Raw genomic sequence first — 69382 nt, 5'->3', positions numbered from 1 at the left:
CAGAAAAAATAGAATTTTGGAATTAAACCCTAAAAAAAGAAGATGATGAGATTAGAGAAACCTTGAGTTTGATTTAAGGGGAGTGTGTGTGTGGAAATGGGGAGCGGTGAGGAGTGCATATATATATATACACAAATACAATCGCCATAACTCAACACTGGTGGCGGCTGAGTGGAGTTTGTCGTGACGCAAATGATTCGACCCTCCAAAAATTTCAATGTTTTTTTTTCTGTGGAAAGAGATATCTATGCAGGGGATAAATTAGGTGGAATTTTGGAGTGTATTACCTATATTTGGTTTAATGTGATCCAGGCCTAATCAAAATTTGATTACTGATTATACTCATTTCAAGAAAACAAAATTTGACATGCTTGTTTCATCTGAGTTGTTTTGATTTTAAACTAATACTACTACAGAATTAGTTATTTTTTGTCAGTTTTAAACTAGCACATTGAAAATTAATCCCTAATTTACAACTTGGATCAAAGATTGAGATTTCGGTGCAAAGCTACTTGTGAATACACATAAACACTATCTAAAAGATCATGAGACATTTCGCATTGAGATTTAAGAAGGTATTTCACATTTTTTTTTAAATCTAATTATAATCAAAAGTCAACTTACACAAATTTCCAAAAATCTTGTTTTTAGTATAACTTCATAACATTAAATATGAAGTTAAATAGGAATAAAGTCCAGAGTCTTTGTCCTAGCGGCAAAGAGCTTAGACATTATTGCATGAGGTGCCGAGTTCTCTTGACATTAGTTGTAATTTCCTCCTATCTATAGTATAGGAGTATATTTGTAATTTCAAAAAAAAGTTAAATAGGAATAAAGAGAAAGAGAAATGAATTAGTCATCACTAGCTAGAAAATACCAAATTTATGCTAATTAAATAATACTCCCTTCATTCGTTTATAGAAGTCTTATTTTACTTTCAATACTATAATAAGTTGTTTTGTCACATGATTAGTCCCTATTTATTTATAGTAAGTTTATCTCTATAATGATAGTATGAGTCACATTTTCCAATAACAATACTTGAATTATTTATTTTTGTTATTTTCTTTTACTTGTCAATTTTGCATAATACGTGTATCATCTACGGTCAACATTATTTTTCATGAACAAAAATAGTATATAAAAACGAGACTTACATTCGACTATTAACTTTTTCAATTCACAAAGTCTAAAAATTTAGTGTTGGAAAAACTAAAACTTCTATTCATAGAGGAAATATTATACGTAGTACTTAAAAATTATAATCATCAATCAAAATTATTACTACAATACAAATTTAAAAATTGTTCCACATACTGAGAAAATGAAAGGACGACATAGCTAAAAATCCAAATCCAAAGTCGAAAACACAACTGCAGAACTTAATTCAACAACAAAAAAAAAAGAAATGCAAAGATTGAGTTTTGGAAAAATAAAATAGTAGAGAGAATGAATGAATTAATTAGGGTTGAAAGTTGAGAAATGAAAGTTGAGGTTGAGGTTGTCGGTAGAATTGCCAAGTCTGAAGATCCTTCAGCTGACCTTTGAGCCTCCCCAGTTCAGCCTTGTTCTTCTCCGCCACCACTGCAGTTTAATTAATACTAGTATTAATTCAAAACTAATTAATTAAATCCAAAATTCAAACGCAAATAAATGTGAGTATGTTAATTACTTTGAGCAACGTTTGCTTCTTGGAGACGAATCTGCACAAGCCGCTCAAGGGCTTCATTTTGCTGCTGCAGCACTCTCCGATTCTCTTTCACACTCTCCACTCTTAGCCTCACCATCGTTATTGTATTCTGCAACAAAAAATAATTAGCTCTACTATTTTTATTCACGTTTCACACCATGATTTCTTTTGAAAATAAATCAGAAAAGCCCTTATTTAAATTAATAGAGAATGCAATAATCATAGGATTAATGACAATTTCTAGATTCTCAAATTTAGCTAATTAAGTAATACTAGTACTTAAAAAAATTATACTTACAACATGAAATTACTACTCTACTTTGTCGCCATTATTTCTTTTGAAATCAAAACACAAATAAAACGCAACTTATATAATGTAAATCTAACAAATCACCAAAAATCTTATTTTTATTAAATCTTCTTTCTTTATATAAGCAAACAGAAATGAATTACCTATAGAATTCAAACTATAATGGAAGACAAATTAAATGTAGATTCTCAATTTTAATTAATTAAAATATTGATATTTCTCAAAAAGATTATAATTCCAGCATGATATTACTACTCAACTTCTACGGCATGGTTCTTTTTGAAATTAAAAGACATTTAAACTAATTTATAAAACAAAGAGTAATAAAAAGGATAGATAAAAGAATTAACAATAGAATTAATCAAAGCTTCATGAGACAGGTTCCAAATTCTCAAATTTAACTAACTAAATAAAAATATATTTTTTAAAATATAGTAATTATTCACGTTTTAATCAATTGGAAAAATTAATAAAATTAATTAAATTATTAATTACCTCAAGCTCTGTGACCTTGCTTTCCATGTCATGAATCTGCTGAGCTTTCCTCACTCTGGATCTCTGCGCAGATAGCCTGTTCGATACGGTCCTAAAATATATGCAAAATAAGCATTAATATTAATATGCAAACTAATCACAACTTCATGCCACAAATTAAACAGATTTTGATTTTTTTAAAATATGTTACAAAACGCTCTAGCCAAAAATATGGTGAGCAACTATAATAATAATAATAATAAAAGTAAATATGAATATAAATACTAACAAAAGACAATGTGTACAAAGAAGCAGTAGTAATAGTATACCTTCGGAGCTTCTTGGTATCCATTTTGGGGTCGAGTTTGCGGCCGTGTTTGAGCTCGTACGCAATTGCCTTGTCAAGGTTGATAGTCGCCTTTCGGGTTTGAGTTTCTGCTGCTGGAGCCATGAAAATCGGCAACGGCAATACCACCTTCATCTTCAGATCAAACAATACATCATTATTGATTGTTTAAAAAAAAATTGAAAGAAAAAATATGTCACCTTCATCTTCATATCTTGCTCCTTCTCATTTTGTACAAACTTGTTGCTTGATTGCGGCTGCATTTGCAAATGTTATGCTGCATGCAACAAATCTATTACTATTAGACTCCTCAGTTGATGAAAAAACAAGCAATTAAACCCTAAATAATTAACAAAAACTAATGTGTATATATACATATAAGTGAGGGGAAGTGAACAAACCTTTGAAGCTAATGGTGTGAGTGGACGATACCAAGATAGTATCTGTTTATACACACACAAATATCATTGTGTGTTGTGAGAGGGGTCAAGATTCAAATATAAAGACACATGCTAATGGCATATTTGTAATTTTGTATAACTATAAATATACATATGAGGCATGAGAAGATGTCAAGAAATTGATTCAAATCCATACTTTAATGGCATGTATATTTGTATAGAATAACAAACATACCTTTAGATTTTAGAATATGGGTTTGGATTTGAGTCTCGGTCTTTCTTCAGACGAGACATTCTATATAGCTTGCTTGGCCTTCGAAAAAATAGATTATTGTCATAATATATGCCAGCGAATGTTGTTATGTTATGATAATTGAAATATGGTTACTAGTGAAGCCCAAATTAGAAAAAAAATTATTGAAATTAATATCTTTAATCGCCAGCTTGCTAATTGTTGATATAAAATGGCATTAAATGACTAAAGTCACATTTGTTATATGAGTCGGCTCCTATAAAAATAATAATCTATAATTATAATAATAATTGAAAATGAAATTATAGTACAATCAAAATTGAAAATAAGGAGAAGAAAAAGAGAAAAAGAAAAAGATCATTCAAAAGCAAACGGAAAACGAAACCAAAATGTAAAATAAATAATCATAATAAACAATTGAATATATCATTACCAATATGCTAATCTATTTCAAAATCAACATCAAAGTTGAAATGATAGTCTTAATAACGAGATAAGAACAGAAAACGGAACATTAATTTTCTTCAAACAAAATGATCGATCTCATCCAAACCTTCCTACAAAATGAAAAATATTAGTACTAACTGTACATATAATTTGACAAAATTTATTTAAGTCTCTATTATCCGTTAAATTAATAAGGAAAATAAGGCTTAACTACATGCAAGTTCTATCATGAGTACAACAAGGTTTTATTTTTTTTAAAGTAACGACTTTTAGTAATTAATCGAATAGCCACTTATTTTTATGGGTTTTTTATTCAAGTTTATAGTTAAAGTTAACTTTCATATTTAAATAAAATATGCCAATCAATATACAAATAATAAGTTCATAAATTCATCTTCATCCAATTAAATGCGTGTTTGATTTTATCAAGCTGTAGAGAGATAATATAATTTGGTATATACTTTATCACTAGTTGAAATTGGGATGACATTTATCTTGTTTGTTTTATAAAAGGTGGTAAAATATAAAAGTATAACATACCTACATACAAATCAACTATGATGAAGACTCCTGTAATACGTAATAGAGAGAATTATGTTTAATTGGAATAAATAAATATTATTTAAAATGATTAATTACCAGTAATTTGGTGCGCTGCAGAGCATATGTGAGAGTAGCTCATTAATTATACTTAATTTGCCTAAGAATAAATTTTGTGGCTTGAATTTTATACAGTATGCTAATAAATATACGTCAAAACAAAGTAGGTATAAAGTTGGAAATGGGGCTTATTATTTTTTTACAAAAGTATATCTATTTGTAAAAATTCATTTCAAAGACAAAGTAAGTTAATTAGTTGTGGAATATACAATTTGAATTTCACTTCCTCCATAAAAGAGGCAACTTGAATTCATTATAATTGGAAAAATCCTCATTTCATATTAAAAAATTCTTTAAAAATAGCTGATATAAATGATGTTTTTATTAATAACAATTGAGACTTTTGTTAGCACAAAAATGTCTTAATAATTCTAAGTGTAGTTGGTTGTTACTTGTTAGTTGTTACAAAATGTGGGGGGAAAAAATAATACCTATGATCGCTGGTTCATTCATTAGTTACCTTCTGCAATTTATCAAGATAATTCATATAGATTGTGGTGGTGTATCTATGATTATAATGTTAAGGCCCAATTGATGATTAATAATTGTAGGTAATTTTTGGTGTAACCACTATTGCTTAAATCAGATGTTATATATAGTAACTATGAGTGAGAGATATGTCTAATGAGTGAGAAATAATTAGACAATTAGGGATTGAATCTACCAAATATATATATACGGTGATGGTCATTAAAAGCAACGTCAATATCGAAAGAGCCAGCAGTATCGAGAAAATGGCACTAGTGGAAGGAATATACGATATTTTTTCACAGATTCAAAGTTGTTTTTAATCATTTAAATAAATTACATAATTAAAATCCAGGCCGTTTCATAAAATAGTTTTTCTTTCATTTTAATTCATCCCAAAAAAATAGTTTAATTCTATTTAATTTTCTAAATAAACCATTCGCTTCTGACAATATTTCAGTCATGTATTTGTTCTTTTTCTCATATACTTTAGTAATTGCATATTAAAATTCATACATTCCTACAGTTTTTTTATAAGGCAGACTGAATATATTTTTCCAAATAGTTTTAGCATTTTTGTTAAATATTAACTATTTTGGGTAATGCTGAGAAGGCCTATATATAGTTAAGGCCCAGTTGGCATATTAACATTTTTCTCGTTTTATTGTGGTCAAAATCACCATATAAAGCCAAACAACTAATTTCCATTTAATAAAATATAAATATAGTAGAGTGTCAATGATCACTACTCCTAAAACTGCAAAAGTTCGGAATTCTTTTATATTTCATGCTTTTATAATTTGGATTGTACCGGAGACTATGTTTAATTAATGTAGTGCATTTTCCTATAAAAAACAATTAAAATACAAATGTTTGGGATTTTTTGTTAAACAAAAGTATTCAAATCCAGAAGACGAGTGAGTCATTAGTTCAACAAAGCAACAAAGATTGCAGGGGAAAAAATACCACTCAAACTCAACAATATAACTTTTCTAGAAATTACTTATTTATTGAAATGATAATTAAATTTCTATATTTTATACAAAATGAACTAATGTTCTTATAGGCAAAATATCAAAACATATAAAAATACGATTCAATCATATAGATACTGGTGAGACTTGAACCAATAATTTGTTCAAGGAAAGAAGCTAGATTTTTTGTGACTTTTATCATTTGAGTTCCATTGATGTAATTATTTCAAATGTTAGGTTTAACCAAATTTTTTTATATTGTGTCAGTTGCCTACCTAATTTCTGTGGTAAATGGGTAAACCACAGTTTAAACTCGTATTTAGCATGATTTAATAAAATAAACCTTATACGCATAAGTTGTTTTGATTCATAGAAGGCTAAATTAAGTTGTATCATTATCATAATAATTGATTCTACGTCGTTTTCTCTATTCAATTGTATCCTTTCGCTAATACAGATCATAGTTCTATAAATGAGTTTTGTAACACTACATATTTATGATGGCATGAAACTTTGGTTATAAAAATCTGAAAATTTAGACCTTAAAATTATTTCCAAGAAAAAGAAGGAAAAAAACCGTATGCATTGGAATAATATATTGTTATTTTCTGTTTGTAATAAATACTCCTGCTTTAGAATAAAAATTTCACTTGGTATTGAGCAAAGAGAATATTGTGGAAATCAAATAATTTCAATAATTTGGGTGCATTGTTCCAAGTGGCGGTCGCATCGCATCATCCGACAACCAAAACTTTTATTTCTAATGGAAATGACCATTCACTCAAAGTGTGACTTAAAATGTTTGTTTCTTCTTCCAATGCAAATGTAACTTCTTATTTACATGGCGAAAATAAAGTATGGTATAAGATTCCAACTTCATAAGATGAAGGTAACAAAATTTAATGTTTTGATAGAAAGATTAAAAAATCTAGCATAAATAAAACACTCTATTTCTATTACCATGACAGTGACCCCTCTATAAAGGTTGCTCGTTCCACTTTACTGTTTGTCACATAATCGTATCATAATAAGATAGTGTTGTGTCCACCACATATTTTGAAAAGTATATTTCATGCATTAAAATGAAGAATAAATCATGATCTTAATATAGTACAAGCACGATTTAATTTATAAATATAAACATTAAATAATATAGTATTATTTTGTTATTTTGATAAATAAATAAAAATTAAATTAATTGTTTTTATAGTAATATAAGGACTTATTAATATGACAACCCTCTTTATTGTAACATCAGATCACCATTTTAGACTATTGGATCTGAAGACCGTGTGATTCTCAAGCTGCGATGTGTCAGCCCATTTTAATTAAATTTGAACATAAAAATGCTGAAGGACAAATTCGACATTTTTAGTCTATTACCATATTGCAATGTTACTTTATGAATGTGCAGTGTTATCAAATAATATTTGTAGTTTATGTAAGTACTTTATTGTACTTGTTTCTGATATAGTTTATTCAAATAATTGCAGATTTGTTCTGACAGTATTGTTGATTATAGTTTTGTGGTATGCTCTCTTCTATTGTGCGAATGTTCTCCTATATATTTATATTTTCTACTGTGTGAAGTACTCTCATTTTTTTCACTTTCTCTATCGACGACACTGTAAAATCATTGTTCACTCAATAATTCACTACTACACATCCACTTACCAATTTTTACTAAAACTTATTCATATCCATGAAGCTTAATGTTTGGTGAATAATTGAATTTTATAATGATATAATACTATAACTCATGAAATTATTTCCTTAAGAAAGGTATATTTTGGGGGCAAAGAAATTTAATTCAGATGGGCCATATAATCATCGAAAAGATTTTATTTCGGAAAAAGGCTGATCCTTTTCCAGCTCTGGCCCACATTGTGGATGCATCACATCATAATTTTAACTCAATCCAATCCACAACCACTGGCTTTTCAGTGAACCCTTATATGCTAATAATAGTATATTTTTTAAGTAAGAAAAATAATCTTATTATCTTTTTAAATTAGTTACATTTTTATTTAATTTTTTTCGCCATGTTTTTTCTTTCTTCCTCCTGTTTATTAACATTTTCTATTTTATTTCTTTACTTTACCTATTACGTACTATAAATATATATTTTTCATATAAATAAGACTATTTTTTATGAACCAATGAAATATATTTACTCAGAAAATAATTTTGGATTAGTTAATCATGTTCATTTTTCCCACATTTACTTTTCTTGTCACGTATATATGTTAAGGTGAAACCAATTAAACCATAATCTAACTTGAATATTTGTACGGCAATAATATTATTATCGATTTATAAAACTAAAGTTTTGAAGTGTTTTGTAAAAAAAAGTCCAAATTTTCAAATTAGATATTTGAACTATTTTTGTTTTTAAATTAGCGGATCAAAACTACTAACGTAATTTGATAAACCATTCAATGCACTAATTTGATAGTAGTATTAGTATATATATTAGGTGATCTAGATAATGTAAACATTATCAATTGAATGATAGTTGTAACTTGTCACAGCAATGCGTAGTTTAATATAAAATCTCTCCATTTTATGGAGTACTATTACTTTATTTATTTATTTATCCTATATAGTATTGTTAAGTTCAAAGGTGGGATCAATCTCGATGGTCCACAAACCTCTTAATAACTCTTAACTTGTTTATTACTATTACTGCATCATATGCATATCAAAATATTTTCCACACATTGAAACGTTCAAATGTATTCCAGTAGTATAACATTATAATATCTATATATTCCGCGAGAACATTATCCCTTTTAAGAAATAGATGTGGATTCACTCATAAAGTAATTGAATAAAATATTTGTATTTCCTAACATGGAAATGTTCAAAGAAAATAAAAAGAGCGAGTTTTTTTCTTTCTTTCTCATTTGTCTTTTAGTGAAATCAAGGGGAATATAAAATTAGCAATGTGCCCAGCCACTTGAATAATAATAAGAATATATGCGTTCATTATTATAATCTTAAGCATATCTATTGAATTTGATGTCATATGCTCAAAGTGTTTGACTTTGTTTCTAAATGTTGGTTGAAATGTCCAAATTACTGACTATAGAATATAATCATATCATTTGCCGGCTTCATATATCATAGGTCACTTTAGTTTATATGTAAAAATAAATAGAATATAAACCTATCACTTGCCGGCTTCGGGATCGGGTGTCCAATATCGTTAATCAGTAAAAATTAATTAGCAAAGTTTTTAAAAAATACATTGGCAATCTATATGTGCATAGTTAAAAAATGGATACAAGTATACGAACACATTATTTATTCAAAATCATCCCGATTTCTAATTTTCATGAATAATTGTTTTATTTTGCTATTTTATTGTTTTTAATGATGGGCTATCGTTCAACTTGGATACTTATTTAATGGAGGAAAGGAACATATAACGTCAATGTATGTATAGCATGTGCTTATTTCTCTACATACTAATAATCCCGTCTACACTAACTACCCTACCCGTCATCTTCTTTACCACATGAATTTTTGATTTAAATTGAATGCCATTTACTCTCACAAAACCTAAACCTATATAAATTGTGTTCCAAATTCCAATTTCACTTGACATAATTAAATACGAACATTCATTCTTGTTTTGTAAATTAATTGAAAATAAAATAAATACGAGAAAATAACGAAATAAAAAAAGGGTTTCAATCAGGTAGTGATCACACTCGTGAACTAATTCAATTCACTGCTGACATATGAATTTTTGGTTTAAGAGCATCTCCAATGGCGGACGTCCGGTCGGACATCCGGTAGGACGTCGCGACGGGCGACCGGGACGTCCGCCATTGTGGCATTTAGGTCGGATACGGACGTCCCGTGAGGACGTCGGGTGTCCTCGGACGTCCCGGCGATGGGCGGGCGGACGTCCGCCACTGTGGCAAGGGTCGGACGTCCGTAAATTAATTTTTTTTTTTTTAAAACTCTATATATACGGCTCGTTGAACTTAATTTCAACGCGGAGTGAGCCGGGGATGTTGGATTATGTAGAGGTTTAGGATGAAACGTTGCATCCCTTCATTTCACAACCGAAAATAACTGATTGTTGGCGGGGTTATAAAATTGCAATTTTGGTCCTTCAATTATCGAAAATTCCATTTCCGGATGAAGATTTCTGTACAGTTCGACCCCAGCCAGGGGCTCTGCCCCTTGGACCCCGCTCTCGGGGGCGCTGCCCCCGAACCCCCGTCTAATCATAACGAATTCAAATAAGTGTGCACTCCGCACTTCCAACTTATTTGATGTCTCGTTATAATTATATTGATCAATCAAGTTAATCCAATTACACTAAAATATCCAACAGATTATGTATTTTTCTTTTTTCGAATGACTATGTATTTTGCTTTTTTCTAACTATGTTTTTTTTATGTTTTATGAATATGTATTTTTGCCCGTATTTTGCTTTTCCGTATTCCGTGTCAAAATTATATTTCCGTTTTTACGTAATTAAATTATTGTGATTTTTTTTATTGCGAGATGTCCTAGTGGGAAGGGCGGACATAGGAGGGGATGTCCTAGTGACGTGGCAGTGGGATGGGAAGTCCTAATGACGTGGCAGGAGGTGTTTTTGGGATGTCCTAGTGGATGTCCTAGTGGGATGTCCACCCACTGGAGATGCTCTAAACAAATCTCTCTTCCTCCAATTCTGATACAGAATCTATGCCTCAGGATTTTGGTGTGATGTCTGTGTGATATTCCCATCGCCTTCTCACCCCACTTTCTCTCTCTTCGTGCACCAACTCAAATTCTACTACTCCTTTCTTTTACCACTGCTTCTGCAACTCCCAATAAATTATACTGCAAACCCCATTCTTCAAATTATTTTACACAAATAAAGAGAAGTGAAATCCCTTTCACACAAAAGGCCCAAAAAAATATTGAAAAAAGCGAAGCAAGCAAACCCCCAGTTTCGGAATTATTTTAATTTATTGGTATTTGTGTATTATTTTAATTATAGTACTATATTACTATTACGGATAAGCTCGGTGGCCGATGCCGACGCCGGTGGGTACAGCCCGCCAATGCTTGTCGAACTCGGCGGCGGCGGTGCTGGACGACGCCGTGGCGGCGGCCAGGCGCCGCAGCCACGCGCAGACGACCACGCTGCACGTGGTGTCCGCTCTACTGGCTGTGCCTGCCTCTCCTCTCCGCGATGCCTGCACACGCGCCTGGAGCAGCGCGTTCTCCCCACGGCGCCAGTTCCGCGCCCTGGAGCTCTGCGTCGGCGTCGCGCTCGATAGGGTTTCGGCGTCAAAATCGGCCGCCGCGGAGGAGCCGCCGGTTTCGAACTCTCTGATGGCGGCGATCAAGAGATCGCAGGCGAGCCAGAGGCGCCATCCGGAGACGTTCCATCTGTATCAGCAGCAGCTGAATTCGAGTTCGCCGCAGGGTACGCCGTCGATTTCCGCGGTGAAAGTTGAGCTGAAGCATTTCTTAACTTCGATTTTAGATGATCCGATCGTCAGCCGCGTCTTCGGCGATGCCGGGTTCCGGACTCAGGAGATCAAGCTGGCGGTTCTGAATCCTCTCTCTGTGTCCAGATTCGCTTTCACGGCATCACGGCCGCCGCCTCTGTATGCGTGTGGTCTGGACAATTTCGAGCTGGACAAACGCGCTCGCAGTTTCCCCTTCATCGATGCTGCTGCGGTGGAGAAACTCGATGAGAATCCGAGAAAAATTGGGGAAGTTCTGTTGAAGAAAACTAGGAGAAATCCCTTGCTCATTGGCGCGGCTGGAAATGATGCTTATAGGAACTTTGTAGATTGTTTGAAGAAGGGCGAAGCTGGAGTTTTGCCTAAAGAACTTGATGGATTGACTGTGTTTTCGATCGAACGTGAGATTTCTGAGTGCATCGGTGAGCGTTTCAGCGAAGAGATGGTAGGGTTGAAGTTCAAAGAAGTCCATGAATTAGTCGAAAATTGCCAGGGCACCGGGATTATCGCCAACTGTGGGGATTTGAAGGCATTTTTGGATGCTGAATTGGTGGAATTTGCCAGTAATGTGGTTTTGAAGCTGAAGAGGTTGTTGATCAACCGTGGTGGAAAGCTGTGGTTGATCGGCTTCTTGGCTGATGATGATGGCTACAAGAATCTGATAGAGCTGTTTCCTTGTATTGAGATGGATCTGGATTTGCATCTGCTGCCTATCACTGCTTCATCCATGGGAGTAAACCCTTTCAAGTCCAGGTCATTGCTGCACTTTTTTATCTTGGTTTGTCTCTTCTTGTTGGAGTAATTATTTTAATGTTTTAGTGATGCGTGCTTCATTTTGTTTTATTGCTATGGACAAGTTGCTGAGTAGTTTTAGTCTTTTACTAATAATTTAATTGAAAGATGGATTGGTGAGGTTTGGAACAAGGAAGTTGCTGGTTTGAACTTGGATATTGGTTTTATTTTCAGTATTCATCTTTCAGATTGTGCATTTGTTTGATGGTTTTGATTTCTGTCCCTCACTTGCAAATCACTGCAAGACGGAACTGTTGTTTCGTCGAGCATTCTGTAGGCTGGGTGCATAGAACTCAGTTGAAATCTTGAAAATGATACTATTACAATTTTAGATGGTGGGAAAAAATTGTTTATGATGATTTTAGTTTGTTGCAATCACATACTTGATGGATCTGGATACCTGCCCTAGTTATTTTGACATTTATGTTTGGATTGAGGGATTTGATCTGAAATCAATTGATTTCAGTTGCTACTTAATTCAAGTGGGTTTTGGATCATCTGAACACAGTCATGTAATGAGAGTGATGGATCTTGAATGCATCCAAACAACCAAAATGGATTAACTACATGGTTCTCAAGTACATCACTGGGAATAATCGACCTAATAAACTCACTACTCCTTAAAATGCTTAAACTTTCTTTGTCTTAATTCTTCTCAGTCCTGGAGAAAATTGAAAATTCTATACTACAAAGTTCAAAAGGCTGGTTTCCTTTATCTTATGAACATGTTCTAAGTATGTTTGACAGTTGTAACCTCATATGCCTGCAGCTTGATGAGGTCTTTTGTTCCATTTGGTGGATTCTTCTCTATGTCATCTGAGCTTAAAAGTCCATGCACAAATGTTACGAAACCCATGAAACTATGCAGCTCGTGCAATGAAAAGTATGAGAAAGAAGTTTCTGATGTCCCGAAGGGAGTTTCAACCAATTCAGTTGCTGATAAGCAATCAGTAAATTTATCTCCATGGCTGCAAATTGCTGAATGTGAAACAAGCAAGAAATCCTGCACGGAAGAGGTTTGTGACTCCTTCAAATTCAAACTTGTGTTTTGGCTTAGATTGGTACATTTCTGAATTATATTGTTTGAGTTGGTAGGAGATGTTTGGTAAACAGGTGGTCTGTCATTTCAGTGCAGGCTAATAAAGACAAAACTATATTGGATGCAAAAATATTGGCCTTGCAGAGAAAATGGAGTGGCATCTGCCAGAGGCTTCATCACTCTCAGGCATCTCAAGTGGATACAACTCTACCAAAGCCACATACTTTTATTGCAAAAACGCTGCAGCATGTACCCACACGAAAAGATGCAGTTAGTGCGGGTTCATTATCCGATGGAAACAATGTAACTAATATGAGTACTTGCATGCTGTCAGACTCTTCCAGAGTAATTGTGCAGGCTGAAGTACCAGCACAAGGTTTGGGGATGAATGATTTTCAGAAGTCATATAGCTCTCAGCAAAGGATGAGCCTGCCCATTGTTTGCACATCTTCAACCTCTGTTGTCTCTGTGGCCACAGATTTGACGCTTGGAACATTTTGGGATTCTTCTGGGGACTTCAGAAGAAATCCCAGCTTGCGAGATGATTGCAGTGGTCTTCAGAATTTTGAATCATCTAGAAGCCTTGAGAAGTCTCTGACTCAACTTTCTCAATCTTCATCTTATTCTCAACATCATGGAAAGCAGATGTATGCAAAGGACCTCGAACACCAATGGCATGTTCTGGCTGAAAAGGTTTATTGGCAGTCGGAAGCCATTCAAATTATTGGTCGAACTGTGTCACGATGCAAAAATGAAAATGCAAGATATCATTGCTCAAAGAAGAGGAATCTTTGGCTGAGCTTTGTGGGGCCTGATAAAGTTGGGAAGAGAAAAATAGCTGCATCTGTTGCCGAGATAGCATTTGGGAGAGAGGACCACTTGCTATATTTGGATCTTTCTACTCATGATACGAACACATTCAGCTACGTTGTTGATTGTTATGATTCAAAATACCTCAAAATGCAGCCTGGGAGGGAACTGATAATTGACTACCTTGCTGGAATGTTGAGCAAGCATCTGGACTCTGTTGTGCTCCTTGAAAATGTTGAAAAGGCTGATTTCTTGGTTCGATCTAGTTTATCTCAAGCCATCAAAACAGGTAGATTTCCAGATTCACGTGGCAGGACCATCTTCCTCGGTAACAACATATTTATCCTTGCCTCATCTGTCGTAATGGGAAGTAAAGATCTGCTTTTTGGCAAAGAAGCCACTGAGTTTCCAGAAGAAACAATTTTGGAGGCCAAAAATATGCAGATGCAATTTTTAGTAGAACCTGTTGGTGATATCTACAGAAGGAATAGCTCTACAGTCGTTTCACTTTTCTCAAGTGAAATAACCCCTAACCAATTATGTTCGAGTAAAAGAAAATTGATGAATGTTGGCTCAACCAAAGGTGATATATCGAAACGTGCTTGTCAACTGTCCAGATCCTTTGACTTAAACTTGCCTGTTGATTGCGGGGGAGAGGATAGTGATATTGACAAAAGTGATGATGATTACTCGGATGATTCAGAGGCGTGGTTGGGAGAGTTGCTCGAGCTTGTGGATGAGAAGGTGGTGTCTAAACCATTTGACTTCGATTCTCTCTCTCAGAAGATATTAAGGGAGATAGATGCAATGTTGAGAAAGATAGTTGGAGCCACTGTTCTTCTAGAAATTGATAGACAAGTAATGGTCCAAATACTTGCAGCTGCTTGGTTGGCAGAAAGAGAGGACGCATTGACGGATTGGATTGAGCAGGTTCTCTGTTCGGGCATAGATGAAGCCTGTAAAAGGTGCAATGTTGCTTCTGATTTTGTATTGAAATTAGTACCCTGTGACGACGTGCTTGTTGCGAAAGCACAAGCCTCTAGAGTGTGTCTTCCAGCGAAAATAAACGTTTAACCGATCTTTTTGTCAGGTATGCATCTTATTATTTCTTATAAGATGTTGTCTATATATGTCTTTGTTTAGGTCATGTAACGATATGCATTAGCTTCTGTTTTGCATATAGTAGAAGGAATAAATAGGTTTATTGCAACTTGTCTATGACTTCTTTCTGTATGAGGTATAGCCAGCGAACTATATTTTGTCTCTCTTATTTTTCTTATGATGCTTAATGTAATGATATGGAAGTTGAAGGGTTAGGCACCTCTTGCATGTGTATTTTCGGAACATAACATTTTCTTCCATGTTTCCATTGCTTTTTTTCCTTAATTCTGTTTGTATTCCTAAGTTGCAAAGAAGAATGTTAGGATAGCAGCAGTTGCAGGTTTGCATAAACACAAAACGCAAAGGAAAAAGAAAAATGCTTTTTACTATAAATTGTCAAAAAAATTCTAATCAATACCACAACTTTCATAAATACTATAACTAGCTACTTATATAAAGTGTTTTACACGATTTTCCAATTTTTTTCCCCAAATTGAAATCTCAGCTTAATGTTGATGCACTGCATTCGCATTTGTTGGTAAGAAAGAATAGGAAACGTGGGAATATAAAAAGATGCCATTCCAGATTTCTCAAAAGGTAGATGTATAAATAAAAGAGCGCAAGCAGTTTAACCTACGTACAAACAAACCATAGTCTACTGAGGGCTACCATGTCACAAAAGCTGAGTAGCAGCACCATTCCAAATTACCACAAACGCTTGAGAAAGAGATTACTGATAAAAGTGCATCTCTTTATCCCAATATATACGAAATTATGCGAGCGTACATCTCACAATCCTTTATTAATTCAATACATGAAAGTCACACAAGTTGGTTGAGTGCACTTACCATCCTCTCTGAGAACCAGAAGGGTGTCCGTTTAACCTGTCAAGCACAGCATTGAAATCGATAGCCTGGCCACTCTCTTCCAGCCTCTGAATGACACCAAGAACGTGGTCGCTTCTGTATCCCATGCTGCTCAGCTTCTCTATCAGCTCACTGTAAGGATGGCCACGCATGGGCTGAGGTGGGCCCAACATATTACTGCTAGGAACACGTGGTGGATTTTGTGGAGGGATGCTATTCTGAGGATAAACATTTTGTTGGAACTGAGGCTGTGGAGGCAGATGATGCGCCTTTCCTGATTCTCCATCGAAAACCATGTAAGTGTTTCCTGGAGGAAGTTGGGGACGAGGCCCGCCAGGCATGTAACCATCTCCTGATTGTGCTGTGTATCCAGTCTTATGTTGTTGTGTCGGGACCTGCTGTTGAATTGGCCTGGCAGGAGGAGCACCGTACCCATAAGGTAATCCATCAGAACCTGCCGAACCAGGTCGAGATGCTCCTGCAAATGATACCTGCATATGCATGCTTCCAGGAGCCATTTCAGAAGGAGATTGATTTGGCTGACCAGAAGGATAGGGAGAGTAAACCATTGGAGAGGATGCTCTAATCTGTGGTGGCATAGCTGTCTGTTGGGATTGTTGAACAGGCTGCTGCTGGGACCACTGCTGTGGATATGACTGAACCTGCGGGCTCATGTTTCCCTGAGGCTGGGACTGCTGTGGTGCCATTCTGGAGAGGTCTTGAACTTGAGATTGTGCCGGCAGGTACTGAGTTTGAGATTGTTGGGGTGGGGGTATATTGTTCATTTGTTGAGGAGGTAAGCAGTATGCCTGTACTTGCGCCATACTCTGTGGAGGCATGGATGACTGGGGTGCAATTGAAGGATGCTGAGGCTCAACTGGCCGAGCATGGTGAGAGGGCTGTGGAGCTACTTGATGAGGTAGTGCGAGTGCCAACTGCTGATCATGATAATCTGATGAGTTCTCTGCACTTTTAGGTTCAGAAGCAGGTGCAGAAGTTCTCTCCTCATTCTGTTGTTTAGTGTTAGCTGAAGTGGAATCCTTTTGTGCAAGCTGAAGTTTGGCTAACTCCTTCTGAGTATCAGCAAGTTCCTGCTTATCTCTTAAAATCTGCACAGACCTGTGCACCTGTATTCCAATTATTAGTTCAATCATTCAGAAAGGTTGGATATAAATCATAGTAAGGTAGACAGGGAGAAATCAAAGAGAAATGTTTGAACGACAACTCTTTTCCAACTTGGCAGTTTACCTAATGATGTACTTTAGACGTTTAGTTTGCAATGGTATCATCTCACTATCTCAATTTGCATAGCTTATGACTGGTAGACAAATTGCAGTTCAGTTTCAAGAAAATATTTAACAAACAGCACGTGTAGAAACAGCAGCAAACACTCTAAACAAAATATCCACCGATCGTGACAGTATATATAGCATGCCGACCATAAATATCCAAGAAAGTACATGCTTTAGACTTTAGAGTATAGACTCAAGATTTGAAATAAAGAATGCTCAGTTTCAGTTTCCATGAAAATCAAGATTTAACAGAATACTTATACATTTTCTGGAAACTCTCCAGAAATGAAAAGTAGGGGGATGTCACTAATGAACAAGAGCCCATGCCCATCTGATAGATGACATCAATTGATAAATGGTAATGGTGAATATCAAAATTAATTGCAGCACATACCTCTTGAACATGCTTCTCCAGAGATCTGAGCTTGGAATCTGCCTCTCCATGATCACGAACCCAGTCAGCGTGCATTTCTCCAATTGATTTGTCCAGATTGTAACAGTATAATTCCAACTGTGACAGCCGTGAACTAATTCCCTCAAGAAAACGCATGATATTGTCAGTGTATTTCTTCATGGTGTTACCAACAGTGGAGATTACATCATGACTAAATGATGATTCTTCAGGTGTACTATAAGTTGATGCAGGAAAAACAGCTGATCTCGCCATTCTGCTTTTGTTAAACTCCTGTTTAATCCAGAGCAGATATCAGCGATGACACTTGGTCAATCTTAATTAAAAAATAAATAAAATATCAGCAGAAACAAGCCCAGCATTTTGAACACAGTCCAAAAAAAACTAATGCTGCTGACTACAAACTCAGAACCCAGATGGAACAAGATACTAATGTGCACAGAATAGGTATTCAGCAAACCATCGACGGCTCATAACATTTAAATGCTTTTCATCTCAATCATTCATTTTTTTCCTCAACCAAATATAACCTCAGATCCCTCAGTTTACAAACCCACTCCTTAAGTTTAATCGTATTCGGGAATTCCACAAACAGTTAATCTGAACCGAAAAACACATTTAACACATAAATCACAGGCAATAAGGAACTGCAGCACGAATCAAACAGAACGTTGCATAGGCACCAGATACTTTTTTGTCACGAGTCCGAGTTAATAATTTAACAAAGAAGACATAAATCAATTCAAAACTGTAGAACCGATCAATCTCATCAACACAAAATAGTCAACACCTTCAATAAAGCAGCAAACCCTAATTCAAACGTAATAATCCAATACCGCAGCAGGCGAAAATGAAAACATAATAGAAGCTCCGAATCATCAAGAAATGATAAAATAAAACGAAATATACCTTGGAGGGATTGGGTGCAATGGAAGGATCGGTGTGGATACCATTATTTCCATCCTGATTTCCGTAATCCTCGTGAGAACATAGAATATCATCTGAGCCGAAATCGAACGATTTTGAACCCGAATTTGGGGCGCGTGCCGATGCCATTGCTACTAGGGTTTGCTGAGAGAAAATATATTGAGAGAGAGAGATGGAGATAGGAAGATAGAAAAGCAAGGTCTGTGTAAACTGTAAAGCTTGTAAAATTAATAACAAAGCTACGAGAAAAATATGGTACTCCGCCGCTCCTATTATATTGTCAAATATTTAGGCTAAAACATTTACTATAAGAATGTCTTACTTTTTAGCTATTGTAGACTCAAATTTCTTACTACTTACTTACCTAGACTTATGCATTAGAGGAAAAAATATTTACCAATTACATATACACATCATCATCTAAAACTGAGAATGTTAATGTTTGTATCTGTGTTTTAATCTAGTGGTAGTATAATGGAGTATTTGAAAATGTTTGAGGTCAGAGTTTCAGATTCAAATTTATTATGATAGAAAAAAATTTACATTTTGTTTTATACAAAGTTTATGATTTGATGTTTAATAAAAGATATAATTTTAAATGTTTTTGATAAAGTAATAATAATTACTCCTAGTTTTTAAAATTATAAGTATGGACCACTATGTAGAATCCAATATGTAATATGTCACCATCACCACCGAATGCATAGCACAAAAGGGTTAAGAAACCAAATGTAGAAATATGGAATAAGACAAAATAATAGTGTATTCAATTAAGGTTAAGAAAATCTCCAGGTACACCCAATTAATTCAAATCTACCTTAAAATTCGAAAAAACATGTTTATATTTAGGGATGAGGGTGAGCTAGTATTGTGAAATAAAATTGAACTGCCCAGCAAAGTGCAAGCCATAAGTTATAGGTATCAAATAATATTGAAATTCTCACATAATCTAAGTTATACTAGTAACAAGTAACCTGGAAAAATCATGTTGTTTCATCATGAACAACCACACGAGCCTTCAAAAACAAAATCACACACCGAATTCATATTGCAAACATCGTAACTCTATCAAATATATAATGAGTAATAGCGACCCGTTGTCGATATCTAATCGCCAAACAAAACGGTTTACAGGGCATGACCGGCTCTAGAGTGCATTAGAATCGTAATTTAGAGGAACAATATCTAAGTTGACACTTCTCATTATCCGACTCCAGCCAGCTGCCTAAGACGGGCAAGGACTATCTGATATTGTCTTGGTAGCGACCGTGCAATACAGAAATGTCCCTGAAAGTTACCTGCAAATGACAAACAAGAAACATAGAAAGAATATAAGTAATCAGTATTCATATTTAAATGTGAAATAATAGAGATCACCCAGATAAGATCTAGTGAACCTATAGATATAAATTAATTCAGCACAGTAAATAGTGTTCGATATCAATGTGTTTGTCTCAATTTTTATATCAACCACAACAGTTCCCACCAATAGCATCCAAAAAAAGTACAGACATTCCTTCACTTTGCCAAAGATCTGTTTCACGACTGGTCATTATCAAGTATCATGCATCGTATAAAATGTTGAGCTAAGAAAATGAAACTGATCCAATTATTTGAACAATGATAAATTATCACTTGTAAGTGATCAAAGGCTAGCACTTATTGCATATAAATCAACCGGTTATATACTCACATGAGATGAATAGATGAAGGTCCAGTGAAAGCTGCAACTTTTTGAGCACGATGAGACTCAGACTTATAAATCTCTTTTGTTTCCTTTTTCAATTGCCGTGCCTCGCGTCGTTCTAATTTCACAGCAGACTGCAAAATAATAGTTTTGTGTTCAAATGATGGTACATTAAGCATCAGAAATGGGAGAAGGGAGGCGTGCATGCATGGTTGGAGGACAGGGCGGAGAGGGAAAAGTCATCATGATCAATGATATGGCTAAGTATTAGTAGACTAATTAATAAAATTCCTCTATAGCTATCAGAAAATATGCAGGAGGCATGATAAACAGGGCTATTTATACCTTCCTCTCTTTCTTTTCCTCCTTCGACTCTTGTGCGCGTGGCTTCTTTTTATGTAGATCACTTTTCTTGTTATTCACATCTTTCTCGTCTTTTGTCTTCTCTTCAACTCTTTTTCTATTAGCAGGCAAAAAGTCTACGGGAAGTCTCTCTCTCCCTCTAAGTGTTATAACTTGGTTGGTGCCAGTAGCAGATCCAGACAATGCCTCAGCCATCTTCTTCTTCCTCCTCCCTTCTGGAGCTCCTATTTTAGCAGGGTGATTGTCGAGTGTTGAATAAGTAGTTACAATAGTCTCACAGTCCCAAGCTTCTGCTTCATCGCTGCTCTCTTCAACCAGCACTACTTCTTGATCATCTTGATCTTCAAACACTTCAGCATATTCTCTGCATCGGCGAATCACTTCAGCAGTTAGTTCAGGGGGCTCATCATCAAGTTCTTCATTGTTATGATGCAAGACATTTAATGGATGGCCCTCAAGAGCATTGCTCAGCTTTTCTTTAAGGGACTCTTGGCAATCTTCCTCATCCATGTACCCCATAAATTCTTCTTTGTTGTCAGAACCATATTCTTGGAGCTCAAGCTGCATTAAATAATTTCCAAGTGAGCATGTATACATATTACTAAAATACAAACAGCAGATACCTGAACAAAATAAATATAGTAAATATCAAATCATAAACTTACCATATCAAACTGCTCATCAAGTGGGCGACGAACTCTAGGCTTCTCATTATCTAAGCATGAAGAAGACCTATTCTCTGTTGAGCCAGATGCAATGGTGTCCTGAACCCCTGGATGATTAAACCTTGAGCCTGAAGCAAAACTCAACTTCTCATCAAGTTCTTCACCAATAAACGTCTCATCAACTTCTTGACCAACACTTCCTTCGAAAAGATTTGCTTTGACGACAAAATCCTCTTCCAAGTCCTCAACATCAGACCCAAAGTCCGAAGAGTTACGATCATCTAGCAATGCCGCAATCTCAGGGTCCAGCACTTTATGTAATCTCACATCAACAGTCTTTGCTGCCACACTGTAAATAGATTTCTCAACGGCATCACTCAGATTGGAAACCTCAACCCTTGAAGCATCATAGGCCTACCACATTGAAAAGTAAAGTATTAATTGCAGTACACAGAGTTACACAATAATCAATAAAAACACAAAATCATGACACTATAGTGTTATACTAACTCAATACAAGCAATAAGGTGCTAAAACTCAATAACTGATTTTACCGCATAAGAAATGTAAGACTTTACAGCATCCATGTCCAGCCCATCAATTGAAGAGATTGATATAATTCTAACTAGCATAAATATGAATTGTTACAAAATATAAAACTGAATTTCACTTTTGTAGAACTTATAGATAGATGAATCCAGTTATACCTTAACATCTTGCGGAAGCTGATGGACATCAGCCTTGGGATTATTAAAATATGTTGAACCACCGCCTGTGTTCTTTATCTCCCGCATATGGGCCAGATAATTGTACCCATCATCTGGAAACCCTAGCTCCAGAATCTCCCTTCGTATATGATCAGGCAATCCCGTAGTTTTAGATTTGTGGTCAACCACTTCTCCAGAGCCACCATATGGATCCTCATCATCATAATCATCAGGGGCATCAGCATAAATTGAGTCAGGATCAGCGGAGTCTTCCATTGTGGTAGGTATATACTCATTGTTGTCTACACGGACAAAAACACGATCACCCATTGGGTCCGATGAGTAATTCGGATCAGATGTGTCCCTGGCCATGAGCTGGAATGTGGCCGATTTTTTCTTATCAAAGAATTTCTTCTTCCCCATATTTTCAGGTATCCTTATGTACCTTGAAACTAGACAAAAAAAGAAGTTTATATACCAGAAACATAGAGCAACACATAACTATAACTTCGCATGACTAGGCCTTATCATCGTTATCATCCAGTTCTTACAAACTAAACTACTTTGCAGTTCCTATGGACTACATCCCAAATTACTATGAAATACCCCTAATCCTAATTCAAAGTCATGAATTCAAAACAAGCTTGAGCATTACATGAATCCAATTACTATGAAGTGATTCCAATTCAAGTCATAATTCACGAGCAACTTTCTCCTGATTTAATCTTTCAATTCAATTCAATGATAGAATACAAGAGGAATAAGATTAAAAAAATCCTTACCGGCAATGGGTGTGAAGCTTCAAGCTTCAAGCTTTTAAATATATCTTCAAAGGAGGGTGGATAATGATGATGGTGAGCTGAATAGGAAAAGACACAAGCAGGAAATGGATGGCGATGTAGAAGTGCAGCGGTATCGATTCAGGCGCAAACACTGGAGATTCGGAGAGGGAGAAGGAAACCGAGAGGAGTATACGTAAACGTGATGGAGACTAAGGGTGGAGATTTTTCTAGGGTTTATCTATCTTGCGTTGCTTTTCTCTATTTCTCTTCGGGCCCAACAATGTGTAGTACTAGTAGATATAGATAGAGCCCAGTTTATTTTTCTAAATTTTTCAGTTAATGATAAGATAGGAGTACTTCAAAAATATAGCAATAAATAATTAGTAATAGTACATATGACAAATATAAACTTAATTTATCCTTGCACATTAACTAAAATAAAATTCTAGCTTATTTCGTTTAAACTGATTTTCAGTGTAACATACATGCCCATAAACTCGTTTATCTGCCTATTCATATTAATCATGTTAATTTGTTGATACTAAAAGTGTTAAATAATTTTTTAAAATATAAAAAATTCAATTCGAATGGTGGTATTACTTGTTAAAATATGAATATATAATGATTTTTTTCAAAGTTACTAAATTTACAGTAGCATATTTTTGTTTTACATTAACTTAATTATTAAGTTAATACAATGCATATATATAATGTCAATGTTAAATTGCGTGACATATTTAAATAATCGTATTGACATTTTCAGTACACACTATATTTAAAATTTGATTCAAAATCCTAATTCTAGTAGTTTTTTTATTTTTTTAGATTTTAAATAAGAAATAAATTGAAATTATATGGAGTGTAATAAATTGCAGACCATTAAATCTCTAAAAAATTTATAATCTTTATATTATATTAAAGTTGATCACACTTATTATTCATAGATGAAAGGATAGCTAATTGGAATAGAACATAGGATAAAAAAACGTTCATGCTCAATAGTTTAGTTGCTGATGGCTGTGATTCTATCTTCCACAGACCACAGCATACTCATATACATGTATATATTGATTGACAAATTCTTGGAGTAAGAAAACAGTGTTATAAACCCAAAATATCAAGGGTTGACGATAACAGGAGTTTATCTGGTTTGGATTCTATCACACGTGGTTGGACCGATCACCACTTCCCCGAAACCTCAAAGCTTAAATTTCATGATTCCCACGCTAACGGAATAAACCAATGAATTTCAACAACTCAACCATTTTTCTCTGGTGAGCCATGAACGCCGCCAGAGGTCTGCTCATTTCTCTCAACTCCGCTCCCAAATCCCACCTCCCCGGGAAGCCCTCTCTCCACTCCAAGCCCCGCCCCTCGCCTTTCCCTCTACGCCCCTGCCGGAGCTCCCACTTTCGCCTAATTCACGGCGGGAGCGCCTTCATTTGGAGGGCAGGATGGGGAAGAGTGCGGGCGGATGTCAAGTCGGATACTGTGGAGTCGGCGCCGGACTCGGCTCGGCTCGACCAAGCTCTTGCCACGGATGACGGCGCCGCCGCCGACCTTCCGTGGTGGGAAGAGTTCCCGAAGCGATGGGTGATTGTGCTCCTCTGCTTCTCCGCTTTCCTGCTCTGCAATATGGATAGAGTAATTTCTTTACTCAATTTAATTGCGTGGTTGTTGTCAAGATTTCATCTTTATCATCCCAATCACTAAATAAATACAAATTCTCAATTCTTGTCATCGCATTTGGGATTCAAGGCTGTCTAGGCTACCTTTCATCTCACATGATTCTGGGAGCTTTTGTGGAGAAATGTAAGCAAATAATATAATTTATTTCAGGTAAATATGAGCATTGCGATACTTCCAATGGCATCAGAGTACAACTGGAGTCCGACAACAGTTGGTTTGATTCAGTCCTCTTTTTTCTGGGGTTACCTTCTCACTCAGGTATATAGACGATCTTTACTTGTTTTTGTGGTGAAATCATTTGTTTTCACCTGCATCATATGGTTTACTGGTATGGCATTGAGCTTGAGTTTTCAATCTGATGTCTTGATTCTTAGTTGGTCTATTATTTTCACCTGCTAAATATGCTATATATCTAAGATGCATAATCTGAGTTGGCACTTGCTTTATCCACTATATATGCAGTTGATATCTTATCAATTTTTCAATGACATGAATGTCAGATTGCAGGAGGTATATGGGCAGACACCGTTGGTGGCAAATTTGTTTTAGGATTTGGTGTAGTTTGGTGGTCAGCAGCAACAATACTCACACCTGTTGCGGTAAAACTTGGTTTGCCTTTTTTACTTGTCGTCCGTGCTTTCATGGGTATCGGAGAGGTTAGCGACATACTCCTTGACAGACAAATGCTATTCTTGATGTCAATTTTTATTTAAAAAACAATATACTAGTTATTACTATTATTATTGTCTGTGAGGTAAAGCCAGATCTCTTTCTTGCAGGGTGTTGCAATGCCTGCTATGAATACGATACTATCAAAATGGGTTCCTGTATCCGAGAGAAGTAGGTCATTAGCATTGGTTTACAGTGGGATGTATCTTGGATCTGTCACCGGTCTGGCTTTTTCACCAATGTTGATTCACAAGTTTGGCTGGCCATCCGTCTTTTATTCATTTGGTTCTCTTGGAACAATTTGGTTAGCTTTGTGGCTTAACAAGGTAAATTTTTGACTAGTATGAAACATCTCGAGACATTGGCATGTTCTAGATGAATAAAATTCTAAGACTCTTCCAGCTTTCGAATAGTTAATACTGTTATTGACAAGGCTTGCATGATGCAGGCTCACAGTTCACCAGCAGAGGATCCTCAACTGCTGCCTGCAGAAAAAAAGCTCATTGTTAGCAACTGCATATCTAAGCAACCAGCTAAATCGATACCATGGAAATTGATATTATCAAAACCACCTGTGTGGGCTCTGATAGTATCTCACTTCTGTCACAATTGGGGAACATTTATCCTTCTTACCTGGATGCCTACATATTATCACCAGGTAATGCACATTTGAGTTTTACTCAACTGCCTATGGCTGTGAGATCATGTTTTGATTCATAATGTTGAAGAAAAATTCTATGAATCATGTTTTGATTCATAATGTTGAAGAAAATTTCTATGAATCTGTCATGATCAGACAAAGGATACAGTCCTTTGTTGCTTATATTTCAATCATCTATGAACACCAATGTGTAAGTTCAGTTTATGATGCCATATTCTTTTGTAGGTGTTGAAGTTTAATCTCACCGAGTCAGGACTGTTTTCTGTCTTTCCATGGCTTACTATGGCATTTTCTGCCAATTTGGGTGGTTGGATTGCAGATACTCTAGTAAGTAGAGGTGTATCGGTAACCGTGGTTAGAAAGGTATTCCTCTTTTACTTTTGTATATAGCTAAGAATGCATGTCAAAGTAGTGAATGTTGTTGCTTACTTTTGATTTTGAGATGAATTACTGAAACTTGATAAAATAGATAGTAGTACAAGTTAAAGTCGAAGTCTAGTGAACCAAGTCAACTTTAAATAATGAATCAGATAGACTGGAACTTACTAATCAATATTATGAACATATATTATGATGTAAGTAAAATCGTGTAGCAGACACTATTTCTTTAGGAGGGGATTTTGTTGGCCTCTCTGTATAAAAACTGCCCTGATTGGAGGAAGTGCCTTACAAGCCTTTTGCTTTTGTACAGCTAAAGAAATATAGTTGCACCACTGCTATTAGTAATAAGATTTTCGCACATAAACACGCACTCATCCCAGCCTCACTGCTTTAGATATCACACTATTTCCCATGATAAAACATTTGCCCAAAATTACTCAATCAATCAGACCAAATAGTGTGATGGCGTATAATTATCTAAATTTTCACCTCTGTGAGTTCTATCTCTCCCTCCGAAACAAGAGCTATAGTATATAAGGAAAGAAGAGTACAAGTCTAAAATATGCTTAAAGAAGAGTATAATTCTATACATATGTATTACCCTTTCACCATGTTTGATACTGGAACACAAGATTTACAACGCATTTACTTGTTTTGAGTGCTTCCCAGGAAAATGTATTCTTTATGTTTATTTAGGAACGTGCAAATTGCATATGTATTAAGTCGTCAGTTATCCATCTCTGTACTTAAAAACTTTTGGCAGAAATTGTGCTGCATCTTTGGAAATAGTAGTAAATTTTATGTGCTTGAATAAATTGGCAATCGCACCACCTACATTTGATAATATCCCGACTTGAACATGAGGAAACGAGGATTTTCTTATTTCACTGTTCATATTATTCGTTGTCTTGTACAGATGATGCAGACGGTTGGATTCTTAGGCCCAGCGTTTTTCTTGACTCAGTTGAGCCATATTGATTCCCCTGCTATGGCAGTTTTGTGTATGGCTTGCAGCCAGGTATGTTTATTATACTGTTCAGAAATCATAAAAATCATGGTGTAGTTTAGTCGCCGTCCTTGCATATTTGTTGTTTAGTTTGTTTGTGATTTCCTTGAGTAATCCTTTTTGCAGGGAACTGATGCCTTTTCACAATCAGGATTATATTCGAATCATCAAGATATTGCTCCTCGATATTCAGTACGTACTTCCACCTAATCTTTCCTGTTTTTGTGACTGAAGGTATATACTGACATAATAAACTTTGATAAGTTTTAGTCAAAGGAAACATAGTTGGAGTTCTTAATATCAAGGTTAATGAGTAGTACTTTCTGAAGAAACTCGGAAGACATCCGAGCTTCATATGTTGTTTCGAGTGAAATTATACATGCTAATACGAACAGAAAACATATAGTAAGATATTGGGGATGGATGGAAGAGTGCTGTTTAACAATATCTTCTTCTTTAATAAAACCTTTACAGGGTGTATTGCTTGGTCTATCTAATACTGCTGGAGTGCTGGCTGGAGTTTTCGGAACCGCGACAACTGGTTATATCTTGCAACATGGTATGTCCTTTGAAATTACTGGTGTGATATATATATGTGGTCAAAAAAAAATTGTTGGCCTAGGCCGCAGATGATGAAACGCTACTAATTAAGCTCAGACATGATCTCATTACTGGACTATATCTTCCATGAATGTGTTAATGCAACATAAGCCAACGAAATCTTCTAACAATCGGTTCCTGAAGTGCACAGCTGCTTGCTCGTTGGTTTTTTACTACTATCGCGTTTGATGGGCTAGTTTGGTTTTTCAGGTTCGTGGGATAATGTTTTCGAAGTGTCTGTGGGGCTCTACTTAGTTGGGACCGTGGTGTGGAACCTTTTCTCGACTGGCGAGAAGATCATTGATTGAGCCTGGATCCGGACCTTGAAACATACAGGATACAGTAATAAACTTAGGAATCTAGCTAGCTCTGCTGCAAACAAAGCCCATTTATAGGCTCGTTTTTTGCTGCGAGGAGCCTTTCATGAACCGAGCAGAGCAGACTGACTCCGAGTCTGAGCCGGAAACCATGGGAAGCAAGGATTCAGCAATTGAAGGTGCCCTTGATGTATATATATGTATTATGTACACGAATTCATTGATAATATGTGATTGGAAAGGCTTCATTATTTGTGATGATAGATTAATGTTGTGCAGTCTTATATCTTTTTTTTCTGACTGCTGTAAAATTGGTATTTACCGAAATTCTTTGAAGTAGTAACTTTTTGTAAGTTGGGTTGACTTGCAGTTTTGTTTCTTTAAAAAGTAGAGTACCGAACTTAAAATTTTGTGAATATGTACACAAATTTAAACATTATTCTGAATTAAACATAATTTGAATATCAGTCAAAATTAAATTGGTTAACTGAATTGACATACACGTGCAACTCAGTGGCGGATCCGGGGGCAGGAGGGGGCGGTCGCCCCCTTCATGCGACTAATTTTCCCTTATCTCGGATGTATATTTTCCATATCCGTCCCCTCCGTTGTCTCCGACGTCGCCCCGTTGACCGAAAAAAAATAACCATTATCTCCCAAGTTCAATTGAAATAAAATTTTAAAACTCAACTCAAGCCCAATTAAAAAAGAACTAAAAGCTCAATCGTATCTACCTTTTCAATAAAATTAAACTCTAATAAATAAAAAATAATAATGAATAAACTTCAGCCATAAAGAAATCCCAAATTCCATACGCTCTGGTGGAGGGAGTGACGAGTCTGCTCCCAGCGAAGCTTTGATTTCCTCCGTGCCGTCCACCCTCCGGACTCCACAACCACAAGTCCACAACTCCACAAGTCCGCCCCTGCTGGCTGCTGCCTCTCCAATTTCCATCTCAAGAAGAAGCCCAACCATTCTCAAATTCCAGAAGCATAATTTCATAAATTTGAAGGTGTGTTGTGTTTTAAAATTCAAATTCATGTCTTTGAATTTGTAGATTTAGGCATTTAGCCATTGAGGAAAGATTAAATATTTTCCTTTTGGAATAGGAAAAAAAAGTAGCTTAGAAGATTAAAGAGGCAGCAACAACTCATAGTTGAAACTTGAAATAGGAAAAAAAATACAACAACTGCATTTGAATTTTAAAGAGATTGGAAATTTGGAATGACTGTAAAATGAGAAGTGCCGAAGTGGTTAGTGGTGTATATATAAAACATTGGGTGGGTTCCATGTGGCATGTGGTAAATGCTAATGACAAAGTGTGGTCCCATGGATAGTATAAAGTGAGTAAATGATAGTTACTTTGTTATAATATTTTATAATTATACCTTTTTTGTTTCATTAGGTATGGAGAAATATTTTGGAAAAAGACCAAGAATTTTGGATTCTTGTCCAGAACTAGAAGCACAGAATGCTGAAGAAAATTTGATGGAGAATGATATAAATGAAAGTGAAATCAAGGCAGATCCAGGTTTGCGAAAACCAATTGCAGAATATGGTGTGAATATCCGGGATCGTATTCGTAGAGAATATGTAGCAAAAGGCCCTTGTCAACCAAAGGGTAATATTTTTCAAAAAACGCGTCAAGGAAAAGATAATAGGAGTTTTAGAGATGCTTGGTACAAAGATTATGATTGGCTAGAATATAGTGAAGCGAAACATGTCGCATATTGCTTTTACTGTTTTCTTTTCAAGCGTGGTTATGTGGCACCGGGAGATGAAGCCTTCACTAGTTGTGGTTTTTCTAATTGGAAAAAAGCACTAGAAAAATTCAAGGCGCATGTTGGGGATAAAAGTAGTGCACACCACAAAGCAAGGATAGAATATGAAAATTTTGTCAATCAAAGGTAAAGTGTGACTTATGTTGTAAGTAGAGGTATGACAACAAAAAGAAAAGGAATATCGAATTCGATTGACTGCAACTGTTGATGTAGTTCGTTTTCTTTAGATTCAAGGTTTGCCTTTTAGAGGACATGACGAGTCATCTACGTCTTTGAACAAAGGTAATTTTCTTGAGTTATTAGAGTGGTATGGTTTGAGGAATGATGAAGTTGGTAAAGTGATTTTGAAAAATGCCCCTGGAAATAACCAAATGACTTCTCCATCAGTCCAAAAAGACATGGCTAATGCTTGTGCGGTGGAAACCACACTTGATATATTGGGAGAACTTGGAGACAAACACTTTTCGATCCTAGTTGATGAGTCACGTGATTGCTCAACAAAGGAGCAAATGGCAATTGTCATAAGATTTGTGAACAAGGATGGCCAGATAATTGAAATGTTTTTAGCTTTGGTTCATGTCAAAAAAACTTCATCAGTTTGTTTGAAAGAGGCAATTGACTTCGTATTTGCTAAGTTTAAGTTATCTTTGTCAAGATTGAGAGGTCAAGGATACGATGGAGCATCAAACATGCGAGGTGAATGCAATGGATTGAAAGCACTAATTTTAAAGGAAAATCCATCAACTTGGTATGTCCATTGTTTTGCCCACCAACTTCAATTGGTATGCGTGGCCGTGTGCAAGACAAATCAATATGTTTGTGATTTTTTCAGTTATCTTATCTCGATTGCCACAACATGTGGTTCTTCTTGCAAAAGGGCTGATATGATTCGACAAATTGAGCACGATAGACTAGTTGAAATGATAGAGAATGGGGAAATCGGTACTGGTAGAGGCCAAAATCAAGAAACTTCTTTGAAGAGACCAGGTGATACTCGATGGGGATCTCATTATGTCACCGTGATTCGTCTTGCAAATATGTGGCAGTCAGTAACCGAAGTACTTGAAAACGTACTTGTTGATGGAGAAGAATATGAAACAAGGGGCAAAGCTGTAGGTCTCGTACAGAAAATGGAGACTTTTGAATTTGTATTCATCCTTATGTTGATGAAACATTTGTTGGGGGTTATTCAACCATTGTCTTGTGCCTTTCAACAAAGAGATCAAGATATTTTAAATGCGATTTTCTTGATAGGGAATGTGAAAGAAAGCTTGAGATCATTTCGAGAATTTGGATGGGATACTTTCTTGCAAGAAGTGAATGATTTTTGTGGGGCAAATGACATTTCAATAACAAACATGGATGATGATGCTCCAAAGCGGATTAGTAAGAGGAATGGTTCAAACATCAAGAACTACCATCATTATCGCGTTGAAATATTTTGTCAGGTAATTTGAAATTTAATATCTTATTCATTTACTAAATTAGAATCATCTTGATATTTAATCTTTCTTGTGTGTCAATTAGGTCGTCGACTTACTTACACAAGAGATGGAAAATCGTTTCTCTGAGGCATCCACAGACTTGCTAAGTTGTATGGCATGCCTCCATCCAAAAAATGATTTCACTGCTTTTAATGTTCATAAGCTTGTTCATCTTGCTACTCTTTACCCAAAGGACTTCACATCGACTCAACATACTGAATTGTTTAAACAACTTGAAACTTTTGTTGATGTTGTGAGAAGAGATGCACGATTGAATGGTATTGAAGATTTGGCTAGCCTATCTCAGAAGATTGTTGAAACCAAGAAAGATAAAGTTTTTCCGTTGGTTTATCGTCTGATTGAGTTGGTATTGATCTTACCTGTAGCGACTGCATCTGTTGAAAGAGTATTTTCAGCAATGAAATTTGTCAAGACTGACTTGCGAAATAGGATGAGAGATGAGTGGTTGAATGACAGTTTGGTAGTATACAATGAAAGATCCATCTTTACTAGTGTTTCTAATGAAAGAATCTTGAAACGTTTTCAAGATATGGATACCCGTAGAAATCAGTTGGCTCGGTTAACAGATGCAAAAGCTACTTGAATTGTAATAGACTTTCATTTTGCTAAAAAAACATATTGAAGTATTATATTTAATATTTTATTATTTATTATTTTATTCTGCCCCCTTCGTTTTTTAATCCTGGGTCCGCCACTGGGGTGCATATATAGACAATAATATTATGATCACAATAATATTTTATTTTTACCATATTCAGATGTAATCGAAACAACTATCCATGAATTTGTAATTAGTATCTAAAACATTAATATTATCCAAAATATATAACTCTATCACAGTTCCTCGACTATTACAATGTTTGACAGCAATGTAACATATAAATATGAGACCATTTGAATAATCAAAATTAAGACTAATCTTGATATCTATATATTCCATACGATTAGTTGGTTTAAATTACAATATCGAGCTTGAGTTTGCATCACACATCACACTAATTTTATAATAGTACATATTTAAACATATATAATTACTAAAAAATGTAAAAAATAAATTAACTAGTAGTATAAATTTATAATTATAGCCATAGTATTTAATGATCAATTGCGTTTCACCTTCCAATCCCTACATGTTTTGGCACACATTTGATTTCACACCATTCTAAATTTGCAAACAACCAATCATCTTCTTCCCGCAACAAGTGTCACAATTTCCGATCTTGGGATGCAAATAAAAAACACTTCATTCATTTGATAATAAAGTTTGTTTTTATAATTTTTCTATATATGTGATAAGATCACAAGAGTTTATTTTAAAAGTTTGTTTTTATAATTTTTGTCTATATGTGATAAGATCACAAGAGTTTATTTTAAGTAAAGTCCATGTTTCACTAAATCATATATGTGATAAGATCACAAGAGTTTATTTTAAAAGTTTGTTTTTATAATTTTTGTCTATATGTGATAACATCACAAGAGTTTATTTTAAGTAAAGTCCATGTTTCACTAAATCATTTTAGTTAAGTACATATCAAGATGAATACTTCATAGTATAAAAATGAGATCCGTATTCAACGATTTTTCTTAAGTGTCATTTTAAAATACCGTGGCTAGTACACATATGAGTCTCTAATCAACTGCATATATTTGTAAAATACTAAAATTAATATACATATGGATCACATAATCAAACTAATACACATATGAGGTCCGAAAATTTGCCCCGAAAAATTGCGTTCATATCAATTTTTCATAGTTATGATATAAAGTATAATTAAACTAAATTTCATTGTATTAACAACAATTATCTATAAAACTTAACCTCCCTCGATGAAATATAGTAGTATAAACAATAAACTAACATGGACTGATGTAAAATATTCAATAGCAAAATGATCTAAAATATTTTAACATGGAATTATCTAAATTTAACACAAATGATCTAAAATACTCCCTCCGTCCCCGTTTAGGAGTGCAATTTAGTTAGGACACGAGTTTTAAGAAGTCGTTGGAGTGTTTAATAATTGAAGTGAGGTAGTGGTTATTGGAGTGTGTAATAATTGAAGTGATGTAGTGGAAAGTGAGACCCTTTTGACTTTTTATATGTAAAAAGCGTTTATTTTGTTTTATGTTTATGAAAATAATGACATTTAAGTGTAAATTTCATCAACAATGAAGTTAAATTTTATGTCAATATATGGTAAATTCTAAATGAGACTCTTAAACGGGAACAGACGAAAATGACAAAACAAGATTCTTAAACTGAGACGGAGGGAGTATTTTACTATCGCCCCCATCAATTGTAAAATATTCCCAAATTATCCAATTCCACTAATTCCAACGAAATAGTGTGACAAATCTGCCCCTGAGGTTATTGTGGTATTTGCAGTCAGTTTCACTCTCTTCAGCTGCAAAGTTGGAGCACTGTTGTGTGCTTTAGCAGAATCAGAAGAAATGGATCGGGTCCCAGCCGCAAACGGCCTTTCTTTTCGGGTCGGGTTCACCGGTCACAGCGGCCACCTCACCGTTGAGCCTCTGCCACCCGTCGACCGCCCCAACCGCCTCCACGATCTCCCCGACTTCGTCCTCGTAAGTATTACGTCATTCTATGCCAATCAACTAATTTAATTTCGAGCAACAGTTATGAATTCTGCTTGCGCCACAGAGCTATTGAACTAGGGCTAGTTTTGAAGAATCCATCGATATTACTGTGCGTAGCATGTTCTATTTCTAATATAGCTGAATTTTTGCTCCGTTTAATTCTTTTTGGGGCGTCCGAACCATTTGATGGAAGGGTTTGTGAATTGGAGTTAAAATTCATGTCGTGGTTTGAAGCACTGATTGTATTGAATTCGTGTATTTGTCGTTAGCCGCCAGCATTCCCTGAAGAAACACCGGAGACGATAAAGGAATATGTGAACGAGAAGCATCTATTGCCTAGGCTGGACGAAGATGTTTTTTCGCCGCAAAATGCTGGCAGACAATGGGAATTTGACTGGTTTGACAGAGCTGAAATTCAACCAGAGCCGTCGATTCCGCGGTCTGTGATTGTGCCATCTTGGGAAGTTCCTTTTAGGCGCAAAAAGAATGGGTCGAACTCGCAGAGGTGGGAGCCTCAGTCAGTGGAGGTATGAAGAGAGAGCTTCTTCCTTCTTGTCTCTTCTAGTTGTTTATTATTTTTTCATGTTTCTGTATTAACCTAGGGCATCTGCAGTTTTGAAACTGTGATCATGATTTCCGAGTTTGATCTTATGAACCAGGACTTGAGTGTATTAGTACTTTGGGTACATTGACCCTGATCAATTGACTAGATAATTTGATTAGTGAAATGGATAAATCTGTTTGGTCTAGGCTCCATGTAATTACAACACTAATTCTGTATCAACCTAACCACTTTCAGCACATTTTCACTTAAATATCGAATGAAAAGCCAAGGGTAGTGAATTTATTAAAGAATGAAGTTCAAGCATAGAGGGATCATTCATAACCTTTGAGATTGCAGGCTGTGAATTGAGATGGTAAAGAGATAGAAATCAAGCAACTACGTATGTTAGCTGTTGTTTTTTGATTTATGTACACTTAAGTCGCAAGGTTGTGCGGTGCGATTACTATAGTTCTCAACTTGCATAATTTATGGAGTTTGCTAAGAACGCATGTTCTTTGATTTTTATTTACTCTGTAAATCATCAAATGTATGTTACAACTCTACCACAACGCATTATGACACGCTAGTTGAGCACCCCTCATTTATACTGCATGATGGAAAATATGCCCCTCCGAATACCTGATCTATCCTCCACCTTTTTATCATCCATGACATAGGTAACAATGAGCCACACTCAGATTGACGGCCCGTGCTAGTTTAAACTGTTTGTTTGACCTGAAAATTGTCAGTGTTCCTAAAAGCCCTGCCTAGATCCCATATAGCCCTTGGCTGGCCCTGCTTGTTTAGATATTCTTGTCTGGATCCTGCCTAGGTCCAATCTTCAAGCCGCAAGGAGCGTGGCTAGCTATTTAAGAAAGAAGAATACCGTAATTAATTAGGTATTACAATAGCACCCCATATCAACTAAAATTTTCATAGGCCTGGATTTGTTTGATGGCGTTTGAAAGTATGAAAAAGTAATGATAATAGACTATGTATAGAATTTGCAATGATGGAGAGGAACCCAATAAGATGGCGTTTGATGGTGTTTGAAAGTATGAAAAAGTAATGATAATAGACTATGTATAGCATTTGCAATGATGGAGAGGAACCCAATTAGATTTGTTCTTTGTGACAATTAATGCTATTTGAACAAGGGTAAGCTAATTAATAGGAACCATTGTAAAGACTCTGCTTAATTGCTTGATACAGTAGCACTGATCTTCTTCCATCTTCCAAGTTTCAAATGTCCATGATAGCCTTTAAAGTTGTTTTTGGATCTTACTTTTTGAGGACTACAAATAAATGAAGATGCTGTAGCAAAAGGTGAATCGATTAACACATAAATCACATATACGGTTGCCTTTTGCAACTAGCTATGATTACTCAATAATATTTTGATTTGTTATTGCCTTATTGTTGAGCCCTGAGCTTTTATTTTGGAGTCAATAATGATGGCAACTACATAACTTGTACTTTATTTTCCGAATCTAGAAATTATAATTGTCCACAAATAATTTTGTATGGTATTTCCAGGTGGATGTATCAGAAGTGGTACTTGGAACCCAGGACTCAGGTGCTCTGCCACGAATTGTTGGACCTGCAAAGGATTTTGTGAGAGGAAGTATAAATAGTCGTCCTTTTCGACCCGGGGGACTTGATAATGCTGATTCTTTGGGAAAAATTTATCCTGATGGTGCTTGCAATGGTGAATGGGCTCGTGGGCTTCTACAGGGAGAGGCTGCACTAATCCTACCACCAGGCTTTAAGGATGGACCAGATCTAGGCAATCTCAAGGTATTGCATGCAAGGGCCCAGTTTTTTTGTCCATGCTAATAATTTCTACTTTCTTCGTACATCCATAATATTGCAAAACTTCAATATTGTTTTTAATATTCTTCGTAGAACAGTAAAATATAGATATAAGCGGAAAAGTAAATAGACATAGTATAGAAAGTAGTAGTGTATTTGGTGTATTTTATTACTCAACACAGGCCACATATATAGTACAAGAGACTAAGCTAGGCTATGTCACATCACCGATGTGGGACAGAATACTAATATTCTTAACACTCTTCCTCAAGCGGGGGGAACATCTATATTGTCCAGCTTGGTACAAAGTTCTCAAAAATGTTTTTCCTCAAACATCGGCAGCAATAGTAGTAGCCGAAACTATTGGGCAGTAGTAGTTGCAGCTGTTGCATAAGTTGTAGCAGCAGAAGTAGCAGATGCAGAGCAGTAGTAGCAGATGCATGGTAGTTAGTGTCAGCTGTAGCAGAGTAGCAGCTGGACAGTAGTTGCAAAAACTGTAGCAGATGCAGGGTAGTAGTATCAGCTGTAGCAGAGTAGCAGCTGTAGGGCAGTTGTTGCAACTGTAGGGCAGTTGGACAGTAGTTGCAAAAACTATAACAGATGCAAAGTAGTAGTATCAGTTGTAGCAGAGTAGCAGATGTAGGGCAGGTTGTTGCAGAAGCTGTAGGGCAGTTGTTGCAACTGTAGCAGAAGTAGCAGATGCAGGGCATGCAGTGACAGTTGTAGCAGAGTAGCAACTGTAGAGCAGAAGTAGTAGATGCAGCGTAGCAGTGACAGTTGTAACATAGTAGCAACTGTAGCAGGAGGACAAATGTAGGAGGAGGAGTAGAATAATAACTGCTGACAAGAGCGTAGGTAGATAAAAAGCAAGCAAGAACGCATGCAAATAATAGCGCAGAATGTAGCAACGTCAGAAACCCTAGTTTGAGCAGAGAAGAGCAGTTGTGCAATATAGTAGTGGTAGAAACCCAAATTAGGGCATAATAGCGCATTAGAGCAGAACAAAACATAATTTCAGGTAGAGTAGAGTAGCGACGGAAGAGCAGAGTGGGGACAATAGTGCGGGGAGCGGCAGAAACCCTAATCTAGTTCTTTTTTTTGGAAACCCTAATTTTCTAGAGACGGATTCGAATCCGCTTTGATACCATGTAGAACAGTAAAATATAGATATAAGCGGAAAAGTAAATAGATATAGCAGAGAAAGTAGTAGTGTATTTGGTGTATGTTATTACTTAACACATGCCACATATATATAGTACAAGTGACTAAGCTAGACTATGTCACATCAACGATGTGGGACAGAATACTAATATTCTTAACATTCTTAAAATTTTGAAGGCACACCCTTTGAGGTGGGAAGTTTATGAGAACCTAACTGTGGAGAGAAGGGCGCCAGATGCAAGGCTGGTAAGTTTCAAACTTTCAATACTTCATTTCATTGGCACTTTATTAAGGAATTTTATATTTATACATAAATTACTCATGCCTTTTCTGTGTTACTGAACAGAAGCAGTCTATTATTGTTCTTTTATTTATGTTTTTGATGTTAATGTTAAGCGCAGAACGAGCTATCAGTGCAGTTTGATGACTTGTTCAAGAAAGCCTGGGAAGATGATGTCAAGATATCCGAGGAAGATGGTCTGTCCAACTTGTACATGTTGTGGTCCTATTTACATTTAAGTAGGCTGTATTTAGATTGTCTTTATGCTTTATCTGATAGATCTTGGCAATACCTACCCATCTAATGCAAGCTAAATAGAGAAGAACATGTGAACATGTGGTTTTTGGTTGTATGACGGTCCCTTCCTCTTTCCTTAAATATGTGATGGTCATGCTGGTTGATCAAATGAAAATGCAGCTTCAGTATAAATGGCACCCAATTCTCATGCTGAGAAATCTTTTTCAATGACTGATCAGTTGAGAACTATGGGTGTTATGTATGTGACAAGTTTCGGATTTTATGAACAGTCAGATATTATAAGTCTAGACATAGGTGGCCTTTTTGTGTTGACGTGTTGTACAAGGCTAATTTCGGAGCTGCTATTCAGGTAATGTGTCAGGACCAGAAGATCAGTTGGAGTTGCCCAATGAATCTGTCCAAACAGAAACTGAAGTAGATTTAGTTGCAGTTGACATTTTCAAGAAAGAACCTTCCATTCTAGATGAAATTTTGACTGTTGAATCAGCTGAATCAACATCAAGATCAGGAGATACAGATACTGGTCAACGACAGAATAAAGAGGTAATGGTTTCTCAAATACCCATTATTTTTTCAGCGTCATATTAAATGATCCTGATTGGTCAGATTTAATCTGATATTTATCTTCAGGTTTGGGCGGTTACTGGCAGTACTGATGAAATTATTGAAAGGTTTCCCGAACTTGTTCCTGATATGGCACTTGATTTTCCGTTTGAACTTGATCCTTTCCAGAAGGAGGTAATCATCATTACCTAGTTAATATTGACAAATTTTGTCTGTAAAAAATATTACATAAGTGAATCATCTGTAGGTTGGAATTATGATAGTTTGATGAATTCTGATATATATCTTGATTCTTGAATGGTGTCCCAATGCTATTTTTGCTGGTAAATATGTGGGCTGATCTTAATGGGTCAGAATGTATTTGCACCTTGTTATAAAAAACTTATGTACGAAATTTTCCGCCATATCTCTTGGTCTTTTAGTAGTCTTCATTTTGATCATGGGACTTAAGAATCATAATCTTTCTTGTGTGTAAATCATCACATAGATCTTTCCTTCAACCTGACAGTTTTGAGTTATTTTTGTAAAATGATTCGAAACCACTCATTCTGACAATGAATCAAATCAAGTAATTTTTTTGGACTTATGCGATGCATCTGTCAGAGAGGACAGAATTTATGGTTGGCTACAAGTAGCGTACAACTCATTCAGTCTATTGGTTTGGCTGATTGGAATGGGATAAATGCATTTTTAAAGATATATCAGATTCCTTGGTTAATGTACAGGAAATGAAACGGATAAGATAAATTGCCTCTAAGATTTTAAGAAGGTGATTGGTATGAAAGACTAAAAATAAGGTATGAATTGAATGATATTTTTAGGTTCAAGGTGCATAAACACCTGCTAATGTTCATGGTGATTTGAAATATCCCACCTACAGGCTAACTTAAAGTAGGTCATAGTGCAAAAAAAGTCCAAGAATTCCAAATTAATGGTGCAATTACACCCAAGAGTGTTTACGTCACTTGACATGCAATTTTGCTCTAATAACTTCTTCATCCAATTACGTTGTCCGCTAACATCCAGCCATATAATTGAGGGTGATGTTAGAATGCCCATGGCAAGAACTTTTCAGTGACACCCATATTTTTTAATCTTTAATGGAACCCGTAAAATCTATATTGACACTGTATTGCTTTGTCTGATGAAGTTATTTTCTTTGAATACATCACAGGCCATATTTTACCTTGAAAGAGGGAAATCTGTTTTTGTGGCTGCTCATACATCAGCTGGAAAAACAGTTGTTGCAGAATATGCATTTGCACTGGCTTCAAAAGTAAGTCTACTGTTTCTTGTATGTGTTTGTTAAAATAATTTGATCATATGATATCCATTTAATAGCTTTTGTTTGTTCTGTTGATTTTGCCCCAATCAAGGGCCTTATTTTGTAACCCTTTGGAGATTGACGGTAGTGTTTCAATGGTCTGTAGAGATTGTGATTGATAATTTATCAAAATACTGTGTTAATGGTCTGCATGTACTGTGAATTATAGTAATGCTAAAAGCTTTTTAAACTTGCAGCACTGTACAAGAGCTGTGTATACAGCTCCTATTAAGACCATCAGCAATCAGAAGTACAGAGATTTTTGTGGAAAATTTGATGTTGGACTCCTAACTGGGGATGTTAGCTTGAGGCCTGAGGCTTCTTGCCTGATCATGACAACGGAGATATTAAGATCAATGCTCTATAGGGGTGCTGATATCATACGTGACATTGAATGGGTGAGATTTCCTTTTGGAGTGTGTGTCATCTGTCTCTATATTGATTGGATCTTCCATGACCCATCAACCTTAGTTATTTATTCCTTTTGCCTTACTGTGTAGTGTGTACTTCTGAGACTCTTGCTGTTTGTTTACTTTTTGTTTGGAAAGATAGGTTATATTTGATGAAGTACATTATGTCAATGATGTTGAAAGAGGGGTGGTTTGGGAAGAAGTTATCATCATGCTTCCCAGGCATATCAACTTTGTGCTACTTTCAGCAACGGTATGTACCTCTTCTGATTTATATTTTATTATTACTGATATCAAATTAGTGATAATATTGCAATTTTTCTACTTGGTTGAATTTCTTACCCTGCACTCTGAATTTGATCTTGTTACATAAAAAGTAATAGTAAGTTCACTGCTATCAGTAATACGTGCATATTCATTTTGAATTTGAGCTTACTGTTTGACTTATGTATCATATTCAAAAGGTTGTAACATTAGGTGTCAATTGTCAAATAAATTAATTGACGCTGGTCATATAAATGCAGATCTAGCACAACCAAGCTATTTCCTTCTCCTTAGGATATTCCATCTTTTAATTAGATTGTTCGAAAATTCCTTCTACCAGAAGAAGACGACCTAGGGATAAGATTGTATGCTTACCCACCACCAGAAGAATATTGTTGCATCTGCAATTTTTTTAATTATACACTTGTTCACTCCATATGAAACAGTATTCCTAGTACCTTCATTTGAAACAATCTTCCTATCACGTGACGCTGAACCTTTATTTTGTTTTATGGCATCTATTTGAATGGTCACTTTGAGACTTTTTTGGAGAATTTTTAAATGCCCAATATTAGATTGAAGACTATTGTCTTGTCATTATGCATATTGACTTGTTTGAATCTGTCACTTCTGGATAAAGATTTCCCTGATTGGTTTTTTGTTATTTAAATTTTGCCAATTTATGTGTAACTGCAAAGTGTTTTGATTGTGTGACTAGAATCTGTTATTTTATCCTGGTGGTGTCTAGAATGATATTTTCAGTACTGTAGGTACCAAACACAATCGAATTTGCTGACTGGATTGGGAGGACAAAGGAAAAGGAAATTAGAGTTACTGGGTCAGTATAGTTTCTTGATGTGTCCATTTGCATTTTTATGAGTCAAACTGCCTGCTGTTCTTATGCACAAAAATATACTCCCTCTGTCCCGCCAATTTAGTCCACTTTAAGTTTAACGCTTATTAAGAAAATACATTCAATAATTTGGATAATGTACTTTACATAGTTTTTCTGTTGGATCCTTATTTATTCCACAAATAATAAATAAGGATATTCTGGTAAAAGAATGAATTAGGATAATTAAAATTAGGAAAATGGCCTATAATTTGGGCGTCCCAAAAAGGACTAGTGGAATATATTGGTGGGATGGAGGAAGTACTTTTTTTTTGTGGGATTAAGAAACGATAGTTTATTGGATGAGGTAATCATCATAGTTAAAGTTACAGAGAAGAGAAACACTAAGGCAAAGAATGTGAATTTGCAAGGATAGGAATACACAGTTATGTACATACCAAGATAATACCTACTACTTTCCTAGAAAAGGGATAGGAAAATAAAAAAAATGAATAAGCTGTAAAATATGCATAAAGAAAGCAAAGTTACAGAACAAATAGGTTAATGTGCTGTTTGCTTGATTTAAGAATATGATACACAGTTCTATGCATACAAAGATATGCTTACTTCCTCAAGAAAAGGAATATGCAAAAATAAGCAGAAATACATACAGAAAATAGAGCTGTGTTAAATCTCCTATAATATTACAAAAAATTAAACTAAGATGTTCTAATATCTTCGCCTGTTAACCCTTAATAAGTTAATCCTACCTCTCATACACTCCAATTCTTGCAACAAGTGGCCTAGCAACTTAAACTTAACTCTATTCCTCACCTCCTCTGAGGATGTGATTTTTTAGCTCGTTCTCTGTCAGATTGTTTTTTCCTTCTATCTTCAAATTATCATTTATGATTTTAAAACTTGTTTAGGACCACAAAAAGACCAGTCCCACTGGAACATTGCCTCTTTTATTCTGGAGAGCTTTATAAAATCTGTGAAAATGAAAAGATGATCCCTCAAGGATTAAAAGCTGCCAAAGATCTTCACAAGATAAAGAACTCAGCTACAGTTAGTGGTTCAGGATCTTACTCTGGTTCTTCAGTGGCCAATGAAAGGTCCAAGAGGCATGAAAGTTTTTCTCATGCAAAACAGAATAAGCACGCTGCATCACACAATGCAGTGAACTTCTCTGGAGCTAACCGGGGGACTCAAAGCGGCACAAGTAACAATTGGGGTTCGAGGAGATCAGAAGCTTCTATATGGCTGTCACTTATCAACAAGCTTTCAAAGAAGTCCCTCCTACCTGTATGCTTGAGAAGTTATACACTATATTTTTCTTTGGTCCCCTGAAAAATAATTCTATTTTATAGTCATATATCATACTTCCTGAAGTTAAAATTATGCCATTTGTTTAAGGTGTTTCCAAGTTTTGGATTGCCTAGTGTTTGAAAAATAAAATTTAAGAACTTCTGGTGATGTGCCATAGATAACTGTATTAGAAGAAAGAGTTGGGAACTAATTCACGAGTATTATCTGTTTTTCAAGTCCACTTCATAGTTTAGAACTGGTGCTAAGAAGCTGAAATCCATCATGATGTAAAAACACTTTTAAAATTGCTAAATAAAGTTGTTCTTATACAATAGGTACTCAACTCAAAGTTGTTCTTATACAATAAGTACTCAACTCTATCCATCAATTCAGATACCTTCTACTTAACACTATGATATGGATTTCATTTCCTGTTGAGAAGTAAGAGCATTTACTCAACTGGTTGATGCATGTGCACAGGTTGTTATTTTCTGCTTCTCCAAGAACCGCTGTGATAAATCTGCAGACAACTTGACTGGGACAGACCTCACAACTAGCTCCGAAAAAAGTGAAATCAGGGTCTTTTGTGATAAAGCATTCTCGAGGCTCAAAGGATCAGACAAAAATCTGCCACAGGTTTTATATTTGAACTGAATTGATTGATTGCAACAAGTTGTGGATGCTGGGCTTGATATGCATGTATTCCATAGGTTGTCAGAGTCCAAGGTCTTCTGCGGAGGGGCATTGGAGTACACCATGCAGGCTTGCTTCCTATAGTCAAGGAAGTTGTTGAAATGCTCTTTTGTCGTGGGGTTGTCAAGGTAACATGGTAGTTTCACATATCTCGATGGAGTTAAGTGTTTTCATAGCTTGAGTTGAATTATCCATAGGTTCAATATCAGAGGATTTAGCTTTCTTCAATGCTGGCCAGCTTGTTTATAGCCCTTCGTTTTAATATATTGCCACAGGTGGATATACTAGAGCGGGCTCACACATATGTACTTCAGTACTTGAGTCTTGAGTACATATATACATGCCTATATAGACACATACAAGTGTGTGTACCCGCTTATAACTATCCCAACAAATATACTCTCTCGGTCCCATTCGAAGTGTCTTACTTTCCTTTTTGATTGTCCCATTCCATTATGAGAAACAACAAGTGCTTTTAGTTGTGTAATTGTCTTTGAATTTTCTCTCTCTTTCTAAAAACACATGTGGCCCAATACATTTTATACTTTATACTCTAATACAGTAACATTTACTTAACACTCATGCCTAGAAAACCGAGACACTTTGAATGAGGTGGAGGAAGTATTTAAATTCAAGTTACTGAATTTGGCATATTATCATTTTTAATTTTGTGGGGATTTTAGTTGTGCCTAGAGACGACAAAAACTATGAGAGAGCTTGTAAATCTAGTAGAAGATAAGGGCTAAAGTGAGAACAATTGTCTTATACAACAATTTGTCTTATTTTGTCGTCCACAAAATATACCACAATTCTTTTTTAGGACATGACCCCACACTCTAATTTATATTTTAACCTTACAAACAACCATATATTTACCAAAAAACCACCTTATCGTTACATGGTGGGATCTTTAGTAATATCCTTTATCCTCTAAAAATACACCCACAAACCATTTTATTAAATCTGTGTGAAAACAATGTTGCATAGTGTTCATGCACGGAGGTAGTAACATTTCTTAAGTATCCCAAACAGATGCGTCTCTCTCTCTCTCTGTCTATATATATGTATATTATTTATATATAAACATTGGGAAAAAATGGAAGAATCTTCGATACCTTATCCTTGCATAAGGTGGTCATTTGCATGCACCTGAATACATTAAACTTGCATAAGCTAAGTAGTTGTATGAATAAGGTAACTGCCAGTTTTGTGAAATTCTCGCATGAGTGATTTGAATTTTGCGAAAAATCAGGATTTAATTAGCAATTGTAACCGCTTGATTAAATGGACAAGGACGATTGTTGATTCTTAGGTCTAATTAATGATGTAGTTCTTATGTGATCCACACCCTATGTATATATATTCATTATGTTTGGAATTAGGATATGGTTTTTATGCAAAACAATTCTTGTACAAGGCTTTTTTCTCTTTGGGTTGTCTGATGTTGTAGTACTTCTATGTTGTAGATCCTATTTTCAACAGAGACATTTGCAATGGGAGTCAATGCCCCAGCCAGAACGGTAAGTTTCTCTGAAGATGACTAGAGATGATTTTACATCTTCTTTGGGCACTCTCTTCTCTGGCTAATATATCAAGTTCAATGTTTACTAATATTCTCTAGGTTTGCCTTTAGTAGGTCAAGAAGGAGCTTGGTTAAGTAACACCATTACCTAGATTTGTATGTTGCTCATATCATTCTGATAATCATTATGATATTGAAGGTTTTGCAGAACAAGTTACTTGACTAAACTTTGCCTGACACTAAGTCAATTGTTAACCACCCCGGTTTATTTTGGGTCTTATATTTGATTATATAAACATGAAGAAAACTGAACAGTATACTTTGTTTTTTATGAAGAAATGATCTATTTCACAATTTTGCTATATTGGTTGCTTGATTGTAATTACCTTATGTTTAGGCGCTTGTGTTGGTTCTTGGATACTGCTGGTGTTGCTGAATAAATTTAATAATTCGACTCTGATTAAAGTAATAAAGATTGTTTGAAGGCAGCTATAACAACACTATTATGCTTCTAATTCAATATAAAATAAAACAGGCGCAGAAGAACTGGCTTATGTTTTGACATGATAATTCCTGCTGAGACATGAGTAATAGTATATGATGCAGTGTTCAGCCTCCTACTTAATTCAATGTAATAAGCTGATAAAATAGAACATTAAAATAAGTCTAAATGACGTGCACACTACATCTTGTCTTTTGCTTGTTGTCTAATATTCCAATTCACTGCTGCTTGGTTATAGTGCCACAAGTCCTCCTTAATTGTCCTTCTCCAGTGGACCTAAATCTTGTACTCTGCAATGGCAAAATTTCATTCTGACTGACAGAATGCCTTGTAGTGTATGCCCCTCATCTTCCACTTCCGATGCCATGCTTTGATGGTGATATGAGCTTCTCCTGTGTGCGTCTCCTTATACATGATGAAAAGAACTACAATCTCATTTTTACAGCCGTCATTGATTACTTCTTGCTGCAAATGAATGCCTCATCAATCATTTTCTTGTCTCTTTATGCTTTTCAGTTTACATCTAGTGACATTTTTTGTTGAAAACTTGAGCTACTTTGATCTCACTCTTGTTGGTCCGCAGTTATTTTAGTAATAGGCTAAGATGTTGAAGAACTCTCTGCCACCGACATCTTATTTTGAAAATTCTCATTTGTCTTTGACAGGTTGTTTTTGATTCCTTAAGGAAATTTGATGGCAAGGAATTTCGACAATTACTTCCCGGAGAATATACACAGATGGCCGGTCGTGCAGGCAGGAGAGGACTTGATAAAATTGGTACTGTAGTTGTGCTGTGCCGTGATGAGATTCCTGAAGAGAAGGATTTAAAGCATGTTATAGTTGGCAGTGCAACTAGGCTCGAATCTCAGTTTCGACTCACTTATATCATGATCTTGCACCTTCTTCGGGTTGAAGAGTTAAAGGTAGGAACCTGATGAACCCAAATGAGAATGACTTAGAAAATTTCCATGACTGCCAGTTCCATTACTTTATACAACCTTTCTAAATTTTGAGCAGTAGTTATAGCTTTTTCATGAATAAGTTAAGTTTTTTTTACAATGATCTTGAGTTCACATCTTTTCTCTGGTCTCTGATCTTGAGTTCACATCTTTTCTCTTGAGTTCACATCAGTCTTTTCCTTCTAAAGGTTGAAACAACATTAAAGTGATCTAAGATCAGTACATATCTGATAAGAAATTTTTATCTATGGTGCTAGTGCATTTTTCTCTATCCATTTCAAGAAAGCTTGTTTTTTCAACGGTATATTTACTATAGAGAATATTCTAAAACAGTTAATAAAACCTCTTATGATTGTCTTCGAGAGAGTATACGATAGTTAGTCTATTAACTATAGGTATAATTTGTGCATTTGAAAACTAGTTTCAACTTCATATCATATGTCATTGCGTGTGCAACTGTTACTCCAGAATACACACCATAACTGGCCGCTAACCTACTTACCCATCTATTTGTCTAAACTGCTAGATAAAATTTACTGGTTTATTATAGAATGTGCTTTGACTACTAGGAATGAGCTTAGCTGCTTTTTCTCCTATGAATACCTTCATATCTATGATAGCAAGCAAAGGTGAGAATTTTTGTGTTTAGTGTCTAGTGATCTGATCTTGATGTGAGATAGATACTGAGTGTGTTCTTTTTGTTAGTTAAAACATCATATTTGCTGATGCATTGAGCTTGCATAAATCAGTTGCTCACCTTGCTGGTCTCTTGTGGGATTGTTACTCTAGGTGGAAGACATGCTGAAAAGAAGTTTTGCTGAATTTCATGCTCAGAAGAAACTTCCAGAGCAGCAACAACTTCTAATGCGAAAGCTTGCCCAACCTAAAAAAATTGTTGAGTAAGCATTTAGAATCTACTTTTAGCAGCTTGAGTGCAAACTATTTGACATGCATTAGCTGGTGGCTTGAACATTAAGCTTTACTAATGCATGGCATACTCAAAGATCCGTGAAATTGTAGCTGCCAAGCAGCGTGATCCTTATTAAATCTGCTCTTAAATTCACATCTTTTTATTTTTCTTAAACACATCTATTTTCTATAAACATTCCAATGGTAGATAAATACAATTTAGAAAATAATTTTGGTGTATGAATGCCTGAATAGTAGTGCTATATTTTTTTTATGGTATTACATTATTGTGAAGCCTTTGTTGCATCATCGCTATTTGTCAAATGCATGGATTGTTACTTCTAGCTTAGCAGCATGTTGAGCTCTGAAAGCCCTCTAAATACAATTTAGAAAATAATTTTGGTGTATGAATGCCTGAATAGTAGTGCTATATTTTTTTTTATGGTATTACATTATTGTGAAGCCTTTGTTACATCATCGCTATTTGTCAAATGCATGGATTGTTACTTCTAGCATAGCAGCACGTTGAGCTCTGAAAGCTCTCTAAATGTCCAACCTAGCATAACCTCAGATATCCCTGGCAAACCCTTTCGGCACCGTTCATTACGAGTCACCTTATTTTTAATCCTGTCCCTAAGCTAAATACTATCTAAATTGCCACAAAACTCCAAGCCTGCTGGTGATCTTTTAAATAATCTGTGTCAGTACGACTTCTTTGCAATACCACTTATTTCTTGAAATTTCAATAAGCTTGTAATGTGGTTGCAGATGCATTAAGGGTGAACCAGCTATAGAGGACTATTATGTGATGTACTCAGAAGCTGAAAAGCGCAGCAACATGATAATAGAGGCGGTTATGCTCTCTCCAGCTTCCCAACAATATCTATCTCCGGGAAGGGTGGTAATTGTCAAATCACAATTGGTGAGTCCACAGTATTACTACATTTATCTAAAAATATGCGTATGGATGAGTTCGCAAATCGCAATGCTAGTTGATGTTGGAAATGTAAAGCCTTTACTAATTATCGAAGAACAGGAATACTGAATAAAAAATTAAGCTACTGCTAAAATAGTTTTGATTTAAATATATTCTGTTTTCTAGGTTATGGGTATCGCTTATGTAATCATAACCTTTTGTTGTATGTTTTCTAGTTGCTTTTTTATTATCAAAATCCAAGCTAACACTTTTTTCTCTCTTTTTTATGAATTGCAGGCCCAAGATCACCTGCTTGGTGCTATTGTGAAAACCCCTTCAGCTAATTACAAGCAATACTTGGTTCTAGTGCTAACTCCTGAATTGCCTTCTATCTTGACAAGTCAATCAGATAGTAGAGACAAAAAAGATGTTGACTTCCAAGTTTTGGTTCCAAAATCCAGACGTGGCCTGCAAGACGAATATTGTTCTACAGTCACATCACGTAAAGGGTCTGGAACCGTCAACATAAAACTACCTTACCGTGGTTCTGCTTCTGGAGTCAGTTATGAGGTTAGAGAGGTGGGGAATAATGAGTTTTTATCCATATGCAATAAGAAAATAAAGATCGACCAAGTTCGACTCCTTGAAGAGGGTAGTGCTGGTGCCTTTTCATCTACAGTACAGCAGCTGTCGTCTCTGAAATCTGATGGAAATAAGTACCCCCCAGCTTTGGATCCAGTAAAAGGTATGAAAGCATACTGCTATGCATTTTTTTTCAGTCAGATAGTATTCTTTTATTTTCTTGAGCTCCATATGGTATTCAACATATTTGCAAGAACTGTAAGGAATTGTCTTTATTATTGTGACCTTATGGTTGAAGCATCTTTAAACAATTATTGCAAAATGTTCTCATAATTGATAAACACCAAGAAAAATGAATTTTAAACTACCAGTTGGGAGTATGTATTTTATTAGGCAATCAAGAATGGAATGTCTAACTCTAGCTGTCCACCTACTGTATCACAGAATCTGATTATTATGACTTTATGAGCTATCTTCTAGCTCATGCACACGTTAAGATTAGGATTTTTGTTACAGTAATGGCATGTGAGATGTGACATCCATTGCAGCTATTTGTTCATTGTTTTTTGTTCTGCTGAGTGAAATAAATGGAAAGCTGGGAAATAATTTGCATTTCTTCTGATTTCTGGGTTGCATATTTGTTCATTTCATATGCTTTCATCTTTATTGGCTGTCCTTGGACTGCAACTCTTTGTTCTTCCCATATGTTATCATCTCCTCGTCTGTTGTGTAACATAACTAAACTCAGCAAAGGTATTCTATGCCAGATTTGAAGCTGAAAAATCCGGATGTTGTTGAGGTTTACTATAGATGGACCAACTTATTGCAGAAGATGTCAGAAAGCAAGTGCCACGGTTGTGTCAAACTGGAAGAGAACGTTAAGTTAGCTCGGGAATTGAAACGACACAAAGAGGAAGTAAATGATCTAAAATTTCAAATGTCCGATGAAGCACTTCAGCAGATGCCTGACTTTCAGGGCAGGGTATGTGGTCTCTCTACACTATCAGAAACATCTGTTAGCAAAACTTAAATACAGTAATTTATTTAACAAGAAAGTCTTGTCCCTGCAGATTGATGTTTTGAAAGAAATTGGATGCATAGATGCTGATCTTGTAGTACAACTTAAAGGTAGGGTTGCTTGTGAAATGAATTCTGGAGAGGAGTTGATATGTACGGAATGCTTATTTGAGAATCAACTAAATGACCTGGAGCCAGAAGAAGCTGTGGCAATTATGTCTGCATTCGTCTTTCAGCAGAGGAACACTTCTGAACCTTCTCTAACACCTAGGCTCGCTCAAGCTAAAAAGAGGTACTAACTAATTTAACTTTTTTGGTATTTATCTCATAAAGTTCTTGTTCCCCTAAAAATGTTCCTATGCAAAGCTTAGCTCACAATTATATCTATGCGATAGTGTGTGTGTGAGAGAGAGAGAGAGAGACCTGAGCTATTTCTTTTATATTGATATTATGTTATATGTATGGTAAAGGATTTCCGTGAACCTGAAGCAAATATTGCATACATCGGTTACACTGGGGAGTGGGGGTGCGTAGATGCATTTTATACCACAATTGAGGATAAAAGAAACATTTAATTATTTTCATTTACTGTCATCATAATAGCTGCTTCACAAAGTCTTAATACACTAGACCTTGAATAATGACAAACTCGAGCTTTGATGCTGTGATTTATGATGCATACTTAATTTTTCAGAGCATTAATATAATTGCTACGCCTTGCATAGTCCTTTCTGGAGTAAAAATCATGAAAGAAGCACATGTTTTCAGTGTATTACACAAGGAGTACATATTTTCTTGTATATATAGAGGGAGAGGAGGCTGGGTTAGAATCTAATCCTCAAATAAAAGTGTCTACCTACCAGGATACCGTACGAGGTCTATCTAAATAAGTAGTGATATATACCAGGAAACATAAATACAAACTGTTCAACAGTCCTCACCTGTTTACTTTGGACAAATTGCAACTTATCTAATTCAAAATGCTTATCTAATACGAACTTGCATCATGAGCAAGCCAAATGGAGTAGATGTAGAATCCCAGAGTAGCACCTCATAATCATTATTGTACAAAATATTTTGTTGCTTTTTCTTTCTAATTGTGCATCACACTATTATAGTGAAGATACTAAATAAATATATTTACTGTCTCAGTCTAGTTTAAGTTGATACTTAGCTTGTGATCATAATTTGCAAGAATAGTAATTATCTTTCCAATTTGGAATTGGATTCTGTCAAATCCCTCCATATTTCTCTGAATTGATACTCTACATTAATTTATTGGCTCTTTATTCATGATCTTGATATAAATTTGTTCAAAGGTGTAACTGTATGGTTTGATGTTTGCTTCTTGTATTAAATAGTAATATCTTTTGCCTGTACGTTAGATTGTGTGACACGGCAATAAGACTCGGAAAGCTTCAAGCAGAATTCAAAGTGCAGGTTGATCCTGAGGAATATGCCAGGGATAATCTAAAGTTTGGTCTGGTTGAAGTTGTGTATGAATGGGCAAAGGTATCCTCTCTTCCCATTATCTAAACCTACCCTACCACCTGTTATCCTACTAGCTTTATACTAGCCATTTTAATTAGGTTTGAATCCATGAAAACTCTGGACCTTATATCCGTTGGACCCTTGATTTCTAGAAACACCATCAGAAATGTTTTCTGATGATGAATCACTGTAAGTCACAATAATCTTGGGGTGGGATTGGGAATTGAGTGAAAACTATTGGTGTGCAAGGTTTTGGAGAAAGTAGAGCTGAGTGAAACTGTATACTTGCTTGATAATCAAATCTGGTTTTCTATGAATTCATTAAACTTATCAATGCTCATTTGTCTAATGCTGGCATGCTGAATTGACAGGGCACCCCGTTTGCGGACATCTGTGAACTCACCGATGTTCCTGAGGGTATGATTGTTAGGACGATAGTAAGGTTGGATGAAACATGCCGCGAATTTAGAAATGCAGCAGCGATTATGGGGAACTCTGCACTTCACAAGAAAATGGAAACTGCTTCGAACGCGATAAAGAGGGATATTGTGTTTGCTGCAAGCTTGTACATTACTGGGGTCTAATTCACTTGCACATTGCTTTACTGATTTTAATTAACCACACTTGTTGTACACTAGAATTGCTAGGAGAGTTGTTGTGAGATGAGAGCTACGTAAATTTTATGAAGTTTATATCGGCAGAAACGCGTTTTAGATATTAAGTAGCAAAATAGTGACACACCTTTCATCTTTCATATACATTTGGAAATACTGTACTTTATGGAAAAATTGTTTTGTTTCATCAAGATAGTATCTTGTTTTGAGTGATGTTTTACTAATTCATTGTTGTACATTATAAATGAAAATATGAAGTTATTTTGATGATGTTTGAACTTGTGATATTAAATCTTATTACCGACTTCACTCGGATAATCCTCTACTACAAGACATGAGTACATGGCTCTATATTTGTTTTTATAAAATTGCTACAAAATCTAAACTAAATGATCTTGTAGATTATAAATAAATATGAGGAGAAATTGCAGAAAATATGCAAATAAATTACAATTATGTTTTTTTTTTCTTAATAAATCAAAAGGTCAGATTATTATTGACCAATTTAACTTTAATTATTTTCATTTCATTTTTCCGATTTTTTATAGTACTTGCGACTGCGCGATAGAGATATTCATAGCATAGGGTTAGTGAGAAACCATAAGCCTCGAGAAACAGCAAGCCAAATCAGGTGCCCTCACGAAAATGGCGACTTCCCTCATTGCGAAAAGAGCCACCACTTCCATAGGAAGAGCTTCTGACCTCTTCAGAACATCATTCGCCTTCCTGCGCGGTCTTAGCACCTCCACCACCACCTCCCCCGCCGACGTGGCGGCGGCCGACGGAGCAAAGAAGCCGAAGCGGAAGAAGAAGAAGAATCTCTTCGAGGTGGCCCAGTTTCTTCCCAACTGGGGCCTTGGCTATCACATGGCCAAAACTCACTGGGCCGAGGTCTCCTACGAGATCACCAAAATCAATCTCTACAAAGTAATCTATGCTTAAATTCTATGCGATTTCTTCTCCACCCGTTTTGCCCTAATGTGTTAGGGTTTTGGAGTCTGTTTGTAAGGAACTGTTTATATTAATTTATGAATTTTGTAGGATGGAAGACATGGGAAAGCTTGGGGGATTGCTCACAAAAATGGTAATTGATTTCTACTATCTTTGTTATGTAATTTATTGAGACAGTGTGTATGCTTTACCTTTGTTTGGATGGTTTTGTTGATTTGATCTAGCTTTTTCCTGTTATTGAACTTTCATTCATTCACATTGTGTATGATAAATGTTTTGGACTAGAAAGAGATAATCTCTTCTTTTTTACAGATAAAGCTCTCATTTTCCTCCGGGAGATGTACGAAATTAATCTTGTAAGGTTTTTATAAAGTTCTAAACCAATGTTACTGCCTGTTGAACTTATAGATTTTTGTATTTTGTATTTAGAGAGGGAACTTACGCTTCTGTGAGGATCAATTCTGCAACACAAAGGTTCAATACCTAAAAGACTCTAGGGTGGTCTTTGAATCGAGGGGTTTGATATGAATTAAATGGATTTGAAATCCATTAGATTGAGATTGGATTTCAAACTGAGCAGTATAGTTTCCCCAAATTTTGAAAAATATCATGTCCATGTGCATTTTTTTAGTGTCTGATTTTATTTAATTTTTTGGAGTTAGGTGTTCAGCTCCGACCATGGAAATGAGGGTGAGAGTTTGAAAATTCATCTCTTAAATCCTTCGCTGCAAAAAATTGCAATGGATCAAGAAATCTTGTTGGATGGGTCATGGCCATTATCTGAACACTTAAAACACTGTTAAAATTACAAATATGGTATCAGTATGTGCTTGAATCCAGACGTTTGACCCATCCGACAGGTTGAGCTTACAGCCTTACACAAGTTTTTTTGACAATGGATCTGCTACCTTGAACCTCAAATCCATCCTCATATAGTCATATCCTTTAATTCAAAGCGGACATTAACCAGATCTAGGCCTCACATAAAGAAACATACTTCAAGAGGATTTATTTTTGCTAGCTCTGTAGCTTTAGATTCAGTATGATTAAAATAATTGCTTTAGGCTGTCGTAATGGTGTCCTGAATTGCCAGTCTGCGAGGCATCGCACCTAATTCTTTATACCATGAAGTTAACAGAAACTCACTAAATTGTTGGTGTGATTTTAAGGTGCTTGTGCTGTGACTTTCTTTGGCCTTCAACAAGGTGGATGTTTAAGCACTCCATTTTTTTTGCTGTTTAAGCATGTTTTTCTAGATTCTCTAATGGAAGATGTTAATAATTATGATATGCTTATATTCACTGTTAGTTTGCTGCAAAGCATGCGTCTAGAGCAAATTGAATAATCTTTGAGCAATTGCTTTGGGCTGTGCTACTTACACTGTTTGCCAGCCTGTATTTTAAACTCACAATCTCGACCCTGGCGAAATCTAGTCTCCGAAGGTGTCTGTAAATACTTGTCAGACACCGGGCTGAAAGCACCAACCTTTCAAGCATGGACAGGGCAGCTTCTCAACGGGCATTAGATTGGCTTAACTCTTAAGGCATTAATATGACTTTTCCAGTAATGTGTGTGCCGTGGTACTTATTTAGTACTCCAGTGTGATGCAATTCCTCTTCATGTTTCTTTAATTGCCCAATGCTGCAGTAACACGGTTCTTACATAGAATGAAAAACTGCATGTTAACAACAGTAATCACCCACCACTTCTATGTTACAAGAAAACATTTGATTGGTTTTCTTATGGATGAAATGCCAATGATGGGTTAAGATTAAATTGGTTTGACTATTGCAGGCTTGCCGGCTGCAGATGCCCCGAAGAAAATCAGCGGTGTCCACAAGCGCTGTTGGAGATACATCCCCATGACAAAACAAATAGAACAAAGTGTGCCAAAACAGGAAGCAAGCATCCCAAAACAAGAAGTGGAAACTGCGTGATCATTTTCATTTGTTCGTTCGTTCGACCCAGTTTGTATGAGAAGCTGTAGTCTGTAGAAGCAATTTATAAAAAATGCCAGTGTATCCCAGGTTCAAGTGCCGTGAACGGAGTTCTTGTCTACTTTTGATAGTTATATAGCATAGCATTATGTTAGATTCCATAATGAAGGTCAGTCGGCTCTTTTAATGGAGATTCTGTGGTGAAGATCAATGGCAGTCAGTCTAGTTTTTCGATCATCGACTGTGTCGATATCTAGACTCCAATCCTGGTTTTCTGGTGTTATTGAAGTTGGTTTGATCATATTCCGGTTTTTCTATCACTTGATATAACTCGCACATTCTTGCTTATCATAAGTGCAACTACACATTGTACTCAACTAATTACCTCTTAAATTTGATTATTAAAGTGGTTGATGGATAGAAGGTTGGTTTCCTCTTAGTGCAACTTTTAAAATTCTCTGTTGGGTTCTCTACTAATAGTGGACTTGGGATATTGTGCATTTTGCAGCTTTATCAATGCCAACAATCCCAAGTTACACTATTTACTTTCCAATTGTTATTTAAAATATCATAATTTTATTGCAATCTTTCATAAAATTATATCGAAATTGCAACATATAAGTGAAATTTGTGCATTAACTGCAATTTAAGTAAAAAATAAAATAAATTCATGAATATATCTACTTCCAATAAAACTTTAATTTATAGCTATATCTAGGCTAAAACCACAGTAATGGGCCAAGCCCATTTATCTAAATCTGGTGTGTATATTAGACGCAGAAGCCAATTTGATTCTCATCAGAAGAGAGAGAGAGAGAGAGAGAGAGAGCAGTCGCAATGAGGAAATTTGATCCGTGGCCGGTGTTCTTCAAGAGAGAATGGAAACGCTGCTGGCCGTTCCTAGTTGGATTCGCAGTCACAGGCACCATTGTCACTAAGATGTCCCTCGGCCTCACCGGTATTACCCAAATCCACCATCCCCATTTCTCCCCAATTTTTTGGATCGATTGATCTCTTTCATTCGTAACTTTGTACGTTTATTTTCAGAGGAGGAGGCGGCGAAGTCTCCATTCGCGCAGAGGCACAAAAAGCGTAAGTTTACGTCCTTTTTCAATCTGGATGCAAACCCTAGAATTTGTTTTATTGAACAGACATCTAAATTTGTCGATTGATTTTTTTTTATCTCGATTTGATTTTTAGGTCAGAGATGTTCCAATTGATTGCGATTTTATATGAATGTATAATCTGTTAATTGACCTAGCTGGATGATAGTTTTTGGCTTAAGATTTTATTTAATTTTTTTTCCTGGTTTATGAATTGATGTCAATAATTACCATTTGAGGAAAATTGAGATTATACGAGGTTCATAGATGTGCTTCTGCTATAAGTTGTTGAAGCCCATTTGATGTAAACCCTAAACAAGTCATTCTGCAGATAAAATCTCTATATATACATATCATGTACTTACTTCACATCATTTACAAGTAGATTCAGTGGACTCGGTAGTGTCTAGAATCAAATGGATTTGCCCAGAAAGTTGGGGTAAAATGAATTGTTTGTAGACAAGGCATTAATCACAAGAAACCAACTGTTTGCCTAAGTTTGCGTCACTGAAGTATCAGTTTCTTCCTAGCCTTCTAATTTGTCAAAACACTGGCTTGTTATGCTGATATATTGAACTTGAATTTGTTGATGCCAAGAAGGAAAAGGAAAATGAAAATGAAAATGGTTTTCGGATAGAGCTAGGTTTAGACTACATTTGGAAGTTGAACTAAAGTGAAGGGCTTACAATGTTATCAATAATTACTGGTATAGATATTACTGATCCATATCACTTGGAGAATGGTTGTGGCTCCAACAAATTCATAATAACAGCAATTTGTTGTTCTTATTCTGATCGTTTGATTGTACATACATTAAACAGTGAACGCACTTGTTCTGACTGCACATCCTTTTCTTTGCAGATTGACTTGTGAATGCCTAATTTTGGTGAAGGAAGAAGTCCATTCATCTTGGACATGGATTTTACATTATGGTTTTTCTCCTTTTAAATCAATTACTGCCTGATCATGACTCCAGTGACAGATTTTGAGCTTTGTTTGTAGAAACCGAGTGTGTTCTCAGTTCTTTGATTGGGTCACGCAAATAACAAGAATGCTCTTTCATGCTGTTGAAAAACTCTCATTATATTTGATAAACTGGCATCTTGAACTCAAATTACCTTTGCTAAAGCCTTTCAGCAGCAGCCCTCTGTACTGGGTGATAATTAACAGTGTTTGGCGATTGGCGATTGGCGAAGCTCATAATCTCATTAAAACATGTTAATGTGATACTTACAGTTTGTCATAAGTTTATTTCAAGTGTTCAAATAAAATGTTTCATTTGCTGCTCGATAAGATTATGCATGTTACTATTTGTTGCTTCTCGGGGAATAAAAGTAAACGAAAGTCAACTTACACACTCAATTCAAAATTCTTTACTTCCGCTAGGGAAGAATTGATCGAAGTCAAATATTGTACATACACATTGATTTGTTACATAGAAAATTCTTAAATTGTACTCCTAATTTAATACCAAATCCATTTAGCAATAAAATAAAGCACGTATTTTTCTTTTTTCTCGGGGGGGTCGGGTGCTTGGTTGGAGAAAGCATTAAATATTAAGGTGCCCAAAGACAATAATTCAAATTCATAGATGCAGTAGTATTTTTTGTAAAATCTTGAATCTTGTTACTGTTTTCTTGAATGACTTTTTGTTCACAGAAAATATGGAATGTTTAGTTCATTTTATTTTCAGTATTTTGTGCAGAATTTCTGTTGATTTTTCTAAATGAGTGATAAATGATTTGATATCTTAGAACTACTACTACAATTTAAAAGAAATCAAGAAGTATGTTTGTTATATTTTCCATTTTGAACAAACATCAAACGAAATAGAAAACGAACAATTTGAACTGGATATATCGCATAATTAAGATTTTTTTAAATGGAACAAAAAAATCGGCTAAAATTTGATCCAAGTTATTGCTCCCTCCGTTTTCTCATAGTTTAACAATACTTTTTGGCACGAAATTTAAGAATTAGATGTTTAGTGTGTTAAATAAATAGATAAAAAGGTAAGAGGGAGAAAAAAAGTAAGAAAAAATAAAGTAGAAAGTGAATAAAATAGGTGAAAACAACAAGAATACACAATGGAGAAAACAAGATTAAACATTGCTGTAAATAGAATGGGGAAGCTCAAGCTATTGTTTCATTCAATTAATCCAAAATGCTCAAAGTGCCGTTACATATATGCGACATAGGAAACATCTAGAACTCCACCATAATCCATCTAGTACAAGTTAAAAACAAGATTACAAAGTTAATCATAACAAACTCTGCTAATCTACTTCCTTCTTTAATCCCTTTAGCACCACGTCTCTCCAAGTACATTCATGGTCCCGCATCTTAGCTATGAGCATGGGTACAGTCACAAGCTGAGCTCGTGAGGTGTTGGCTCGTGCGATGACAGCTTGCTGGGAGCTGTCACTTGTCTTTTCTCGTGTACGACTTTCAAGCGAATTCCTCACATGCATATCTTCACTTTTTCTTATGCAACAAGGCTTGGTTGATCAAGCCATCTCCCTCAACACGCTTGATCGATGGCTTGATCTAGCCATTTCCTTCAACACGCTTGATCAAGTCATCGGCTTAGTTGATCTTGAGACTTCTAACAATATGAATAATAAAATAAAAGAGAATAAAGTAAAATATAAGAGTGAGAAAAAATGTTACCATGAAAATGACTCGTATATGAAAAAAAAATTAAATTAAAAATGAATAATTTTTATAAAAATTTTTAAATTTAAAAATGAATAAAAAAAATTAAATTAAAAAATGAATCAATTACGTGGGAATTGAAGGAGTAATAAAAGTCCCAAAGTAAAAGTAACTAAATTAGTAATTACCAAAATCTTGTCTCGATCGGATTATTGAGTAATAGTAGTAGCACTGACGCATAATAATTAGATAAACAGTAGTACCACGTTGTATAGTTGACAATTTGTCATTATGTGTGTGTTCTTAATCTATTATTACTAGTGAGTTCTACTATCTCAAACAATTAATTAATTTCATTTCAATCATAATTCATCTAATCAAATCAAATAATTGAAAATCACGATAAAAATGGAACTATTGTTTCAGATACAATACACAACCAGTATTTTAAAATCCATTTGAAAAGTAATAGGGTCGTTATTTATTAATTCGTCGAGTGGGGCCTGTGGGGGACTATATTTTATTCTGAAATAGAGGATTGGAAACCAATAAATTGTGGGGTTACAGTATTTTATGCATAATTTAAATATAACTATTATTTTTTTTCTAATTTATACTTTTTCTGTTCCAAAAGAATATATATTTTTGGTACGACATGTGTTTTTATTTAAAATTGATAAAACAAGAGAAATATACAGAAAAAATATTATTAATGGAGGAAAAGGGTTCCCAAATTATAAATTGCATATTTTTATGGGGCGGCTTACACAAAAGAATGTATTATGGGACGGAGTCATCAGGAGTGAATGAGAAATGGAAAAACATGTTGACCAGCACAAGTGAAAATGTGTGAATTTATTAATCCAATTTTTGTACAAGCAGGTGAAAATCTCGATTTTGGTGCTGGAAAAATAAGAATAGAATGAGGCAGATCATGATGAAAGCGGTGAGCTGCTTTATTAAATTATAATAATTGTAATAAATAGAATTAATAATAGCAATAATAATCTAACAATTGCAGAAAGCTACTCTGAGCTGCGGACCCCGCCGGATGTGACCTCCCGCGTTTCCCTCTTCCATTTTCAGCCGTCCGATCTCATCCATCTCCAGACCTAGATAAACTACCCGTATCCGAATCCGAATCCGAATGCGAATGCGAATGCGATTGTGAAAGTGAATCCACCTCCCCCATTTTCTCACTCTGATTCTGCATTATTCGCTCCGTCTTTGAATCATCGGATTCCGACCTTTACTGCTATCGCTTTCACACCGACACCTCCTACTTTTGTTGCAAACTTGGTAATGCAACTTTACTTTTCCTAAAAGGATGAACTATTATTGCGAATTTTGTCCATTTTTTAGTGAGTTGGCTTGTTTTTTTAATTTCTGTTAGGTCACGTTTCCTTTTTCATTGAGGAATTCGATTTCTGATTTGTCAAGCAAATCCAGTTCAGTGATGTGTTTTTGAACTCTCTCCAATTGCGTCTAGATGCAGAAGGCGCCGGTCTCTTGTTTGATTTATTTGAATTTGTGCGTGCGTGGGTTGGTCAGTTGGTAGGGATAAAAAAGAATTAAAGTTTGGAGCGGATTAAAGCTAAAAAGCAGCTCATTTTAGCGCTTTTAGGTGGCTCTGGTTTTACTTTTATCTCAACCAATGTTAATTGTCAACTCGAATGTCAATTTTTTTGAAATTGGGATTTGGGGAATCTATGAATTTGCTATGGTTTTTTTCATTTTGAAAAAGAAAACTGTAAATCTTGAAGGAGTGAGACCGTTTACCCTTATCCTCGGCAATCGTCAGTCTTGTGACTTTGTGAGTACTTTAGGACCACTTTCAGTCATCATTTTTGGATTCTTTCTTTTTAAAATCATTTTCTTCGCTGCCTGAGCTGTCTTCTCGCTGTTTTATATGTTAAATGATTTGGCAAGGTGGGCAAATTTAGAGTTAACTAGTTAGTCTTTGCTTGATGTTGTTTTTTTGAAAATGAGGGAACTGGGCCACATATCGCGATCATGATTTGTTTGATCTTTGTGGTTTATGCAGGCTGATAGCATCTGCTCATGCTCAGGAAGAAGGGGGGGCCTCTAGTCATTTGGAGCTGTGTCTTTTCTCCCCTCTGCCAAGTGTAAGGAAGTCGCCACAGATCACTTTGGTCTATTCAAGAGAAGATCGGTGTAGCTGCTTGTTGTAGGCTAACAAATGGATGGTATTGTGTTGCTGAGAGAGGTATGCCCATGTTTACCAGTAATTTTGAACGTATGCAAAACATCTGGTTGTTGGTATTCAAGTTATTTCTACATTCTGTGTTGTGAACTTAACTGAAAGTAAAAAAAGAACTGCTAATTATTTAATGGAAAAGTTAGTTCTTAAAAGAAATACATCCCATTGACAGCACAAGCAATGTGGCAAAGCTTCTGAGCTCTAAGGTGCTGCAAATGCTCACACATTGTAATTCTCAGTTGTTGTATGGATTTACTACTGGAATGGATTTGCTTACCAAAAAGTTTAATTTGGCATTTAACCTGAGAAAATTTACATGCTTATCTGAAAAAATAACTGGACTGTATAGGTATGTCTCTATCTCTTTGTATGGATTTACTACTGGAATGGATTTGCTTACTGTTATTTCTGGCTATTTTAATTTATGTTTCTTTAATAAACAATTTAAGGGTTCACTTTTTCTTGACAGATGATGAAATTGGCTCGACAAAGTTTTTGTCGTCCATATAAGTCTCCATTAACATAGGCATCAATGCATGCTAGGACCAACATGGGATTTCATTCAAATTGTGGTGAGTCACATGATTCAAAATCAAGTAAAGTAAATATTGGTTTGTCACCCCAAATGAAACAGAGGAAGAAACTGGGATCCATTTTGAACCTGGAGGAATACGAGGATGGTCTTCATCCACAAGCTGTGAAGGATGCAGAAAAATCTAAAGGGTTTAATCAGAAGAAACATGGCGAAACAAAGTCATGCAAAAGTGAAGAAGTTGTTAGGTACATGTCATGTTTACCTAGTTATTTGGAGAGAGGAGAAAATCCGGAGAAAGCATTCAACATTGGGGTCCTTGAGTGGAGTCAACTAGAGAAGTGGCAGCATAACAATGCTGATGTCTTTGGTATAAATGCCAAACCTTCACCTTCCAGTACTACCTCTTCATCATTTATCCCCTCCAATGTGTCATCGTCCCGTCCTAGCAGGGATACCACTTTGTCTCATCATCATCGTGAACTAATTCGTCCCTCAACTTCAACTGGAGTCCGTTCAAGTGGCTCAGAGCTACTTGTTGGGCGTGGAGGGGAACTCCCCAGGCGCAGGAATGACTCGAATGATCTCTTACGGCTGCAGCAGGATTTGGTGCAAGCAACTCAGTCTTCTAAACAGGACAGTGCGAACAGGAAAAAAGATAGCAGAAGCCCAGACCCGTCCCTGCCAAAAGTTACTAAGATCAGATCGCGGCCTTCTGAAACAGCTAGCATCATATCTGGTTCTAAAGGGAATGGCACCCTTCGGAAAGGGGAAGCTTCAAAAGCCAAAGAGCAGGTTGCCGGTTCTGCCATTAGCAGTCTTGATTTCTCTGGAAGATGCAAAACAACCCCCAAGTCAACAAATGATCCAGGACAGAGATATTTTGATGTATGTAATCAATTTGATTCATCTGAAGGCAACAGAAACCGATTGCTGGAAGAAAATCAGTTTCATGCAGGACCTGACGCGAAGGTCCTCCATAATGATTTGAGATCTGAAAATAATCGTTTCTACTCCGTTTTCAGTGAACAAGGAAAGACAAGGGACTCACAAGTGGAGAAATCTTTCACAGAAGTAAGGCCCCTCAACTCCCTGTCTGGTGAAAAACAAACAATCCCATTTACCCAAAGTGTATCAGTAAGTCCTGCTAGAAGGAATAATCTGGAAAAGACGAACTCGGACTCAAAGCCAAGAAACTTAGCTGAAGATGAAATTCTCCAAATGAAAGTTGATGGCATGGAATCAACCAAGGTCAGGAATCCCTCACCAACTCGAAGATTCAGCTTTGGCATCAGTAGAATTGGCAAGAGTTCCAACTCAAACTCGTCAGATATACCAAAACAAGTTATAACCTTACCTGGTTCAAAGGCAACTTCTACTTCAGCTTGCTCAGTTCATTCTGGTGACAAATCAAATGCTAATAGCAGAGCCAGATCTAGTCCGCTGAGAAGGCTACTTGAGCCTTTAATGAAGCCAAAGGGTGTTGAATCTTGTAAGTTTGCTCGATCATCTGAGAGAAATCCATCAGCAAGGGACAGGAACTTGAAGTCGTCCGGTGGCCAAAGAGAATCTCCATCTTTGATATCAGTTAAAGAAACAGTAGATATAAATTGTTTCAGTAAGGATGATAGATCACGTTGTACACGGACGAACAGAGCATCACCAATGCAAGCTTTTCTGCGAATAGCTGTAACAAACGGTATTCCTCTGTTCACATTTACAGTTGATAATTGCCGTGATATTTTAGCAGCAAAGGTTAAAGAATTAAGCTCAAAGGAGAATATGTGCGGATGGATCTATACATTCTTCTCTTTCCATGAAACTAAGAAAAAACATGCTCAATGGATCAACCAAGGAAGCAAAGATAATAACCTTGGTGTTGTATCAAACATTGTCGCTCAGATGAAGGTATCTGACATTGTGGACACTGATGCGACTGGGACTAGGCACGAAAAATCTAGTGGAAAAGAGTTTGTTTTGTCAGCTGTGGGGTCAAGAGAGGCTGATCAGATGGCAGACTGTTTGCCATGCGACGAGCTTGCTGCTATTGTGGTAAAGAATCCAGAAAGGGTTCGTGAACAGTTAACCCAATCAACAGGAGGCTTGAAAGATCCATTTCAACGAAGCATACACCGTTCAAGTTCAGGGAATGAATCTGGAAGTGATGGCCCTTTTAGCACAACCGTAATCCTTCCCGGCGGTCATCATGGGGTGCCTAGCAAAGGAGAACCTTCAACGCTGATCAAAAGATGGAAATCCGGCGGATCATGCGACTGTGGAGGCTGGGATTTGGGCTGTCAACTAACAGTTCTTGCTGGCAGCAATAAATCAACTCAGAGGTTCAGCTCAATAAAATCCCACCATTCAAGTGCTGTGAAGCTTTTCTCTCAGGTAAATCTGCATGACCAGTTGTACTTGTCATTCTGTTTCGAGTAAGAGTTGTTTTAGTCATCTGATGTTGGCATTGTTTTCTCTACACAGGAAGAAGGCGAACGACCCATGGTTACCTTGTCGCCATTCAAGGAAGGGATCTTCTCAATCGAGTTTGATTCATCACTCAAACTGGTACAAGCATTCTCCATCGCTATTGCAGTTGTGCACAGCGGGGGATCAGTCTTGTTATCATCAAGTGTGGTCAGAGAGACCGAGAACAGTGTGTCGAAAATCACCGACAGAGCTCAGGTGGAGGTTGCTGCAAAACATGCCTCAAATCCTCCTGTTTCCCCTGTTGCTAGAGTCTGATATATTCTGCTTCTAAAGATGAGTGGTATTGAAGAAATAAATATCGTTTTTCATGGAAAATGCATCTCTCAATCTGGAATTAGAATTTCAAGGTAATGTTGTCAGTTGATTTAAGATGAACAGAATGGATATAAAATCCGTTTGATTTATGATAAGCAGAATGGATGTAAACTCCGTTCAAGATTTAGTATCTACTCCAAACTCTACCATAATGGAGTATTAAGAAAGGGATAATCCAAATAAAAAAAAAATCTGTTTTTATGAGTAAAGAAATGATGTATCTGATAATGAAGTCTGTCTTTGTTGGTAAGATAGTTTTCGTTCAATCAATAGGTTGAGTATGAATCAATGGTCACAAAACAGTTGTGCGTTTGAATCAAATAGCTTGTGAGTTCGAATCACATGATCATGAAACAGTTGTGCGTTTGAATCGCATGTTCACAAAACAAATGAATAATGAAGTAACATTGTTGTTCCTCTCTTAGGGCATCCGCAATGGGCGGACGATGGCACGCCCGATGGCGCGCATCGTACGCGCCATCCATCGTCCGCACCCATTGCGGGTGCGCGCCATAGGGCGCGGACGATAGTCGCGCCTTATACTTCGGTCGCGGAGGATAGCGCGGACGATGGCCATCGTCCGCCCTATTGCGGCTGTCGCGGACGATGGCCATCGTCCGCGCCATCATCCGCCCCATTGTGGAGGTCGCGGACGATCAACCGCGGACGATGGCACGCTGTTTCGTTTTTTTATAAATACCGTTCATTTGTAACATTTCATTTCACTCGATTTCATTTTCGAAACTTACATTTACATAATTACTACGAAATAAATTCAAGCCTCAATAGTCCTACGTTTAGCGCAGGGGCGCATTGGCCGGGTACAGAACCCGGCGATTATCGTTCGTTCGACACCAACACCCATTACGATCCTGATTTCAGTACGGAATCGTATGGGTTATCTGACATGGAGCCGTCTCCGCACCGCCCAACCGCAGCGGCCGATCCCGACCCCGCCGCGACTGCTTCCGCCCCAGCCAGAAAGAAGCGGAACCAGCAGCGGGCGCAGAAGTTGCCGCCTCCCGGTGATTGCGATGAGTACGCCCCCGGCCTTACGAACTACAACGACGACGAAACGCATCGCGGACAACTACAACAACGATGAGTACGCCCCCGGCCGCCCAACCGCAAGCACTGGGAACGCATCGCAGACCTCTACAATTCGGTCAAGCCGCCGACCGCGTACAAGCGCAAGCGTGAGCAACTCCGCAAGCACTGGGATCAAGTCAAGAAGCAAGTGAACTTGTACGCGGCGTTCGAGAAGTTCACGCGGTCACAGGGGAGCGGCGAGAGCTTGAGCGACTTGCGCGCTAAAGCGTTGTTGTCGTACCGGTCGATGTACGGCGACTTCAAGCACGAGGCCATCTGGGCGCTCTTGAGGGACAAGCAGAAGTTCCAAGGTGGAATTCTGCACACTGGTGCGCCGAAGAGGACGAAGACCACTGAAGCTGGTGATTACACGAGCAGCGGCAGCGGCAGCGGCAATCACCCGGTTGACCTCAACCGGACGTACGTGGATGAAGGGAGTTCCAGCACACCGGTGTCCGTCCGGCGTCCTCCCGGCGTCAAGGCTGCGAAGGCCAAGGGGAAGGCGACCACGACCTCATCGTCGACCGCTGCAACCCAAGCTCCGGTCCCGGTAGAGCTCCCGACCCAGACGGCCACCGCGTTTGAGTCGTTAGCAACAACGTCGATGGCAAGGACGATGTTGCAGACGCACAGGGCCCTCAAGAAGTGTACCGACCCCGACGAAGCCGAATATCTCCGGGCGTTACTCGATGAGCTGCGTCGGAAGTTGGGAATTGGTCCGACTTAGTTTTTTTATTATTAGTTCAATGATGTAACTTTTTTTTATTAAAACTTCGCCGTTTGTTATTTAGACCGTTTTTTATTTACTCGTTACTTGTTATTTGAAAACAGTTAAATTAATTAAACAAAACAATAAAATGATGATGTGGCGCGCCATAGGGCGCACCTTAGGGCGCCCCACTGCAGGTGGGGAGGTAGGAGGATAAAACTGCTGACGTGGCGCGCCATAGGGCGCCCCATTGCTAATGCTTTTAAGAAAAATTAAGTGCAACTAATGTCCGTGATTTTCACTAGGCTGCCATGTCACCTTGATGTTTTTGTTGTTCTTTTATTAAAAAAATGTTATAAGTAAAAATAATATTTTTAGATAACATTTTGTTTATTTTGGAGATATTTTCATTTTTGGAAAAAAATAAAAAACTTTTAAACTCTTTTACATTTTCTCTAATTTTATTCTATCTTAATTCATCTATTTTATTCTCTACTGATTTATTTACTTTATTCTTACTTTACTCAATTATTAAATAGTACTTAGTATAATATTTTTTAATTTCATGTTTAAAAGAGAGGTTTCAATTTGTGTATAATTTTTTATATATTAAAATGAATATAAAAAAATTGGCTCGAGATTGGAGAGAGATATTTATTACAGGATCAATAAAAAGTCGGGGCCCCTCCAGAACTTATGGCTTCAATAAAGGGAAGTAAGGTGTAGTGAATCAAAAAAGGTGAATTTGGAAATTGATTGAGATTTAGAGATGGAGATATTTATTAGAGGATCAAGAAATATCTGAGGAAGGAGTCCAGCGTGGCACTCCACTTGGAATCTGATATTGCACTTTTTCCACCCAAAAACTACTTATTTATATCCACACCCCACAATGATAATCCAATTCCCCTCTCTCTCACTCCCAAATCAAACATCCTATGTGAATTTGATCACTGATTCCAATTCCATGAGTGAAGAAGCGAAGATCGACGACGCCGTCTCCGACTGGGAGGATGGCCTCCCCTCCGCCGACGACCTCACCCCCTTATCCCAGTGCCTGATCCCCCTCGAATTGGCCTCCGCCTTCCGCATCTCGCCGGACCCGCCCCGCACCGCCGTCGACGTCACCCGCGCCTCCCGCACCACGCTCTCCTCCCTCCGCGTCTCCTCCTCCTCCTCCGCCGCCGCCGTCAATTTCAAGCCCTTCGGCGACGATCACGCCGCCGCTGACGACGCCGCCGACGAGGGCTCCGACCCGAAGAAGACCCGCCGCGCCGAATCCCCCGACGACCCCATGGTCGACAACTGCACCGACGACCAGTCGACGGCCACGGCGAAGGCTCTGAAGCGGCCGCGCCTCGTGTGGACCCCGCAGCTGCACAAGCGGTTCGTGGACGTGGTGGCTCACCTAGGGCTGAAGAACGCCGTGCCGAAGACGATTATGCAGCTGATGAATGTCGAGGGTTTGACTCGGGAGAACGTCGCCAGCCATCTCCAGAAGTATAGGCTGTATGTGAAGAGGATGCAGGGGCTGTCCAACGAGGGGCCGTCCCCGTCCGATCACCTCTTTGCCTCGACTCCGCTGCCCACGCAGAGCTTCAACGAGTCGTCCAGCGCCGGCCCCAGCCACGGGAATGGAATTGCAAACGGAAGCCATAGCAGTGTTGGTAATAATGGAAGTAGTGCTAATAACCATATGGGGATGTCAATTCCGATGCCATACCCTCCGCCGCCTCAGATTGTGCCGATGCAGATGATGGGAATGGCACATGGACACGGCTACCATGGATACGAAGCTGTGCATTCGCATCATAGTCATCACTATCAGCAGCAGCAGTATGGTAGTATGATGCAACAGCAGAGGGATTGGTCTGGCAATAAGTATAATGGCTATCCGCAACACCATACGACTCAAAATAATAGCAAGTGTTAGGCAGAGCGGTGTTGGAAGTCGGAATAAAGGTGATAATTGATTTGTGCATTGTTGATTGTGAGTTTCTTTTGCTGATTGAAAGCTGGTCATACAGGGTCTGGTGGATTCATTGCCTTGGGAATGTGGCATGTGAAGTGAACCTCAGCTATGACTAATGTTTTGCCAAATGCATTCTTTTTATCCAGTGAAACAGAGATTTCTCAATCTGTTAAATGAATTTTTTGAATTGTATATTGTATACTTGCTTTCAGCGGATGTCTTATTGCTTATTAAGTACTACTCTATATACCTTGGTTCTTTAAAGACCCAAATCAAGATTTATGGAGAAGTGCTGTATACTCTGTATATCCCTATTTCTTCTTATTTTACACAGTACAAGGCATGACTAGGATATATGAAATTATTGATCTATAATGTTAATTTGGATTCTGTACATGGAATATTTATGTTTTCAGTTAACTGGCTCTTAGTTCAACTATAGTCTGGAAGTCCATGATGCCCTCATAGTGTAACAGAGCTCGAAGATATAGACCTTTTATCTGCCAAATATAGTCGCTCTTGTTACTTTTTGGAGCATACTCTTGGATAGCTTTTCTTTGTGGAAGATTTGTTGTGAATTACTCCTTTCAGCTTTGTAGCCATCTCCTCTGCAGTTGAAATTGTACCTGACTTAAAAATCTCAGATCATCTTTCATCCATCTTTTCTTGATGTTATGTTTCTCGTTTCCTGATTCCTCTACTTTTCTTAAGAAATGTAAGATATTCCACCATCATTTTATGTAGCCTTGGTCCTCCTATGAAGGCTTGCCTACTTTTAGCTAATTTTATAGCAATATAGAACTTATTGTGGTAGTGTTTGATACTGTTCCATCTTATTATCCTCTTATCCCCCTTTAAATTTTTGGGGAATATTAAATGAAGAGTAGGCATCTTCCCTCATCCAATTAGATATGCACATGTCATTGAATATAAACACGTGTTCTGGCATTTTTTTATCTTGTTTAAAGCTTGTTTATCTAATGATTTACTGTTTATCTTAGTTCCTTTCAGTTTTCTTTTCTTGGATCAGAAAATGACCCATAACCTTTTTTACTTTTAAAAGGGAGAATCTTACAAGCTTTGCACCATTTTCGACAGTGACTTTCTTTAATGTTCAATGTGTCCATATATATCTATGATTTTTTTCCATCTGGATATCTGTTCCAAAAAAAAGATTGCTTTTCTTTGTCCTCCCTCTTTTCTGCTTGCTCCTTTTCATCTTATTGCCGCTAAGAATGATCCTAGTTTTTTCATAAGCATTCTGTAATTGAATTTCTTTAGGATTTCACTGTA

General features: G+C 36.6%; 9 protein-coding genes across 14 annotated transcripts; 7 read left to right on the top strand and 2 right to left on the bottom strand.

The window, feature by feature from the left end:
- Nucleotides 1-10743: 10743 nt before the first annotated feature.
- Nucleotides 10744-15460, top strand: LOC121750091 (protein SMAX1-LIKE 6-like). Its single transcript, XM_042144547.1, has 3 exons — nt 10744-12256; nt 13065-13311; nt 13431-15460. Exons 1-3 carry the CDS (start codon nt 11064-11066, stop codon nt 15216-15218), a joined length of 3228 nt encoding a protein of 1075 aa, XP_042000481.1. The 5' UTR covers nt 10744-11063; the 3' UTR covers nt 15219-15460.
- Nucleotides 15461-15831: 371 nt separating this feature from the next.
- LOC121750092 (RNA polymerase II degradation factor 1-like) lies at nt 15832-18988 on the bottom strand. The gene is made up of 3 exons (XM_042144548.1): nt 18725-18988; nt 17798-18088; nt 15832-17238 (listed from the first exon to the last, which is right to left on the bottom strand). Exons 1-3 carry the CDS (start codon nt 18869-18871, stop codon nt 16090-16092), a joined length of 1587 nt encoding a protein of 528 aa, XP_042000482.1. The 5' UTR covers nt 18872-18988; the 3' UTR covers nt 15832-16089.
- A 666-nt stretch (nt 18989-19654) lies between these two features.
- LOC121752189 (protein LTV1 homolog) lies at nt 19655-23215 on the bottom strand. The gene is made up of 6 exons (XM_042147127.1): nt 22947-23215; nt 22165-22616; nt 21458-21871; nt 20775-21353; nt 20436-20563; nt 19655-20040 (listed from the first exon to the last, which is right to left on the bottom strand). Exons 2-6 carry the CDS (start codon nt 22585-22587, stop codon nt 20037-20039), a joined length of 1548 nt encoding a protein of 515 aa, XP_042003061.1. The 5' UTR covers nt 22588-22616; nt 22947-23215; the 3' UTR covers nt 19655-20036.
- Nucleotides 23216-24064: 849 nt separating this feature from the next.
- Nucleotides 24065-28622, top strand: LOC121753353 (sodium-dependent phosphate transport protein 1, chloroplastic-like). The gene is made up of 10 exons (XM_042148635.1): nt 24065-24590; nt 24786-24893; nt 25136-25291; nt 25415-25630; nt 25753-25962; nt 26191-26328; nt 27263-27364; nt 27479-27544; nt 27827-27911; nt 28163-28622. The coding sequence occupies exons 1-10, from the start codon at nt 24228-24230 to the stop codon at nt 28258-28260; spliced, it is 1542 nt and encodes a 513-aa protein (XP_042004569.1). The 5' UTR covers nt 24065-24227; the 3' UTR covers nt 28261-28622.
- Nucleotides 28623-29676: 1054 nt separating this feature from the next.
- On the top strand, nt 29677-31313 carry LOC121751831 (zinc finger MYM-type protein 1-like). The gene is made up of 4 exons (XM_042146626.1): nt 29677-30176; nt 30298-30798; nt 30883-31162; nt 31305-31313. Exons 1-4 carry the CDS (start codon nt 29677-29679, stop codon nt 31311-31313), a joined length of 1290 nt encoding a protein of 429 aa, XP_042002560.1.
- A 2619-nt stretch (nt 31314-33932) lies between these two features.
- Nucleotides 33933-52305, top strand: LOC121751916 (DExH-box ATP-dependent RNA helicase DExH11-like). Its single transcript, XM_042146734.1, has 23 exons — nt 33933-34144; nt 34426-34683; nt 36237-36497; nt 37851-37919; nt 38075-38150; nt 38561-38754; nt 38842-38949; nt 39950-40051; nt 40297-40497; nt 40652-40762; nt 41544-41611; nt 42535-42910; nt 43394-43549; nt 43624-43734; nt 45073-45126; nt 46296-46553; nt 47379-47488; nt 48267-48420; nt 48712-49159; nt 49764-49978; nt 50067-50305; nt 51399-51525; nt 51876-52305. The coding sequence occupies exons 1-23, from the start codon at nt 34010-34012 to the stop codon at nt 52086-52088; spliced, it is 4044 nt and encodes a 1347-aa protein (XP_042002668.1). The 5' UTR covers nt 33933-34009; the 3' UTR covers nt 52089-52305.
- A 374-nt stretch (nt 52306-52679) lies between these two features.
- On the top strand, nt 52680-55445 carry LOC121753086. 3 transcript variants are annotated; one of them, XM_042148250.1, is made up of 4 exons: nt 52680-53045; nt 53160-53202; nt 53382-53425; nt 54864-55002. In XM_042148250.1, exons 1-4 carry the CDS (start codon nt 52764-52766, stop codon nt 54933-54935), a joined length of 441 nt encoding a protein of 146 aa, XP_042004184.1. In that variant the 5' UTR covers nt 52680-52763; the 3' UTR covers nt 54936-55002. The 3 variants fall into 3 exon arrangements, with proteins under 3 accessions (XP_042004184.1, XP_042004183.1, XP_042004182.1); XM_042148249.1 differs by lacking the exon at nt 54864-55002 and adding an exon at nt 53499-54857; XM_042148248.1 differs by lacking the exon at nt 53382-53425 and having other exon boundaries at nt 52682-53045; nt 54864-55445.
- Nucleotides 55446-59906: 4461 nt separating this feature from the next.
- On the top strand, nt 59907-64449 carry LOC121752015. 4 transcript variants are annotated; one of them, XM_042146880.1, is made up of 4 exons: nt 59907-60063; nt 60809-60991; nt 61455-63908; nt 63999-64449. In XM_042146880.1, exons 3-4 carry the CDS (start codon nt 61518-61520, stop codon nt 64257-64259), a joined length of 2652 nt encoding a protein of 883 aa, XP_042002814.1. In that variant the 5' UTR covers nt 59907-60063; nt 60809-60991; nt 61455-61517; the 3' UTR covers nt 64260-64449. The 4 variants fall into 4 exon arrangements, with proteins under 4 accessions (XP_042002814.1, XP_042002817.1, XP_042002815.1 ...); XM_042146883.1 differs by lacking the exon at nt 59907-60063 and adding an exon at nt 60122-60577; XM_042146881.1 differs by lacking the exon at nt 59907-60063 and adding an exon at nt 60122-60693.
- A 2559-nt stretch (nt 64450-67008) lies between these two features.
- On the top strand, nt 67009-69037 carry LOC121753145 (transcription factor PCL1-like). The gene is made up of 2 exons (XM_042148338.1): nt 67009-68079; nt 68145-69037. Exon 1 carries the CDS (start codon nt 67010-67012, stop codon nt 68048-68050), a length of 1041 nt encoding a protein of 346 aa, XP_042004272.1. The 5' UTR covers nt 67009; the 3' UTR covers nt 68051-68079; nt 68145-69037.
- The last annotated feature ends 345 nt before the right edge of the window (nt 69038-69382 follow it).

The sequence above is a fragment of the Salvia splendens genome, chromosome 10 (assembly GCF_004379255.2).
Source record: "Salvia splendens isolate huo1 chromosome 10, SspV2, whole genome shotgun sequence".
Classification (NCBI taxonomy): domain Eukaryota; kingdom Viridiplantae; phylum Streptophyta; class Magnoliopsida; order Lamiales; family Lamiaceae; genus Salvia; species Salvia splendens.
Note: the sequence above shows the minus strand (reverse complement) of the source record. Positions and strands in the feature narration are given on the sequence as shown.

Coding starts and splice junctions, on each gene's coding strand:
- LOC121750091 (XM_042144547.1), top strand. CDS start 11,064: ATGCCGACGCCGGTGGGTACAGCCCGCCAATGCTTGTCGAACTCGGCG. Junction 12,257..13,064: donor GTAAACCCTTTCAAGTCCAG/GTCATTGCTGCA, acceptor ATATGCCTGCAG/CTTGATGAGGTCTTTTGTTC. Junction 13,312..13,430: donor AGAAATCCTGCACGGAAGAG/GTTTGTGACTCC, acceptor ATTTCAGTGCAG/GCTAATAAAGACAAAACTAT.
- LOC121750092 (XM_042144548.1), bottom strand. CDS start 18,871: ATGGCATCGGCACGCGCCCCAAATTCGGGTTCAAAATCGTTCGATTTC. Junction 18,089..18,724: donor TTGCACCCAATCCCTCCAAG/GTATATTTCGTT, acceptor TGGATTAAACAG/GAGTTTAACAAAAGCAGAAT. Junction 17,239..17,797: donor TGGAGAAGCATGTTCAAGAG/GTATGTGCTGCA, acceptor ATTGGAATACAG/GTGCACAGGTCTGTGCAGAT.
- LOC121752189 (XM_042147127.1), bottom strand. CDS start 22,587: ATGGGGAAGAAGAAATTCTTTGATAAGAAAAAATCGGCCACATTCCAG. Junction 21,872..22,164: donor AGCTTCCGCAAGATGTTAAG/GTATAACTGGAT, acceptor TCAATGTGGTAG/GCCTATGATGCTTCAAGGGT. Junction 20,564..20,774: donor AGGAAAAGAAAGAGAGGAAG/GTATAAATAGCC, acceptor ATTATTTTGCAG/TCTGCTGTGAAATTAGAACG.
- LOC121753353 (XM_042148635.1), top strand. CDS start 24,228: ATGAACGCCGCCAGAGGTCTGCTCATTTCTCTCAACTCCGCTCCCAAA. Junction 25,963..26,190: donor TGCCTACATATTATCACCAG/GTAATGCACATT, acceptor ATTCTTTTGTAG/GTGTTGAAGTTTAATCTCAC. Junction 26,329..27,262: donor CGGTAACCGTGGTTAGAAAG/GTATTCCTCTTT, acceptor TGTCTTGTACAG/ATGATGCAGACGGTTGGATT.
- LOC121751831 (XM_042146626.1), top strand. CDS start 29,677: ATGGAGAAATATTTTGGAAAAAGACCAAGAATTTTGGATTCTTGTCCA. Junction 30,177..30,297: donor GAAAATTTTGTCAATCAAAG/GTAAAGTGTGAC, acceptor TTTGCCTTTTAG/AGGACATGACGAGTCATCTA. Junction 30,799..30,882: donor AAGGAAAATCCATCAACTTG/GTATGTCCATTG, acceptor TGATTTTTTCAG/TTATCTTATCTCGATTGCCA.
- LOC121751916 (XM_042146734.1), top strand. CDS start 34,010: ATGGATCGGGTCCCAGCCGCAAACGGCCTTTCTTTTCGGGTCGGGTTC. Junction 40,763..41,543: donor TTGTGCTACTTTCAGCAACG/GTATGTACCTCT, acceptor TCAGTACTGTAG/GTACCAAACACAATCGAATT. Junction 49,979..50,066: donor TGCCTGACTTTCAGGGCAGG/GTATGTGGTCTC, acceptor TTGTCCCTGCAG/ATTGATGTTTTGAAAGAAAT.
- LOC121753086 (XM_042148248.1), top strand. CDS start 52,764: ATGGCGACTTCCCTCATTGCGAAAAGAGCCACCACTTCCATAGGAAGA. Junction 53,046..53,159: donor CCAAAATCAATCTCTACAAA/GTAATCTATGCT, acceptor TGAATTTTGTAG/GATGGAAGACATGGGAAAGC. Junction 53,203..54,863: donor GGGGATTGCTCACAAAAATG/GTAATTGATTTC, acceptor TGACTATTGCAG/GCTTGCCGGCTGCAGATGCC.
- LOC121752015 (XM_042146880.1), top strand. CDS start 61,518: ATGCATGCTAGGACCAACATGGGATTTCATTCAAATTGTGGTGAGTCA. Junction 63,909..63,998: donor CTGTGAAGCTTTTCTCTCAG/GTAAATCTGCAT, acceptor TTCTCTACACAG/GAAGAAGGCGAACGACCCAT.
- LOC121753145 (XM_042148338.1), top strand. CDS start 67,010: ATGATAATCCAATTCCCCTCTCTCTCACTCCCAAATCAAACATCCTAT.